General features: G+C 41.4%; 2 protein-coding genes across 4 annotated transcripts in view; one reads left to right on the plus strand and one right to left on the minus strand.

The window, feature by feature from the left end:
• Positions 1 to 36,380: 36,380 nt before the first annotated feature.
• LOC134619948 (guanine nucleotide-binding protein subunit alpha-11-like) lies at positions 36,381 to 49,391 on the minus strand. Its single transcript, XM_063465744.1, has 7 exons — positions 49,241 to 49,391; positions 44,876 to 45,060; positions 44,368 to 44,522; positions 42,126 to 42,254; positions 40,561 to 40,690; positions 39,063 to 39,216; positions 36,381 to 36,586 (listed from the first exon to the last, which is right to left on the minus strand). Exons 1-7 carry the CDS (start codon positions 49,389 to 49,391, stop codon positions 36,381 to 36,383), a joined length of 1,110 nt encoding a protein of 369 aa, XP_063321814.1.
• A 10,055-nt stretch (positions 49,392 to 59,446) lies between these two features.
• The window catches only part of LOC134620510 (guanine nucleotide-binding protein subunit alpha-11), a 38,886-nt gene continuing 26,243 nt past the window's right edge, over positions 59,447 to 72,089 (plus strand). For 2 of the 3 annotated variants that reach the window (XM_063466705.1, XM_063466704.1), the window contains exon 1: positions 59,447 to 60,687. In XM_063466705.1, the coding sequence (XP_063322775.1) occupies positions 60,552 to 60,687 (136 nt within the window). In that variant the 5' untranslated portion in view covers positions 59,447 to 60,551. The remainder of the gene's footprint in view (positions 60,688 to 72,089) is intronic. The other variant, XM_063466707.1, reaches the window with a different exon arrangement.

Consider the following 72,089-nt stretch of genomic DNA (forward strand, 5'->3'; position numbering starts at 1 on the left):
CAGAATATAATGCTACTGTAACATAATGATTCAGGTGCAAAATATTTGACAGGCCAAATGGATCTGTTTTTTATGTTTTTGCACCGGCAGCATCGGTGACAAGAGGCATTATTATGTTTTCAGGTTGCTCTTCCATTAATCCCACTGTGGTGAATGCAATATTCATGCATTGAGTGAATTTCTTTGAATTTGGCACAAATTTCCTGGATGAGCTGATTAGAATTGAGAACAAAGTCACTGTTTTTGGTCAAGAGTTTCTGCATTACCTGTTACTAATGTCCCACAAATATCCAACAGATCAAAATTAAGAAACACTCGATTGTTCAGAGTGACTGTGGGTGAGTGGGTCGTTTACTAATTTAAAGGTCAGTGGTTTAATCTGCATATCGCTGTATCCTTGGGCAAAATACTGACGGTTAAATGGTGGGTGTAATCTTTTTGATCTACCCTAAATTTAACCCCATCTGGTCATATAACTAAATGCTCATCAACATTTCAACAATCAGAGCAGACCACGGATCTGTTGGTTTTTTATATACTCAAGGAAAAGACACAGCAAGCTTTTCTTATTCATCAGAAGATAACTGTAAAACTTACAACTGAGAAATTCAAAAAAGAATTATATATCTTTCAAATACTCTGAATAATTAATAATAATAACACTTTTGTAGTAAGTTGGGGGAGTGTGTTAGTGTCTGTGAGTGCAGCGGCAGCCATTGCAGCTGAGCAATCTGGTCAGAGAGAAACCATACCGTTGTAACGGGCTCAGGCCAGCGACTACCAATCCCCGCACAGGTATGTACGGACAGAGTAGGGCTGTGGGGACCTGGCCTGAATGGTCTTATGTTTCTAACAACGAATAAAGGTCTGTTGTTCTATTTAACTGACTGGCTTTGAGTTATCCAGCTAACCTCCACACCACATGCCCGCTGGACCTGCTAGCCGCTCCTTCCTCTCCAGACTGCCGTTACAACCTACAGTATTTTCATGCAAAGTTTGATGGGCGTCTATTGTCTTGTGTAGTCTGGAAGATGAGTGGATGATGGGGTGGGTGCAGTTTTCTCTGTAGTGGGGTCGGGTGGGCTGTCCCGGGCTCTGTGGGGCCGGGCGGCGCTGCTGCACTGGGCCCTGGTCCGGATGGGCCTGGGCCCCCTTTCCCTGGCGGGTTGCAGAGCATGGGTGTGCCTACTGGGGTCGGCGGGGGAGCTGGCCCCAGGGAGGGGTCACTTGCCCCTCCCTTTCTTCCCTCCCCATCTCCAGCTGCCTCCCTCTTCCCGCTCCACCACAATCACCCACACATGCAGGGCCTTGGGGTAGGGGTGTGTCACCAGGGTGCAGAGGAGGCACCCCCCCCCCCCCCCCCCCCCCCCCCCCTCTGTCCCCTTCTGGCTGCCTCTGCCTCAATTTTATCTCACAACTTAGACATTCACATTACTCACACTCTCATTACACATACATATAGGATCTTGGGGGTGGGCTCACAACACGGACTCCAAATTACCATCAGGGTGTACACCTCACCCCTGGCGTCGTTGCCCACCTCTCAATTTTAAATACACGTAGACATTGAGGGCTAGCAGGAGGGGCTATGCACTTACCTGCTGCTCTCTGGCAGGTAGCTCCATGCCCTCCTGGGTTTTAATTGCACCTTAGAACACATATACATCAACACTACATATGAGCGGGTAGAGGGAGGTTTGGAGTCTTCTCACACCCCCGGTCTCTGCGGCCTGCTGGAGCGGGGGGGCTAGGAGGAGGAGTTGGCCGTCCGACTGGGGTCTGGGGTGTGGGGCCTCCCTGCTGCTGCGGAGTCGGGGCAGTCTGCTTCTCCCCACTGCAGGGAAAAGGGTAACACCACCTGGGTCTGGGTGCAGTTTCCCCCTCCAGGGGCAAGGGTACCTAGACCCGGTTCTTAGAGTACGCTTGGGGAGTGTGATTGTGTGTACAGCGTCTCTTTATGTCTGTCTCCACGTTGGTTGAGTGTGGAGTAATTGCCTATGAGAGCATGAGGGTGGGAATGGATGTTTGTATCTGTGTGTGCCTGTATGTCTGTGTCTATATGTCAGGTTGGGTATCAGACGCCACCTCTCTGGGGACATCTCAGGCCCTCCAAGGTTTGGAGGCCTATCTCCCCCCACCACTTCCCCTGCCGGTGGCAGACGCCCTTAGACATCGATGCGTTGGTGGTTCTTTGTGTCCGGGGGTGGGCGTCCGGGTACACACCGGCTTACTCCTTGGTGGCTGCTTATCGGGGCCTGGAACCTGGGGCTCGCTCGGGCCACTTCGGGGGTGGGGTGCCCTCGGCCTCTCAGCCTGGGGCTCGGTCACTCAGGCACAGCTGGCTGCCGGCGGAGCTCACGGGCACGTCACTGCAACCCCCCTGGCTTCTGCTCCGCGGCTGCTGAGTGATCCCTCATCTGGGACTCTCCTCAGCTCTTTCTGGGACAGTGGCGCGGCTGCCCCTCTGTTGGTCTTCCTTGGTCTCTTGTGTTCTGGGGGCCTCTGGATGTCTGGAGTTTTGATCTCCTCCATACCTGCTTCATGCCCTGGAGGATGGGACTGTGGCCCCCCACACCCTCTAGCAGATCATTACATTAAGGAACCTTTTAAATACAAGCGCGCTCATGCTCACAGGTGTACACACGGGTGATCACACACACAAACTACACCCTTTTTGGCTCCTACCTCATAGCACACTGTGCGCTGTCGATCTTACGTGCTGCACAATAATGTTTAATATTAAGTATGTAGTGTTCTATTCCCATATATCATTGTGATGTTGTTTATTCTGTTACTCTCGTTTTCTTCTGCTTGTTTTCTTTTTTCTTTCTCAACAGGTGATCCAGGTGATCGATATATGTATTTTTTGTCTGCTTATTTTGTTGGTTTTTGTTTTTTGCCCTTTATCCCCGTCCCTCTTCTCCGCTGTTTTTTTTGTTTGTTTTGTTTTTTCCCCCCTCTTTCTTTCTCCCTAAAAAAAAAAAAAAAAAAAAAAAAAAAGTTTGATTAATACAAAACTTCATTGTGTTTTGCAAGATGTTTCACAAAAACGTAAGGTGATACATCATGTATAGAGCCAATATCTGATTTAAAATCTTTCAAACAGAGCAGGAAAATGCACTAAGCACTAAGTAGAAGCTAAAGTACAACAACCACAACTTTACATGCAAATGTTGTGAATGCATCACAGGGATGAAGAAAAAAGGGATATTTTGAAGGTGGAAGTGGCTTTGCGATGTCACTGGAGCAAATAGCTCCATAGCATCACTGGAGGGACTGTATGTTTACATTAGCTTAAAAAGTTCTGCATTTTCTAAGAAATTGCACCCAAAAAACATCCTGCATGCAACTCTTGGGCATATAGTGGTTTATAAGAGCACTTGTCATAAAACCAAGAAAACAAATGTTTTAAACAAGTTTTAAACAAAAACTTGTTTATTTTTTTTATTTTTTTATTTTTTATTTTTTTGCCTGTCCCGTTTGGCTCTTTTGCCATCAGAATTATTGTCTAAAGGCAAAGAAAGATGCCCAACGGATTTACTTTACCAAATGGACCATCCCAGCCTTGCCGTAATGGTCTATTTGATTCACCTTTTATTGTTTATTTTATTTTCACTTGCTGAATACGGGACAGACTTGACTGACGGAAAGAAAGGGGAGAAAGAAAGAGGGAAAGAAAAACAGCTGAGAAGAGGGACAGGGAAAAAGGGCAAAAAAACAAAAACCAACAGAATAAGTAGACAAAAAATACATATATCAATCACCTGGATCACCTGCTGAGAAAGAAAAAAAGAAAACAAGCAGAAGAAAACGAGAGTAATAGAATAAACAACATCACAATGATATATGGGAATATGACAGTAAATACTAAATATTAAACATTATTGTGCAGCACGTAAGATCGACAGCGCACAGTGTGCTATGAGGTAGGAGCCAAAAAGGGTGTAGTTTGTGTGTGTGATCACCCGTGTGTACACCTGTGAGCATGAGCGCGCTTGTATTTAAAAGGTTCCTTCATGTAATGATCTGCTAGAGGGTGTGGGGGGCCACAGTCCCATCCTCCAGGGCATGAAGCAGGTATGGAGGAGATCAAAACTCCAGACATCCAGAGGCCCCCAGAACACAAGAGACCAAGGAAGACCAACAGAGGGGCAGCCGCGCCACTGTCCCAGAAAGAGCTGAGGAGAGCCCCAGATGAGGGGTCACTCAGCAGCTGCAGAGCAGAAGCCAGGGGGAGGCTGCAGTGTTGTGCCCGTGAGCTCCGCCGGCAGCCAGCTGTGCCTGAGTGACCGAGCCCCAGGCCGAGAGGCCGAGGGCACCCCATCCCCGAAGTGGCCCGAGCGACCCCAGGCTCCGGGCCCCGATAAGCAGCCACCAAGGAGTGAGCCGGTGTGTACCTGGACGCCCACCCCCGGACACAAAGAACCACCAACGCACCGATGTCTGAGGGCGTCTGCCACCGGCAGGGGAAGTGGTGGGGGGAGATAGGCCTCCAAACCTTGGAGGGCCTGAGATGTCCCCAGAGAGGTGGCGTCTGATACCCAACCTGACATATAGACACAGACATACAGGCACACACAAATACAAACATCCATTCCCACCCTCATGCTCTCATAAGCAATTACTCCACACTCAACCAACGTGCAGACAGACATAAAGAGACGCTGTACACACAATCACACTCCCCAAGCGTACTCTAAGAACCGGGTCTAGGTACCCTTGCCCCTGGAGGGGGAAACTGCACCCAGACCCAGGTGGTGTTACCCTTTTCCCTGCAGTGGGGAGAAGCAGACCGCCCCGACTCCGCAGCAGCAAGGAGGCCCCACATTCCAGGCCCAGTCAGACGGCCAACTCCTCCTCCTAGCCCCCCCGCTCCAGCAGGCCGCAGAGAACGGGGGTGTGAGAAGACTCCAAACCTCCCTCCACCCGCTCATATGTAGTGTTGATGTATGTGTGTTCTAAGGTGCATTTAAAACCCAGGAGGGCATGGAGCTACCTGCCAGAGAGCAGCAGGTAAGTGCATAGCCCCTCCTGATAGCCCTCAATGTCTACGTGTATTTAAAATTGAGAGGTGGGCAACGACGCCAGGGGTGCGGTGTACACCCTGATGGTAATTTGGAGTCCGTGTTGCGTGCCCACCCCCAGGATCCTATATGTATGTGTAATGAGAGTGTGAGTAATGTGAATGGGCCCCAGGCCCATCCGGACCGGGGCCCAGTGCAGCAGCGCCGCCCGGCCCCACAGAGCCCGGGACAGCCGACCTGACCCCACCACAGAGAAAACTGCACCCACCCCATCATCCACTCATCTTCCAGACTATACAAGACAATAGACGCCCAGGCTGAGATCTTCCTCCACCTCTCCTATATCTCCCCCTCCTGCAGAGAGAATTCCTGAAGAGAGGAAAGCTCCTGCAAGATGTGACAACCTCCCCCACCAGTTGAAGAGCCCCCCAGGTGGCTCGATGCACCGGCGGCACCCTGCGCCAGGGATGGGCCCCCATACACCCACCCGCCCACAACCCCAGCTATACACCAACCAGGACCTGAGCCGGGGGAGCCTAGTTTTAAACTTGTTTAAAACTACAAATTTAATGTTATTTATTAAGCAAATTACAAACTGAAATTATGCTGTTTTTAGCCAAACTGGACTTCTCTGAGAAGTCGTGAGTTAATTAGGCAAAACATTCAACCACTAAAACTTCAGGAATGCCAAGAAAATTTGGCATCCGAATAAAAAATGTGAAAATTTAAGAATAACAATGATTCTATTTCAGCATTAAAAATATCATTTAAATTAAAAATCTTGTTCATACCAATGGATTAATCATTACAGAAACAAAAAAATGATTTTGGTAATAACCTGTTAATTATCTGTTTATTTATAGCAGCTGTACCACCCCATTCACATGAGTTATTTTTCTCATAAACAGAACTAACAAAAATCTCCCAGTTGCTTCTCTGTCACCAGCAAACTCTTAGCTTCAGTGATGCTCATGTGTATGAATGATGAGTCACAAGCATGCAAGCTGAGGCAAACGCTGCAGAGATAAATGATGAAATTGAAATTGTGGTGGGGAATTTCCTCAACTGAGTTCACTGATCCAAAACTTTGCAGCTGCAGCGACTGCATTCATCAAATCTAGAAGTCAGCTCTCGTGCTAAAACTGCACATTCTCCATTATCATCAGCAACAAAACGCTCCTTAAACATCACGTGACAGTTTTAAAAAAAATGAGCATTTTTGGATCTCTGTAGTTTGAAGCAAACAAAGCACTTCTAAATTTATAAGAAAAACAATTTATAATTAGAAAGGGGATTTACATACATGCAGCTCTCGATGTAGTTAAGACATATGGTAGAGTATAGTAGCGATTCAATCTGAAAAATGTACACATGAATACGTTTGATGTGTCTGCTCTTGTCACATTAAGGCTCAGTGATCCGATCACAGCCACGATATCTGCTTTAATTGGCCCGCAGAGGTTTGTTATAGTGCTGATATGGAGCATGACAGAAAACAGAGGAGCCTATCTGATGCTCCGCTGCCAGGTAAACTCGGTAAGCCCTCTGCCTCTGGCAAAGTCAGAGCCAGAATGGTATCTGGACTGTGCAATGCATCTAGGTACCTCTGTGGCTCCTTGTCGATTTCACCGTTAAGTCCCAGCACTTAAGCTTTCAGTCTCGTTTTTTTGTCTTAAACGTCTACTTTTCACACACACTTCCCTGGGTTCATTTGCACAGTGCTTCAGGCTGGGATTTTTCTTTTTGCTGCGGAGAGATTTAGCATCACAGACAAGCTGACAGCTGAACCCCCAAAACACTAGCTATTCAGTGGCAGCAGAAACATGACCTGGAGCTCATTATCCAGCATTTGTAGAATAAAAAGGATCCACGGTGTCATAATTTATCAACCAAGGGCCAGGGTTACGCTCAGTTAATTAAAATGCGCCGTTGTTATTTTGCCTGGCAGGACAGAGAAGGCATGAGAGGATGCATATCGAGACAGCAGAGACGAGACAGTTATAATAACAGAGGCATTTTATGAACATAATAATGAGACTGACATTGAAATATGTAATTTTCCATTAAGCATGGGGTTGAAATCATTTCATTCCGTATTTAGATTTTACACGGTGTCCCTTATTTGGAAACAGGGCAGCAGTTTGTCTTGTTATATTATGGTAAATTTAAGTTCACATGAAATACACACAACCACACAACAGGGCAATGGCCACATCCCTGCAGGTCACCCAGAGCTGCCTGGAAAATGTTATTACAGTGTTGTTTGGCACGGGTAAGTGCTCCATAATGTCTTGTTGTGAAAGGTCGGGAGTGCATTTAAATACCCAACCCCCTCGACTCACTGTTGGTCCCAACATTTCTCTCTCCTTCTTTACCCTCCATCTGTTTTGATCTGCATGGCTCTTCATGCTTCTCTTCTGCTGATTCAAACTGGAATTAGTATTATTTGCATGAATTTGATCAGTTATTTAAACAGATATCCAGTTATAAATTTTTTTGAGCATCATTAGCTGGCGAGTGATGGGAGAAGGGAGCCGGAGATCGACAGACGGATTGGTGCTGCGGCTGCAGTGATGTGGACGCTGCACCGGTCCTTCGTGGTGAAGAGGGAGCTGAGTGTAAAAGCGAAGCTCTCAATTTACCAGTCGATCTACGTCCCTACCCTCACCTATGGCCACGAGCTGTGGGTAGTGACCGAAAGAACGAGATCGCGGATACAAGCGGCGGAAATGAGCTTCCACCGAAGGGTGGCTGGCCTCTCCCTTAGGGATAGGGTGAGAAGTTCAGCCATCCAGGAGGGGCTCAGAGTAGAGCCGCTGCTCCTCCACATCGAAAGGAGCCAGCTGAAGTGGTTCGGGCATCTGACAAGGATGCCTCCTGGGCGCCTCCTGGGTGAGGTGTTCCGGGCATGTCCCACCGGGAGGAGGCCCCAGGGCAGACCCAGGACACGCTGGAGAGATTATATCTCTCGGCTGGCCTGGGAACGCCTTGGTGTTCCCCCGGATAAGCTGGAGGAGGTGGCTGGGGAGAGGGAGGTCTGGGCTTCTCTGCTTAGGCTGCTGCCCCCGTGGCCCGGCCCCGGATAAAGCGGATGAAGATGGATGGATGGGTGGATGGATCATTAGCTGGCAATGTGCACTCATTAGCCACTTTATTTGATGCATCTCCTTGTTACACAAATATCTCATCAGCAATGACATGACAGCAATTCAGTGCATTCAGGTATGTAAGCATGGTCAAAATGACGCGCTGACGCTCAAACTGAACATCAAAATAAGCAAGGAAGGGGATTTCGGTGTCTTTGAGCATGGCATGGTTGTTGGTGCCAGTTGTCCTGGCCCTACTATTTCAGAAACTCCTCGTCTGGGAGTTTCCCCACACAAAATCCCAGCATGGATTACACAGAATGGTCTGAAAAAGATTAAATATCCAGTGAATGGTAATTCTCTGGGTGAAAAGGCCTCGTTGATGCCAGACGTGAGAGGAGAATTGCCAGGCTGCCTCAAGCTGATAGGAATAACACTTGTAACAACTACGCTAAGCAGAAGAGCACCTTTGAATACACAACACGTCTAACCTTGAATCAGATGGCAGCAGCAGCAGATCACATCCAGTGTCACTCCTGTCAGCTAATAATACACAGGCTTACCAAAATTAGACAGAAGAAGATTAGAAAAACATCTAGTCTGATGAGACTCTGATGAAACTTTCAGATGGTAAAATGAAAGCATGGATCCATTCTGTCTGTCCGTTTGTGGTGTACGGGATATTTTTGTGGCACACTTTGGGCCCCTTAGTACCAACTGAGCACACAACCTTTTATGACCACAGTGTAGATATCTTCTGATGCGTGCTTCCAGCAGGATAATGCACCATGTCACAAAACTCAAATCATCTCAAATGAATTCTTGAACATGACAATGAGTGTACTCAAAATGCCTCCACAGTCAAAAGATCTCCATCCAACAGAGCACTTTTGGGATGTGGTGGAGCAGGAGAGTCTCATCATGGATGTTCAGCCAACAAATTTGCAGCAGCTGAGTGAGGCCATCATGTAAATATGGACCAAAGAGGAATGTTTCCAGCAACTTGTTGAATTTATGAATTAAAGCAGTTCTGAAGCTACAAAGGGGCCAACGCGCTACTATCAAGTTGTGACTAACTGAAGTGGTCAGTGAAAACTATTGCTAGTTTATCAACTAGCAATAAATCTATCACCATTTTTTCTGGCTCTGTGTGTGTGTGTGTGTGTGTGTGTGTGTGTGTGTGTGTGTGTGTGTGTGTGTGTGTGTGTGTGTGTGAGAGAGAGAGAGAGAGAGAGAGAGAGAGAGACAGAGGAAAATAAACCTAATTTCTCACTGATATTTTCCTGGAGACATTTTCCCTCTCACTCACAAATTGAAGGAATTACTATTCAGATATGAAGAGTTAATTTATGAGCAATAAAAACTGAACATAATCAAGGGAAATACTAGCCTGGCTTTTCTTTGCAAAATAGCACCTCTAAAGCTCACTAATTAGCATATTTTATTTTGTTTATTGTTCCCCGACAGAAATGTAAGACTCATTTTGTGACTCTAAGTCGCTGCATCCTGTGACACAGTCGCAGCAGATAAGTCCCCATAAAAACAGCAACTCTTTGTTTACATCTTTGTGCTTATGTGAGCAAATGAGATACAGCATGTCAATTAGTGAGGTAAAGGGAATATTCAGACAGAATGTGAAGCAAATATTTAATGTAGCATAAGTGCATACAAAATTAATCTAATGTCACAAATAGATGACAATTTGCTCTACATGGTGAAGACCGAGGCACAAACATGTACATGCGGGCTGAAAGGGTTTCAGCTTGGGTGAAAAATTAATAATTATCCGGAAACTTTTTTGAATCAATTTCACAAACAAACAGAGGGCAAAAAAGAAGGAGAAAGTGATGGTAGTGGTAAAATCCAAGTTCAGCTGGAGTCTGGGATGGAGACTCACTCACACACAGTTTGTGTTATATTCCTAATTACTCCCTGAGGAAAGTAACTTGCTACACTGTAAGTTACATCACTTATGCTTATAATTACCAGTTAATGACATGAACCTCAGGCTACAGCCCTGTGCTTATGAGGAGCAAAAGTGCTTTCTTTCAGTGTATGAACACCAGTCCAACAACAATGTTAAAAAGACAGCTTAAAGTGCACTTCACAGCAATTCTACTGTAGAAAAACAGTTACTGGTAGAAATGAAGGCTACACTGCTCTTTTGTAACCCGTTATCTGAAAAGCAGCATTTGCCTGTGACTCGGCCTGGTTACATTTAGCTTGAAGATTATCCTGGGGTGTTGTTAGCTTTCTGTTAGCATCTGGCTTTTGCAGATGCTTGCAAAGACTCAGTGTTGTGGTTGTAGAAGTCTTTTCTGTCCCAAGCTGTTTGCGCTTTAACATATCTCCACTCCTCAAAAGGTATAGACTGCTCCACCACTTTCCTTCTCCTCCCCACATAATCTGAGGTCAGCTGAACCACCCATCATGCATATAGCTAAAGAACCTTTGCAATACAACAACAGCATTTAAGTGTATTTCATTAAATTATTCCATTAAGAAAATTGTAATCTGGTTAATAAAAATAATTTGTACCACTCCACGATACATTTAATCACTAGTCGTTTAATTATGTCCACCTTGCTGGTCCTGGATCAGATTTCAGAACTGCCTTCATTCTTCGTGACATCAGTTGAACAAGGTGCTGAGACATCCCTCAGATCAGCAGTGTCAGCAGTTAACTTTTCCACATTGTGATGCTCAGTTTGAGCTTAAATAGGTTGTCTTGTCTGTGCCTACATGCCTAAATGCTTGCTTGCTTGACTTGCTTTGTGTGATTGTCTTATTAGATTTGTGCATTAAAGCAGCAGCTGAACAGGTGTACCTAATGAGTGGTGAGCGTTAGCTGATTTGTTGGTTCAGCAGTCAAACTTGCAGGAAAAGCATGAGGCAAAAATTATTTGTTTTTTGTTTTTCGAGCTTACTTTATTGGTGTATTCACACCAAACACAAAGCAGAATTGTTAAAATAACTTATTACATGCAGAAGGTTTGCAAAGACACATTCTGGGATGGAGGTGAATCTGTGTGAGTTAGAAATATTTCACCTTGCACTTCATGCTGGGCTCCTGAAAGCATATCAGCAGAGATTCTCCAAAGATTGTGGATTTTCCTGACCCCACTGACAATCAGAAATGTTGGATGATCTAACTATAGCTCCTTAAGGATGGACAGAACCATAAGGGTTAGCTTCAGTTTTATATAGAAACAAGAAGAGAGGGCTTGAAGAAAGGTGAGTGAAATCAGTGGACGTCTTGGAAAGTTCTTAAAACATACTCCTAGAGTTTTAGCCCAGCTATAGCTGGCTGTACTCCATCTCCACTGCTGGATATTGGATATTTTGGGTTTCAACCCCCGTCCTCACTATAGCAACAGCAGTTGCATGAATAACTTTGCTTACAAAATACATGTATTTTGTTTTGGGTTTTTTTGTTTTTTTTAACTGAGACAAACTGACTGCTTTCGCCTCTTTTTAGTCTCTGCTACACTAACAGTCCATCTCCATCTTCGTGCTTAAGCTCAGCCATCAAAGCTGCATTTTGGTAAAATTGTTTGAATTGTTTTGTGAGTTTGAGTGTGTGATGTAAATGTATTTAGATATCTTAGCGAATCCATGGGTCGTAGCCTTTTCTCAGTGTGATAGCAGCCTCATTACAGCTCTCATACAAAAAGAAAAGGTCAGACTCATCAACCTCATCTAATTAAACATCCATTAGTGAGCAATATGTAAATCAGCCATCCAACTCTGCATGCACGCTGATGCATTCTGGTTACAACCCATTTGTCACAACCCTTTAATTCAGCCGCGTCCGCACGCTCTTTCGTAGGGCTCAGTTGCAGTGAACTTTCTTCAGTGGTAATATCACCTTTATCTTCATCTGTCTCTGTAATTATAGCCTTTGCAACCACACTGCATCATATCTCAAAGCTGAGAACCACTGAATTAGTGAATGAAATGTTTAAATTTCTCCTGTACAGCAGGGATCATGGAATTCTTTTTTTTTACTTCAGGTGGTGCAAGAAAAATGATCACTGATTCTCTATAAATTACATAAATATGTATTAATGCAAAACCTTTACTCTAATCATCTGTTGATACATTCATAGCTGTAAAAGAGAGAACTCACTGAAGGGCGTCAGATTATAAGAAAATAATTTGAAATGGTGTGACACAGCGGTTAGCAATATCACCTCACAGGAAGAGTGTCGTGGGTTCACATGGCAGCAAATCACAACACAGTTGCCTCAAGGCGCTTTGTACCGTAAGCTAAAGACTCTACAATAATTGAGAGAAAAGCCAAATCAGATGGACCCCATGAGCAACCACTTGGTGACAGTGAGAAGGCCTCTACTTTGTCACTCAGAGCCCCATCCGAGCCTCCATTTTCATCTCCACCACCACCAGCATGTGGACTCTGAGGAGTTTGGACCTACTCCCTTCACTCCAGTGCTATCACTGTTTGGTGTGGTCAGAGCTGTAAGAAAGCACCTCAGTTGACCTGAGCGCTTCAAATCAAGAGGAAATGATGTGATGGCAGAACAATGTGAGTCATTTCTCTGCAGGTGTCATCACTCGGTTTGAAATTAAGCCAATTAAGGTCTTTGTAATTGCCTTTAAACTTTTTAGCTTTAAACATAAATACTAAAAGCCACAATCCCAGAGAGAACCAAGAAAAAGCAGGTGGGCACTTTTAGAAAATTGCACCATCAGAAAATCCAGTTCACTGCTCCGAGGGAAGCACATTTAGGAGCAAAGCCACCATGCATGTCGAAATTACAGTGAACATCTGTGAGCTGTTTACAAGATGGCAACAGCCACTGAACTAAAGGCCTCTGCAGATGAAGATTAGTCTATCGAGGAGAGATATTTTTCTAAAGTATGATGGTTCAAAAGCACCATTTAGTTTTTGACTTAACGAGAATGACACAAAAAGACTTTCCACCATCCACAAGGGATAGTTCACTGGTCCCCTTTGAGGATAGAGAGAAAGTGGCATAGGCTATGCCGGTAAGATAGAGTATTTTAACTTTACCTTCTCTACTTACTCTTTTCAGCTGTTTATAAAAAGATATGTATCTATGAATAAAAAAAGTTAATGGTAACAGTGAGATACCTGGCCCTGCTCAATTACTGTATCCGATATTTAAGAGTGTTTTCACACCTGCACTGTTTCGTTTGTTAAACTCTGGTTCATTTTCCCCCTTGGTGTGGGTTCATTTGTCCAGATGTGAAGGTGGATAACCACACTCGCGTGTGCTGACCAAAACAACCTTTGGAAGAGGTGGTCTCGATCCACTTCCAAACAAACTCCAGAGCGGTTTGTTTAAGGTGAGAATGTGATTTGAGCCAACTATCAGCTTTACGCTAGTTGCAGTAGAGCTTTACCAGAAAATAAAGTTAAATATGAACATTAGAAGTGAATTTGCCCTGTTATCCATTAGTCCAGAACACAGGACCTTGTTGTCGCTCCCACCCCAGAACAAAACAGACACACTGGCCAATAAGCAGTCTGAACGTTTTCACTGTTGATGTGAATTGATGCGAATTTAGCACTTCTTATTCCATTATTGATGTGACTAATCAATTTTATTCCTTATCAATTCTTACTGGCTTCGCTTTGAGAATCACCTCCATCGCTTAGCAGCATATCAAAGATATTGCATTCACACAAATTAACTGAATGCTGTGTGGTCAAATGTTTGTGCATGCCGGAGGTATTTCTTTGCTGTGATCAGTGTTGCAGTCGTTACACAGCACACTTTTCTTAAACTTAATGCACTACTTTACTTAATTACTCCCAGGAGGTAGTAATTTGTTATGCTGCTCATTACATTACATCTGCATTTCTCTGTAAAATAACCTGAAACACACCGTCTCATAAGCACCATTTAACTGTCAATGATCTGGGGTGTCAGTGTTGTTCTGATGCATGCTTTCGTCCTTGGTGTGAAGCTCAGGTCCCGCCCCCGGGCAGAGTCCTGGGTCTCTCTCAGCAATCAACGTGGCCCTCTTAAGGACCAGTTCAGACTCCACTCTTCGCTAGATCGTCAGCTAAACAGCAGCAGTAAATTGGCCTCTGTGTTTTGTTCAATCCAAGTGTTTCCTTGTTTAATCTCATGCGCTTTGTCTCCAGTTTCCTGCACCTTTGGATCATTATCCACTTCCCTCTGCACTTACCTGGGTTTCATCTGACACTGGTCCAACTCACTGCCTGCCTGAATCTTACCTGCCAGCTGGTTCACTCAACTTCCTGTAGAGAATCTGGAAACTCACCTGCCTACTACTCACTTGTAACCATCCACCACCCGGAAAATAAGGTCGGACATCTTTCTTCACTCGCTGCTCACAGTGCCACTGCGCCCGGAGAGTCACCCTCCATCAATAGCCTTAGTTCACCAGTTTGCTAAGTAAGCAACCTTCTTAATTCACCTTACTATAAAACTTACCTGATATCTCCTGCACTGGAAATAATACCGCTCCTGTTTGTTACAGTGGATCCAGCCTCTGAAGTTTCCTCCCTTCTCCATTCTACTATTGACTATGTCTGTGTTTAATAAAAATCAGTTTGAGTTCAAAACAGCCGTGTATTGAGTCTGCTTTTGGGTTCACTTTTACACGCCGGCCACTCGGCCTTGACATTAACAAAATAAACACATAGGACACATATGATCTTAGCATTTAGATATGAATGCAAAGCCAACAGCACAAAGCCAAGGTCTTCACACTGATTCTACTTGAGAACTATGAAGAGGTTGAAAAGGCGGCTACAGCCTCACTGCTCATCCATCTGTTACCTGTTGAGGTTCAGGGTCTGGCTGCTGGGCTGGGGTCAGCATTCACTCAGCTTTAACATCACTCTGGGTTGTTTTTTTGTTTTGTTTGTTTTTTATTTTTCTCTGTGTTAAAGTAAACCAAAGGGGAAAAACTACAAATTTACAAACTCATCAACTGATTCACACTGCAGCAAACAAACTATAGGCCTTTAAAAATCTTTAAATTCCAAATACTATATAATTAAGAAAGCAACAATCTAACCCATTTTAGTCATTTTAGTCCCCCAAAGCTCGGCTTTGGGTATCAGCTAATATTGAGCACTGATCAGTGTTACATTCCCTGCTTTGAAGAAATGACTGAGATTCGTTTATGGGCTTCATTTAGTACACATGCTTGCTTTAAATCACCTCTGGGACCCATAAAAGTACAAAAAAAAGCCCAAACTAAACTTTCTCTTTATCATTTGCACCATGTGCTGCAGTGGCTTCTGTCCTTTAAACAAACTAAATATGTTGGTGTGGCATTGTTGCATGTGAAATATGGGCCAACTACCAAACTCGCTGTGCTCTTACTCCTACTTCAAGAAAAATCACCCAGTTATGATGTAATGACCCACTTAACTCAGTATAATAGATAACATTGTTACAGCATTACCTATTTTATGACCATATTGTATTTCCAATAAAAGCTTTTTTCTAAACATAATTTAAGCAACAATAGTGTTTATACTGTTTTGGTTATGTAAAACTAGTATCTCATAAGTGATTTCCGCTGCATGCCTATTTAATGTTTATAAACAATAATATTTAGAAAAACCGATAACAGAGATGCTCTCCACTGACACATGGAGGAGAAAAAGCTTGACTCTGTGCTCAGAGGCATTTGTTAAACCCAGCACTGCTTTCTAGCCTTTGACTCACCTCTGAGTGTGTATGCATCACACTGTGTAGGAGGCCTGGCCAGTATGAATTAAGTTTCTTAATTGCCATTGTGCACATATTTCAATCTCCGACAAACCCTTTCCTGGCAATCACAGGAGATGACCGATATAGATTCTGTGATTAGTATAGTTGGCCTCAGCCTCCTCCACTTATAAGCCAACATGGTTATTGTTCTCAATGAATCGAAAAGGAAAAAGAGGAGCATGGCTGAAAAGACAAAAAGCATGGCAAAAATGGAAGATGAGCAGAAGGAAGGGAGAACTGAGAGGGAGATAAACAGGTACTGAAAGGGGGAAGGGAGGGCAGGAAGGACAGAGAGTGCCAGTGAGAGAAATGATTGACATAAAACGGCGCTGCCATGCCGCCCGGGCCCAATTACAACGCCATTATGGAATCGCTATAATGACGCATCATTTAGTGTGCTGTACAGCTGCTCTGCCTGGTGATGTTGCACCAGTCCACAGCGCCATTATTCCCACTTCCTCCTGCGGCTCTGGACCCAGACAAAGGACAAGAACAAAGGCTGTGTGTGGGTTTTCTTTTTTCTTTTCTTTTTCAGTCTTACATTTCTGACCAGAACCTTATTTTTTCTGTAGTTTCTAAGCTATGTTAAGATGAAAATAAAACGGCAGAAGTCACAACTTTACAAACATCAAAACAAAACAGATAGCAAAACAGGCTGAGGTAACGCTAACGCAGAAAAGAGTCGAACTAAATGGTAGAGGGAAGCGTTGAACAGTCTGGACAGCTGGTTCTCATTAAAAATGAACGCTCTCAGTTCTTCGTATATTATGCATGTGGTGTACATTTAGGAGACTTGAATCATCTATTTTAATTTCCACTGCATGAGGAGCCACGCATTGTTCCCCAGGACAGTGCAATAATGTGATGCTTAGGCAGATTGTTACCCGGGGATCCAAAGTGTGTGGCACTCAGACTCTCTCTGGCTCCCAGGTGTTAGAATAGGCTGGTAGAAACATCGGCCACTGCATACACACCATCTGTCCCTGAATTCTCATTACTCCCCTCAGAAAGGAACCGAAGAACTCCTGCAAACTCTGGCAGCTTCTAGGCTAAATAGGCAGTCACACACTGTGGCTGGCTCACAGAAATAATACAGAGAATGAGAAACTGACTTACTGACTAATTCGCTGGGTTCTTACTTTGCCTTTTCATTATTTTGCCATTTTGGCTTTTTGGCCTGCTGATTATTTTGCCTAATATCCGATTCACATCATAAGTCACTACCTCACAGAGGTGCAGATGAGCATTAATGTTGCATGTAGTTGATACGTTTTTAAGCTGACAGAACTATAGTCCAAAGTTGTGTAATGTCTGATTTGCACTGATGTCAGTCCAGTGAATTCACAGCTAGCGAGTGGAGCTAAAAGTTACGTGAGGTGACAAATTAAGTCTATAGAGAATCAGTGCAACCCAATGCTTTTTTAATAGTTTAGTTCAATCAGTTTAATCAGTTAGGACCTTTTTCCCGTCCCGGAGCACAACCCATTGATAACTGACTGCCGTCACCACCTGTCCTCAGTTTCCCGTACCACACATTCCCATCCCAGTCCTCTTGCTTTGTCTGCCAGGTGTTTCCCAGTGGTCTCCACTTTCTTTAGGTTTCAGTTTTGGGATTGTCTTATAATATTAGTTACCAACTTTGTCAGGGTGTGTCCATGCCATCTCCATCTCCTTCCCAAGATTTCGTCTACTATGGGCCATTGGTCTGTCTGCTACATCAACACAAACTGATGATGGTATGTCTTTTCATCCTATTAGAGTGAGAGGATCTGTCATGGGCACTGGTACACATTAGTCTTAACTTTGCTCGGTGCAGATGTTTGAGTTGGTGTGTTGGCAGATCTACCTGGAACTCTAGACTTTCCTCACCTGGACAAATGCTGCTGCCTGGCTGATTCTGGTCTTCACATCACCATAGATTCTTTTGAGCAAGCCAAAAGTTAAATGCCACTCACTCATCTAACCAAGTGGCAATTAGTTTAGTTTAACAAAACCTGCCTACTAGCACAAATTTATGAAAAATCTAAAGTGAGAAAAAATGAGCATTGCGCTAACTCAGCAAACCCAAAGCAGCTTATGGCTCAGCTGATGTCCTTCTACACATGCACTTGTTTATCACAAACCTGCTGCACTATTTAGCTTTAGCTTCGTAAGATAACTGATGCGGTCTGCAAGCTGCTTTGCAACCCACTTCCACCCCAGCTCTGTTGTCATTGATGCCTGCTCTTTTCCATGCATCATGTTTTTGATGTTGCTTACTTTCTATGGCTTTTTACATATGTGAATGGAAGAGCAGGGGGATCCCAGTCAATCCAGTCTTCTTTTCATTATACTGATCCTGACTGATGATGTAATCTGGAAGATGGAATTAATGGAATTTCTGCTTATTGCCTGGAACTCTTAAAGCAATGACAAGACTAGAAGTCACCGCACAAAGCAAAACAGACAGAAACAGAAATAAGGCACTAACGCTTTCCACAGCCAAACAAATGTAGTTTGGTGCCCTTGGGTCAAATAAGGGACACTAAAAGGGAACACACTAAGCTTTAAAAGTCAAATCTTCCAGCACAGAAACAGCCTTTCCTTGTTTCTGTGCTCTTCCTCACAGAGATAGTAGAGGGTATAAAACAAAACCTCCAAACCCAGGACATGAACTAAAAAAAGTCTGGTGAGACTAACTGCCTCCTCGACACACACGCTGAACTGTCTCACAACAACACTGCTATGCAATGAAATAACGTGGAACACTAAGAGGAAGAAAGCAAAAGTCAAAGTAGATTAAAAAGTTATCTGGCCATAAAGGGATATTTTGAACTGACAGAAAGCCTCTCTTACTGTCAGAGATAATAAGCAGAGACAGATCATAACCAAGCACAGGCCCAGTAACCACAAATTGGCCTTAAAAGACACAAAGGTCATGGCAAGAAAAGGATAGCAGAATATATAAAAAACTTCTTAAGACTTCTTTCTCCTCTCCGATGTTCTACCTTCAGCAAAATAAGGCACATTTATCAGGTCAAATGCAGAAAATATAAATATTTAAGACAGTTTAATGATATCTCTAAAGTGTAAGAAACCCCCCTGAGAAGGAGCTACTGTTAATGATTCATCATAACACTGCAGCTGTGTACTCTCCAGTTTTCAAACACTAATTGCTCCCCAAATTAATCAAGTAGCTTCTTATTTAGCTGTCAGTAAGAAAATAAATAACTGTATTTCCCAGAAACTTTTATTTTGGACTTTGGGAAGGTCCAAAAGAAATGTTTCCCTTTGGGAAACTGAAAACTCTTGTACTTTAAATTCCAAAAGGATCTCTGAAAGTATGAGCATAATGTGATTTTTGAGGGGACATGAGAAGTGGAGATTAGCAGTACACACAAGTTGTGCATTTGTGATAAACTTCCCCCCATAAAAATACTTATTATTAGTTCTGAGGAGTACGCATGAGAAAGAAAACTATTTATTAAGACAAAAAGAGCAGCTTGGCTCTTCTCATCAAGCGTGTGACCAGTGGCTCAAACTCCCAAAGGATAAAAAACATAAAATTATTGTACTGGGTGCCTTTTAGGCTGGTAATAGAAGAACTTAAGCCTAATCAACTGTTGTTACACAACATCAGCTAAAAGCCCCATGGCAATGGCTTAATTGTGCTAATTACTACAAATGAGTACGATGCCATGTATCTACAAAGAGGATGCAAACTGTGTGGGTGCAAAATTATGAGTAATTACAGACACGTAAAGGTTTTAAAAGTAATTAGGTTATGAAAACACTGAAAGAAAAAGATTACAGTGAAAGTAAAATGTGTAAATGTCAAGGTGTTGCCGGCTTTACTTGTGTATGTATCCTTTTTAAAATGCATAAACTTTTTATGTTAATAAGTTATGAATACAGAGGGGCACAAAGGATCGGTGAAGAGCAAGCCTTAGTTTTTCCATTACAGTCTTCAACCCCTCAAGAAGCGTCTTGTTCTCCTTAGCTATTAATTGTCCAGGACAGAAAGGGAAAGCAGCGCCATGCAGTCCTCCCTGAGAGGTGTTATCTGCATTTTCTACAAGCACCGCTGAATGCAGTAATTACCTCTATCGCATTTCAGGAGCCTGCACGGTACTCACACAACGAGAGGTTTCACGTACCCTCAACAGTTTTGACATTCAATCACACACGTGTGCATCAGACGTGGAAAACACATGAATGTATTTGCATAAATGCAAACATGCAGTAAAAGAACTCTGCTGCCATTCTAGTCCATGATTGCCATCAGCAGCCAGTGGTGTCACCCACACTCAGGGGCTGAAAAATGCCAAAAACTTCAGTTCCTTATGTGACCACTAGAGACTAAGTCATGTTAATCCCAACTCCCCATTTAAACTCTCATGTCTACTTGATAAAATTCTGACATTTTATTACTGTGTTAACCATCCTGTGTTAACAGTAGGGATGGGAGTCAAGAACCAGTTCTCTACAAGAACCAGTTCCCAGTTCAAATCCTTGGAATCGTTAGTCTGCCTACCTATTGATCCCGCTTATCACAGTTCCATTTACAATTGTCAGTAAGCCAATTTTAGTTCGTGTGCCGACAGAGGAAATAGTGGCACAGTCAACAGCGTGGATATAGATTTTTTTTTTTCATTACACAAAAGGACAAGAGTGTGATGGTAAAGTGAAACTGCATTCAAGATAGAAACAACTGCATTATACCACTAACTCAACTTCGGCTCCTTACAAGCATCTACACAGTCAGCAATACCTCCAATATGCACAAATGTTTGACCACACAGCATGCAATTAGTTGGCACAAATGTAATCTCATTAACATGTTGCTTAGAGATGGCGGTGACTCTCAAGGCAGAGCCAATGAGAACTCAGTGAGAATCAATAAGTGATATCTATGATGGAATCGAAATCCCATCCCTACTTGTCGCTCCACCCTTGCACCCCAAAACTAAGTTCCTGGTTTTGATCCTTGGGTTTTATGTTTTCCTGTTCTGTTCTGTCCTGTTCTTCGATGGTTTGTTGGCTTTTGTGTCTTACTGCTGTGGTTGCTTTGATTACTTTCATCTGTGTCTGGTTTCCATCCTGTTTCCAACCCCAGTTAGTTGTTAATGTGTATACAGTCCTGTCGTTCCTCATAGTCTTTGTCTTTCTCTCCGTACTATGACACAAGTTCAGCATACCCAGAATATCTTTATGTTATCAGGCTTCGCTTACCCTGGCACTGACAATCAGGCTAAGTCGTCACGCAAAAGTGGTTATCAGCTCAATAAGTCAATCCGAGGCTTATCAATCTAGTTAGAAACACAATGCGCAGCAGAACGAATGATTTCAGAAAAGAGGATACATTTATAAAATTAGAAAAATATAGAGGTTAAATACAGCTGGTGTAGACAAATCAGTGGTATGAGTGTTAAATAAAAATGACTGTACATTAGTGTATTATTAAAACAGCTGTGTGAATGTGTGTGCACCCTGCTATATTCATAAAATTCAGCCTATCTGAATCCAGGCGGAAAGCCAGAACATTCCAGCCATGTAGGTTTACAAGCTTATCAGTATTGTAACTGTATCGGTAAGAATGTGATAATTTAATATTAATATTCATTATGTGCACTTTAACACTGATTTAAAGATTAACATTATAAACACAGAACTTTGCTAACATTATGATACATGAAGAGGTGGAAAAGAAATAGCACGTTCACTACAAGCAGTGTTGCCAACTCCTCAGTAGGGAAAATCGCTACTGGCTGTCCTAAAAGTCGCTAGAAGTCGCTAAATGACGTCATTGCCTAATTTGCATAATTGGTCATGCTAATGTAATTGTAACCTACATTGTTGGAGAGAGAAATAACATCGTGGAAGAGACATAATGTGAGTTTAAAACATCCTAAATGCATTTAGAGTTTATTTAGAACTACAAATTAAATTTCTCTTAGCAATTATTGTTTTTTAATGTCACAATTCCAACCCTGCTCCTTTATCCGGGCTTGGACCGGCAAAAGTGACCCGAAATAGGCGCTCTGGTGGAGTTACTTTGTGTGTGTGTGTGTGTGTTTATAAGTAGTTTTAAACCTTGTGATCCACAAAACAGCATAAGAGTAAAAGAAGAACTGACTGTGTTACAGTCAGTGCGGGAGCAGCGGCTTCGCTCATGCGCGATTCATTTGCAGTTTGGACGCATAGGTGTGAACATCTCCTGCCCTGATAGCAGCTGGGGGAGGACTATCCTCCGCCCGTGAGCGCTTTGGCACAGGTGAGGTGCCTACGGCAGCACCGCTGCTTGTTGAGAGTAAGAGCAATACGCCTTTTCACGTGAAAAAGTTGTCATAAATAAGTCTCCAATAACACCAGAAAAAGTCACCAGATTTGTCGCTAGTCGCTTTTTAGAAAATAAAGTCGCTAAGGGGATCTGAAAACTCGCTAAATATAGCGACAAAGTCGCTAAGTTGGCAACACTGACTACAAGCAGGGCAGACATTAGCTAACCAGAGGTTAAAAAAATATTGACAAATGTAAAACCTGCTAAATAGATTCAATCTTTATAAATTTCAGTAAGTAATGTAAGGTGGGTGAAATAACCTTTATAACTATTTTCTATTAAAACTTACCCCCCACCCCCAATGCTACTGTATTTTAACTGATTTTAAAACTAGCTTGACTTATTAGCTAACCATGTTAGACTAACGGCTACTACCATTCAAAAACAAGTTAGCAGGATAACACAACACTGAAAGATAACTAAAGTAAAACACAACTTTTTTCATCACATTATCTTCACTGTACCTCTGTCACGTTTGGGTAGTTTTAACATGTTGATAATGCTTTCTGGCGTCACGTCTGAAAACTAGTCCATCCCCCCAGACAGAAGGTATAATCTGATCAGCAAGAGGAGGTGTTGGTGGTGGTAGGGAGACTTAGGAAAGTATTAATATTTTTTCGTAGGCTTGGGTATACAGTTAAATCACTTTTCATGTTAAGAAATAATAGCTAAGTATTAAAGATACTGGGTTTTTTTCCTTCCCCCACTTGTGGCGCCCCTAGATGGACGTTAGCATTTGCTAACGATAAAAGGGAGAATCACAAAGCAGTGGCTGATGTAACAGTTACTGCAGCCATCTTTGATTCACAGTTTTATGGATGTACTTCATGGCAGTATAACAAGAAAAATAACTGTCAGAGACTGCTTGGAATATCAACGTCTGTCACTGGAGAGGAGCTCAAATAACATTTACTCGCCATAACCACCTTCATCTCAGCAGCAGTCAGGTTTAGTCAACTGGCTGTTTCCATCTTGTAATGAAAATATGCTTTTGTGTGCCTTTGCATGAAAATAAAGTCCCAGTATAAGAAAAATAATGTTGACGGTAAATCTGACACCAGCAATGCAAACCACGTACTTGCGTAGCAACAGGAAAGTAAGGAACAGTGAGCAGTCAGTTGTCTGGTGTTTTTGGCAGCAAGCATGATGTCCTTTGATTCGAGGTAAGAAGCTTTTGTTTTTGTGCAATCTTGCAATTATAATGAATTTGCAGATTAAATGGTCTGAGAACAAAATTACCTCCGCTAATGATAAACACACATTTTCAAACCTACTTTGCACATCTCCCCAGCATTTCAGAGAAAACCGGGTTACGCTTTCAGATTACTACAACCAGGAGCTTTTAAAGCATTTTAGAGACTGAACTGCAGCTCCAAACCGGGGCAGACCAGACAATGCATTCCCTCAGGGACAGGAGTGGGCCACAGAGACAAAAACCTCTCCATTTAGAAGCGCCAAGCTGCTGACCTGATGTGGATCTCATATCTTGCCAGCGTCTCCCCCGGCTACAAATATATGTGTATAGACTTTTCCATTTGATTTGGTGTCAGCGGTCAGGGACGATAATGGGGTAAACAGTGTATTGCTCGCCGAGTGTCTGGCCAGCTGGAAGAGAAGACATTTTTGAAACTTTGCTGTTAGATACCTTCAAGGGAGTGAAAGGAGGAGGCAAGGTAGACTTTAGATATATTTCTATGTATACATAATTGATAATTCTGTGTGAGTGTGTGTGCGATGCTGTAAGATTAAGCCCCAGGGGAGATAAGAGCATGCTCTGCAATCTCTCTCGCTTTCTCTCTGCTTCCCTCCATCCCTTTTGACTTGTGCTCCATTAGATGAAGTGATCAGAGTGGCACCCTGCAGAGTGACAGACAAAGAAAGTAAAAAACACACAACGCTCTTATGATTCACAAAGATATCACAGCAGCAGAGCAGAACTTTGTTGTCTATTACATGAAAATAAAGTGGAAACGTCTGAGCTGTCAGGAGCAACTGGTGGCCGACTGACAACGCTCTAATCACTTAAATATCAGATTATCATATCAAAGTCTTTGGTATAAAATAGTGGTGAAAATGATTTTTCCGACATTTATTCTTGAGTGTTACTTCTCTGTTTTGCCTCTTCTGGCTTCTGAAAATGGTTTAAATAAATGTGTAGCAAAAATGCTCTGACGTTACCGCTACTAATTTTCATTTATGTCTTCAGTTTCATGAGTCAAAAAGGAATTGCGTTTATGATGTTTTAGTCTGGAAAACATTAGGTTTAGGCTTCTTTTCTTAAACGATTGTCAAGGTTCAAAGCACTTTATGTCTGCTTCCAGTATACATTTAGACAAGTAGGCTTAGAAAGGATAAAAGATCGGCCCGTGTTCCCGATTCACCTCGCTACCACGCATGCTTTCATTTAAATATCTAGCCTTCTTGCGTCTCTGTATTAGGCTGTGTTTCAGTGGCCTGCATCTTGTTGATTTAATTTGTTAATTTGTGTTTTCTTGTTGGAGTGAAGTGCTTTTTGTTTGTGTTGTCCAAATTATTTGTGATTTTGAAAAATACTATTCAGATCCTTTTTAGAAGATGCAAAAATATATGTCTTTGATGCTTTCATGGAGAATAAAGTTAGTTTTATTAAAGCACACTCGTCTTTCTGTTGTAAAGCACTTTGTGATGTCTGATATAGGTGCTATATAAATTCTTCCCTTACCTGCAAATGCCTTTGCTCTTTTAGAATAAAAACACTGTTTTTCATTCTGTTTCATCTCACACCTCAGATAACATCTTCTAAAGAATTTGAAACCCATTCTGTTTCTCTACGTTTCTATTATATTTATTAAAAATGGCCAAAGTTTCAGTGTGCACGACCATGCAAAAGTTTGAGCCATCGCTCATTTCTTTATATTTTGCAAGGAAAATGTGGATTAGTTGCAGTGATTTATTGAAACATGTGCAAATATACATGGAAATACAGCAAAAACAGAGTTTGCACAGTAGTAAATATGTGGTAATACCAGAGCTGGACCCAGGTTTCCTGAGGTCTTAAACATAATGTGTGTTCGTGTGTTTGGTTTCTGTGCAACACCAGGCCTGGAGAAATTTCCCGCTCTGAAGCAAGCCACACCTGTCAAGTTATCATACTCACCTGATACTGATCATCCTCGTCACGGGCTCACTACTTAGCTGAGCTTCAATCAACGCTGGAGGAACACAGTAACTCCAGCTCGCCAGGTGATCAGTCTTTGTCAATCGTTGTGGAAAAAGTGTTCTTACCTTTGCGTCTCATTTTACCAGGAAACCTAAGGGAGCGTGTGGTGGGAGCTGAGCACTTTTGTTGTGTTTCTCGCCACGGACCACGGGACGGATACACTGCACGGGAGCTGGGAAATGGTCACAGAAGAAATGACACACTGTGGACTGTTTTACACTGCTTGTTCATTTATTCACTTTAAATAAACAAACTGTTGCCAACTCAGAAGGTCCTACTTTCTAAAACCTGAAAGTTTCTTTGACGTCTATATCACCACACAAAACAAACCTAAAGAAATTGCACAATTAATTAAAAACATATGCAAATAAATGTTTTAATTGGCATTTTTATTTGTAAGAAGGTTCAATAAACCAATTCATGGTTCACTTTAAAGGGTTAAATGTGTTATGAGAGTTACTTATAAGTTTTAAGAGCATGGCAGAAATAAAGCTCTTCTTCTTTGGACTTTGTAATGCCAAATGACCTGTACTCAGCAGGAGAAAAACACAAAAGCACCCTCCATGCTACAGCCCATGAAGCAGTCCATTGGCCATACAGGATCCAGTTCCAGTGCTGCAGCAGTGAGGCCTTCAGCTGTGGCAGCAGAGCAGAACTTTCCATCCTTTCCCCGGCAACAAATGCCACAAAGATCTGAATAAATATGTATTTATAAGTTGCTATGGGCTGTGGGGAGGCCAATCCATGACTGATATATTTCCATTGTGTGTGTTTTTCCTATCCAGGTATGATTTCGCTGCATTGGCGGTGGTTTTGAGATCACTCATGCTGAAAAATAAAGTTGTCAGCAGTCTGACAGTTACTCAAAATGGTATTGCATGGTGGATCAAAAGCAGTTGTTTTTCTACATTTTGACAAGATCCCGGCACCACTGCCTGAAATGTAGCCCTAAACCATGAAAGAAGCACTCCATTTGTCCAGTTTAGTCAATTTTTTAAGGCAGTATGCCAGGTTTTTAGCTTATAGGTCTTTGTGAATCACCTTTTTATGCTGTTTTATGCCTGTCAAATTTGTGTTAGCTTTGACCTTTTTTGTTGATCCAACTAAAAAATTGCGAACAAATTATCTGCTGGTAACAAATTGCCTGAAGATATTTAAAAATAATTTCTTTCCTAAGTTGTCTTTTATGTGTAGGCACAACACTGGTTCACCCCTTGAGTTATGTGCCTTTTTATGCTTGAATGATTCATGGGTCAGTGTTAAGTGGCTTTTTAAAAAATCCTCTGAAAATGGTCAGATACGCAGACAAACTAATGTCCAAAGAAAACTCTTTGAGAACTATTAATCCCAAATTATTTAAAAATATCAAACCAGGTTGAGCCTTTCTGGAAAGTTCAGTGCCGAAACAGACAGGTGATATATGAAAGGACACACTTAGGGTACTATAGGGCATTACCCTTGATCTGAGCTTTAAGAATTTGATCTTTTTGTGTGTGTGATTGTTTGTTTGAATGGGAAAAAGCTACTTTTTTGCTTAAACTCATCACTGTGAAGTAATGTTAACTCCAGATTGTGGTGCCTGTATAGTTGAGAAACCATTGGCACTTGGTGTGTCACCACATTCCCAGTGCAGTTCAGTCTGTCATCAGATAGGACATTTTAAAATGAAGGTTGGGTGGCGTAACCAAAACATGGGGAGGACAGTGGTTTTGTTTTTCCCCAGTACCTATTGGTAGCTCTCCCCGGGTATTTGAAATGCAGGGTAACCGTGGAAACACTATCCGCCAAAAGAAAAAGTTCTGTTACCGGAAGAAGGCGACAAAGGAAGCAGGAGCTTTTTAGAAACCTACAGTTAAAGGTTATGACTAGAATTCACTTAATGAGGAGAAATATAACGCTTAAGAGTCCAAACGTAACATTAAGTTGGTGCAAAAATCTCATTATCTTAACACAAGAGGGTGTTTGTAAATGGTCTTGCTACAATGCTACAACAGCAAAATTGCTGTACAGAGTCTTTACTCCTCTTTACTCCTTCACTCATGTGAGACTCCAAACAGAAAAATGACACTTCCTGAGAACTACAACACAGAATATCAGTAGGACACTCCATAAATTGAATTAGGCTTATTAAGTAAGTCAGCAGCGTCAAACCCTGATTACTTCAGAGTCCATATTTCCTTCCTGTCCGCCCAGAGCGTGGTACAGTAAAGCTCTCTGAGAGGGATGTGATGCGCTCAGGCTTCACCACCGTGGGACCAGAGCAGCCTTTAGTGCCTAATGACCTGTCTGTATGGCAGAGATAGAAAAGTAGAGCCACAACAGGCACCCGCTGCTGCAATTCATCTTCATTTTAATTGGGAACATTTTGTGTTGCTCTCTTCTCTACATTAATAAACCAGGACCCCGCAGCAGTTTCTTTAAAACTCATTAATGCGCAAGAAGCAGTCCAATCCGCAGGTGCTCCTGAACAGAGGGCACATCAGAAAAGCCATTTTCCTTCTTCTCTGTTTTATTTGCTGTCAGATTTTCGTTTCACAATCAGAAATGCCGTAATTTTTCCCTCGTCGTTTCCATTTCTGCGGCTGCACCGTTAACTGCGCTGAAACGTGAAGAGACAAATTACTTTGGATGTTATTACCGAGTAAAAAAAGTCTTGTTAATGACTTCTGAGAAACAATCAAATACTCCTTTTCAGATCAGGTTAAGCTCTTGCAGGATTTATTGACATACAGTATTCACACAATAGATTTCTCCCCCAGGGCTGACCAATGGGTGTGTGAAGCGGCACACAGCGAGGGAGAAGCAGGCGACAAAGGGCCAGCTGCTGCTGCAAACGCTGGAGCTGCTTTGGGAAAGCGAGTAGTGATTCATGCTGGCAAATTGATTCATTTCTTGTGCTGATAAGCACCTTTTTTTTATTTGTACCCTCATGCTGCAACGACTTTGAAAAGAGCCGCTGAGAAACACGTCTCCATTGCCACAGCGTAAAGGAACAGGGTGGGCACACAATGACAGCAACATCTTACAACGTGCAGCGGTGCAGTCCAGGTCAACATCACAAACTACAGCTTCGACAGTCGGCGTTTGGTACGAACTGCACCTTTCTGAATGCTGGAAACTTTGCTGCAGAGCTTTTTGTGTTGGGCTTTCACTGTGTTCTACATCTATTTACATTGTAGTTGCTATTTTATGCCGTAATTTCAGCAGTTTATTGCTGTGATTGCAGCTGCATGACAATCTGCATGTGCACCTGTGTGTGTGCAGCATGTGTTTGATAAGTACGCAGCAGGTATGTCTCTGCTTTGAGGAAATGGAAGCTTTGACCAGCCCTTATCAGTACTAAGCAGTCCATAGCAACAAACCAGGCAGCAAAATCCATCCTACGAGAGCCCACTGGACAGCCAGCACTACACATCTTAGCTCTGCTTCTCCGCAGGAGATCACCTGTGCTGGAAGCAGCTGGACTTCTCACCCAGCGCTCAGCATCAGAGGTAGGCGAGCACATGTCAGCCGACACAGGGAGTTAGATCAGCGCAGCAGTGGTATGTCTGTGGGAGCAACTGAAGGCAGATATAGACAGGTAATATATCAAAGGGCAAATCTGCACCCTTGATCTCTACAGTGAGAGGAGCCCTGTTATGCAATGGAGTGGGAAGGGTGCCTTGCAAATCAATACAAAGTTATTTTGTTTAGACTTTTTCCTATAACAAAGCGTCCTAATAGGAGTGGTCTCTTTCAGGACATCCATACAGCATGAGGGGTCAATAAATGATTTGATGTATGAAAATGAAATCAAGTCATATATTGAATATATACAGTTTGTTTTTTACCCGTTTACTGAAATATATTCCTGTTATAGTTATAAAATAAGCTTGGACATAATGTGTAGACTCTCAGCTGTCATTTGAGGGTATCCACATTCAAATTGAAAGAAGGGTTTAGGAGTTTCAGCTCCTTAGCACGTGCCACCCTCTTTTTAAAGGGACCAAAAGTAATTGGAAAATTGACTCAAAGGCTATTTCATGGGCAGGTGTAGGTAATTCATTTGTTACAATATTATCAATTAAGCAGATAAAAGGCCTGGAGTTGATTTAAGGTGTGGTGCTAGCATATGGAAGATTTTGCTGTGAATAGGCAACATGCAGTCAAAGGAGCTCTCCATGCAGATGAAACGAGCCATCCTTAATCTGTGAAAACAGAAAAAAAAAACCATCTGAGAAAATACTACAATATTAGGGGTGGCAAAATTTACAGTTTGTTACATCCCGAGAAAGAAAGAAAGCACTGGTGGACTCCACTGAAGACAACAGTGGTGGATTATGGCAGAATCATTTCCATAGTGATGAGAAACCCCTTCACAACAGCCAACCAAGTGAACAACACTCTCCAGGATGTAGACGTATCCATATCCAAGTCTACCATAAGGAGATGACTGCATGAAAGTAAATACAAAGAGTTGACTGCAGGATGCAAGCAATGCATAAGCCTCAAGAATAGAAAGGCTAGATTGGACTAAAAAAAAAAATCTTTAAAAAAAAAAAGCCAGCACAGTTCTGGAAAAAACATTTTGGACAGATGAAACCAAGATCAACCTCTACCAGAATGATGGCAAGAAAAAAGTATGGAGAAGTCATGGAACAGCTCATGATCCAAAGCATGCCACATCATCTGTAAAACACGGTGGAGGCAGTGCGATGGCTTGGGCACGCATGCCTGCAGGTGGCACTGGGACACTAGTGTTTACTGATGAAGTGAGACAGGACAGAAGCAGCCGAATGAACTCTGAGGTGTTCAGAGACATACTGTCTGCTCAAATCCAGCTAAATGCAGTCAAACTGATTGGGCGGCGTTTCATAATAAAGATGGACAACGACCCAAAACATGCAGCCAAAGAAACCCAGGAGTTTATTAAAGCAAAGAAGTTGAATATTATTGAACGGCCAAGTGAGTCACCTGATCTTAACCCAACTGAGCATGCATTTCACTTGTCGAAGACTAAACTTTGGACAGAAAGGCCCACAAACAAACAGCAACTGAAAGCTGCTGCAGTAGAGGCCTGTCAGAGTAATGAGGAGGAGGAAACTCAGCATCTGGTGATGTCCATGAGTTCAAGACTTCAGGCTGTCATTGCCAGCAAAGAGTTTTCAACCAAGTATTTGAAATGAACATTTTATTTTCACTTATTTAATTTGTCCAATTACCATTGAGCCCCTGAAATGAAGGGATTGTGTTTTTTTTAATGCTTTTTTCCCCTCACATTTTTATGCAATCTTTTTGTTCAACCCACTGAGTTAAAGCTGAAAGTCTGCACTTTAACTTCATTTGAGTTGTTTAATTTAAAATTCATTGTAGTAATGTATGGAAACAAATATTTATGGACCCAGCAGTATGAGGTATTTTTATGGGGGATCTATAACACTACCACACTATCATCAAAACTCTAAATAGGAAAAAGAATGGGGTTACGTACCACCAATACATTTCCATAAACTTGTAGAATCAATGCCAAGGTGCACTGAAGTAGTTCTGGTGGGACATAGTAGCCCAACACCTTACTAAGACATTTAGGTTGTGTTTTTTCTTTTTCCTTTGACTCCTGTCTGTTTGCCATCTGAGATTTACATACACAAATCCTTCATTATGAGTAAAGGGTGTAAGGTCCTGGCTTCCCCCCTGTTGTTATAGCCTTCATTTCTCAGCAAGGCCAATTTTTGGAAGCTTCGCCCACACACTCCCACAGGAATCAGTTTTAAATGTCAGCCATGTAAAATTGGTTCTGTCCCAAAAATTGGACCTCATTCTGTGAGCTCATGTGATGGATTCAAGTCAGTCATTGCAGCTTGCCGAGGTAGGAATAAAGTTAATTTTTTCCTTTTTTAAAAGACTTACTAAGATAAAAGGTAGAATAACTGCCTAAGGCCAACAGAAGTCTTTCTTCAAATCCTGCAGAGCTGCTGCAAAGTTCCCATCAATCCTGCACACTGACTGTAAAATGCATGTGGAGGATAAGAAAAGCACAGTGTTGTAATTAATGTGGTATAGTGTGTTTTCTGACTTCAACACTGGTCGTTTGGCAATTAAATATTTGTATAAATTATTACAGTAATTTAGAAAGTAGTTTTCTTGTACTAACACGTCTGAAAATGCTCATCTGGGAATCCCTTGGCCCTGTCCTGGAGTTTTCAAACTACGAGAGTCTATGTGCGACCTGAAAGGCTATACTCACATAACAGTTTCTCTCACAGTAGCCTTTCAGTTTTATGCAGGGCGCCTGTGGATTCAGTGCCTCACTTTTTTAGGGTTTAGAGGTCTGATGGAACTGAACATAACATTTTCATCCCTAACACAATGGCAACTACAGCAGTGCTTTTAACAGACAGGTTCACTATTTACCATCACAACTAAGTGTTTAAACTGCTTTAGTTTAATTATAACCCTAGCTCCAAAATGTCCTCAAACTGGTTCTCAGAAAGCCAGGTACAGAGGTTGTCTGCAGATATACTGACACACAGATGCACAAGCACATGCGCACCCAGACATATCCCCTACCCCGCCCCGTCTCACATACGCATGCTTGAAAATGTCAAGCCGTCTGGATGAAACAGTCACCTGAGCCACAGCACTGGTATCACCCTCCTTTGGACAGCCAATATCAGGCGCAGTGCGAGGTTGTGCATGCATCCCCATTTGTGTGTGTTAGAATTACATTTCTCTTAAATGTGCTCCAATGTATCCCTTTTTGTTAAATATGTATGCTGTGTGTACAGTTTAGTGGAAAAATGGTGACTGAATGTTTGTGGAAGCAGGCTGTCACGGACTAATAAGGAGCTGCTTTGGTTGTGGCAGTCAGATGGACAGATGAGGCGACTATGATCTAACCATGTGAAGCCTGATCTACTGTCAGCTGTCGAATCTGCATTTTCAGAAGGAAAACAGGTGAAAGTTTGGTCCTTTGTTGATGTGACACCAGTGTTCACAAAGGAATTTTTGCAGTCTGTTTCTTAGACACACACAAACTCAGACACACACGCTGCTCGGTGAAAATGAGTGGTGTATGTGCCAATCCAATGCAAATCCTGCAGTTTTTGTTCTGTTTGCAAACAGCAGGTAACAGCAGACGTGTGATTGACGCCTGTGAGACCTTATTTGTCTTGGTGACAGAGCCTCACAACGCTGCACGGAGAAAACACATCACGCAGACAGACACGGCGGCTCACTCTGGACATATCTGTGAAGGTCCCTGTTATAGTTGCTGGTTCTGTTGTGCTTCTCTGTGTTTCTAGTTCCTTCATTTCCTCCTGCCCAGCTCTGCTGTCATGCTATTGTTACTCTTCATGTTTCAGTATTAGTTACATGTCTTTTGGTTGCTTTCTGTCTTATTTTGAAGGTTTATTTTCTTACACCTGTTGTAGTTTATTTCTAGATGTCGGCGTTTGGTCTATCCTTTTGTAAGTGAGCTTTGTGTCTGCATTTGGGTCCTTACTCATGTCCAAAGAGTGTCATGATCCTGAGTCTTCGAACCCATATTTTGAGTTTTGTGTTCTTTATCCTAAGTTAAGAGTTATGTTTTGTTATGTTATTATGTTTTGGATTTTGTGTGGGGTTACAGTTTCTGGATAGGTTATGTCGGTCCATGAGCTGGTTTCCCCTGTGTCTAGTTGTTAAGTCTCCATTAGTGTTCGTCAGTTTCATGTTTTATTTTTTCCCTGTTTTATTTCACCAGTCTTTCGTTTTGTGTGCTTTTGATCACTTTTGTGTCCACTTCTCGTTAGTATTCTGTTCAGCTGTGTCTCATTTTCCCCCAGCTGTGTCCGCTTTCCCTAATGTGTGTATTTAAACCCTGTTTCCTAGGGTTGATACTTTGTTTCTATTGCGCTAGTATCAATCTGAAACCAATATCATCATTGGTATCCATTCTATCGATATTTAGATCCACCGATCTCTATTACTGGGTGCAAAACCTGCCTGCTGCACAGTGAATAGTGACACAAAGAAAGAAGGAAGAACAGGAATGTGTGTTTAGAGGTTTTTTAATATTAACTATAAAAAAAAGTCCACTTCCTCCACCAGATTCTACATAAAATAATTCACTGTCACCAAATTAGAGGTTTCCCAATTCTGAAAAATAGTTACCTACCACACACAGTAGCTCAAACACACAGTTTACATCCTGTTGGTCAACAATGTTTAAAAAAATACAGCAGTTACAATTAAATCAAACACGGAAGTTATCATGTACAGTAGAATTACACTTTTCTGTTAGAGGGCATCATCAAAGGTGTAAAAATATAGCTGCCACATCTGAAAAATGTAGCAGAGTCAAGATCAAAACACTTTATATACAGTCAACAAAAAAGCAGCTGGAACCACCACTGTGAGCTGATATTAGCTTCAAAGTCAGTTAAAGTCATTAAAGTCACTGGCATTTTCCACTCGGCATAAAATGAGGCACACAGAGAAGAACTCAAACACACGATTAATATCATAAAAGGTTGGTTTAATATTCTTTTCCACGCGGCTTTGTTTGGTGTCAGTAATTCTCACAGACTGTAGATAAAAGAAGGACGTGGTGAAGTCATCCATTGGTTTCTGGACTTCAAATAGATCCTATATTGGTCGGGTTTATTACCTAGAGCCTCAAGTGGCTGTTAGAGAAACTGCAGTTTAAAGCACTTACATGTTGGATAAACTTCTTCGGATGGCTGTTTGGATTACAATGATGTTGTGGAAACACAATAATCGTGGAATGCACACATGGCATGCTATCACAATAACCATTAACATATTATAAGAATTAAGTATCTCCAATGACAAGAATTACCAGCTTGGATAAAATACTTCTTTTTTTAATTATGCAAATTATATAAATTGACTGTTAATGTAGTGAAATTACTGAATATTTTGTTAGTTTCTCCCAAATCCAAATTTTTCAAAGTATACAAGGCAAAAATATAAAAACAAAGTTGTTTTGCTAATACATAAAAGCCTACAAAGGACTTAATGTGCTTCCAGCTGACTTGCACTGACACAAAGTTTTGTCAAAATGAGGCATCACCTGCTGAGTTTTTTTTTTTTTTTTTTTTTTTTTTTTTTAATCTTTTACCATCGTTAACTTTATAAAATAAGTTCGCAAAACAATCAACTCTCTGAGTGGTGATGATTTTAACACAGAGTATGAATTGTGTTTGGAGTTGACAGAAATATTGAGCAGAGTTGGAAGAAACTGGTGTTTGACAACTTCAAGTACAGAAACCTGCTTTTCTCTAGCTTACCGTATGCGAACTGGACATTTAAAAGTCAAGCTAAGAGGGCTATCTCCTGCTGTATTTTTGAAAAAAAAACCCGAACGATACACATTCACATGGGACATGACATTTATTTTTCAGGTCTTTGTCTTTACTCCTCTCAGTGAGCCCACTCTGTTTTGCTGGCCAGCTTCCAGCAGCTGGCAGCTCTGGAGGCTAAAACAACAATAGCATTTCGCATCCCGTTCTTTGCGCAAAATGTTAACTCCTTAAATACATTCATCTGCCAAACACCCAGTGAACAAAAACCACAGAAATGATGGATGTCTGTGGCCTTGTCTGAACAATTTGACAGCAAGTAGAGGTAATTTGTTGCCAGTGGCACAACGAAGCTTGTGAGGGAGCATTTTTGAATCACAAAGTACAAGATGTCCTCTTTAAGTACCTAAACCAGCTATAGCAGATTTTTTGGACACTCTGGGCATAATATTAAGCAAACAGTTGGCTATTTTTGCATCATAAGAGCACAATAGGAGCCAGTCAGGATTTAGAGTCTCTGACAGATGGATTCCCAACGCGAAGCTGCTTTACAGAACACTTTAATTAGTGTTTGACTAAAAAACTGCAAGTTTGTTAGTTAAAAGAGAAGATGAGAAGTTAAAAAAACTGAAAAAAGTGAATCTAAACAAACCTCAATACTTTTAAACTTTCCTTCATCTGGCTTTTGGAGTTTATACAGTTCATACAAGTTTTACTTCAGTCCAGATTCACTCCAACATATAGTCTGTAGTTTCTTTCCACATTTATATCATTTAAGAGCAACTTACTCTCACGGCCACTAAAGTCAAAAGTTAATCTGTTGTCCTATAGTGCTGTCACGGCATTGTGCGCTGACTCAACAGGTGGCAGTTGCAGATTTCTGCTCATCAAATGACGGCGATTGTGCTGAACAGATGTGTTGAATACAGATAACATGAAAGAAATACTGGCAGTGAAAGATAACTATAATCAATAGGGATTTTGGCACGCTGGCGGGTGTTTTTCAGAAACAATGAAGGACAGTGCTGTGACAACAATCGCCCACATTCAGGGCATGTAATAAAGAAGAGTGCAGTAGTTTGTAACTCATATTGCCCATACAGCTCATAACAGTAACGCTTTGTGTTTACAGTTTGCGTTGGAGTGTGCATTGGCTTCTACGGTACCTGAATGGGACTGGAAGATACACATAAAGCACTTAAAATGTGTGACAGTGGTGTTGCATTCGCGTGTGGCCCCATCTCCACTTGTAAAAGTCATTACTCTGTTAATGGCGGCACAGCACTTCATAGCATCTCTGCTCCCGCTTCAATTATGGATCAATTCAGTCACGGCATGACCCGAACGCCTCTTCATCTTAAAAAAGAAACATCAAATTGGGCAAAAAAGCTGCAAGCTGAGAGAAACGAGAGAGTTTACTGGCTCCTCGTCATGTGTTTCAAATACTTCCTGAACAGAAGAAGAGGATGAGAGTAAAGTTGTGATAGTCGTGGTGATGAAAGGAAAGTGCTTTCAATCTCCACTTGCATCTTAATTAAAATGAAGAATGAGAGGAGGACTAGGGGCACAAAAATATTAAGCAAGCCTGATGTTCTGACTTCGGCACTTTAGAAGGAATTTTATGTGGAAAAGAGAAATCCCATTTTGGCTTTCTCTCATACAAGTAAAAGGTCCACAAAGAGACACGAACCATCTTTCCTCCTGGCTTTCATTGTCTGGTAAAAGTTCAGATGATCCCATAGTCCCTTAGAGACTTGAGCAGCACCGTGTCCTTCACGTCGCTGAAGACCCTGCGGATGTTGTTGGTGTCCGTGGCACAGGTGAAGTGGGGGTACAGAGTCTTCCACGTCTCCCGGTTGTTGTGGTTGACGGCCTGCTGCTCGTACAGCTTGCGGATGAACTTCATAGCATCTTCGGGGTCATGTTTCCTGCCTGTTAAAGAGTGGAGGTGAAAGATGGAAGTGGACAACAAAGAGATGAATTTGGGTGGAATAAACCGACTGATGGAGAAGAACAAAGACATCAGAGAATTTTAGATTTACTTGTCACTAAGCATGAGATGGAAATTAGATTAATCAACATGGCAAAGCATTTTCAATTTCGAATTTAGAGCCAACTTTCAGCATTTGCCTGAAAGTCCAAATCCTGAAAAAATGCTGTTAGCTTAAAAAAAGACCTTTGTAAATTCCCAGCTGGTGTTTTTTGAGCCAGCTGAACAACAGCTCACATATGCAAACCGAATAAAAAGGTGATCACAGCCAGGAGCCAGTTTTTTTCCTGTTTTCTATTTCGGTGCATACTAGAAATTATTTGAAACCCATCTCTGTCAAGTCACCAGGATGGTGTGTCCTAATAGAAAACTTGTACTATAGCAACAAACCACTGTCACAGTCCCAAACTAATAATTATGTACAATTATTTATTTTATTAATGTTGTCATCTTTGTACTGACTTCTGAATCCCATTTGGTGTCAAACAAGCCCTTAAAAAGATCCTGCGAGAGTGAAACCCCAATACAGAACAGAAGATTCAGTGTCAACAGAATTGACATAGATGGCTGGGTTGCAAAGCAGCTTGCAGAGGTGGCTAAAGTTGCATAGAAGGATATCAGCAGAGCGATCACAATGGCATGCAGAGCCTGACTCCAAGGTCTGCCTGAACTAACACTATGTTCGACTTTATTCCACCAGCAGATGAAAAAACCTCCCTGCAAATAATATATTTGATAAACCGTAAAGAATACTTTCTTGATGATAATAATACCATTTCTAAACAGTTCAAATCAGCTCCTCACTCTTTAAAAACAGTAGAAGACTGCAGTGGATTATTAACAGGTATAGCCTTCAGAAGTAGTCACCGTAGCAGTAATAAGGACCACACAGTCCCTGCACTGGAACACAGCCACATTAGCGGCAAATAGCAGCCAGCGCTAGGAGCTGTTCACAGTTGTCATTAAGGTTAAATTGACATCAAAGAGCTTGACCCTGTGTGAGTCATTATTTTACCCCGCTAATGCTAGTGGTAAAACACAGTGTGTGCACCGCACATACACATGTGCAAATTTTCACTTTCAGTCACTCATTTCAATCTTCCACACACACACACTTGTACACCTGGGGGTATTCAGGTGGGGGTGCAGGGCTTGCAGGAAGGACAGTATCTGTCTGTGGTTGCCATGGGTTACAGAGAGAGAGCGGAGGTGTGTGGGGGTGAGGGGGGCACCCTACAGCCTCTAACAGCAGCAGAGTTAAAGTCTGCAACCTCGTCATTAAGCACACAGAGTACCTGAAGTGACTCATCTACAAGAAAGAAATAAAGAAGGAAGGAAGGAAGTCAGAAGAGACAGAAGAAGTAGGAAGAATGGACGGAAAGATAGAAGGAAGGAAGCAAGGATGAGGGCAAAGATGGTGAGCAATAAGGAAGGAAGGTGGCAAAGACGGTGAAAAATAAGGAAGGGAGGCTAGAAGAGGGTAAAGATGGGAGAAAAAGAAGGAAGAGGCCAAGGAAGAAAGAAAGGAAGACAGGAAGAGGGTAAAGATATCCGAAAGGGGGAGGAAGAGGGGAAAGATGGTGAGAAAGGAGGGAGAAAGGAAGGAAGAACAGAAGGAACAGAATAAAGAAAGCAACAAGGAAATGCGGAAGACTGCAAAGATGCTAAGAAGGAAGGAACGAATGAAGTAAAGAAAGAAGACGATAAGAAAGCAGAAAGTAGAAGGGAGCAGTGAAAGAAAAGAAAAAAGCAAGAAGAGAAGAGCAAAAAATGTCTGGTGGCCGTGGTGACGGCGACAGAGGGAGAGACTTTCAAGCTTAGAATTAGAAAATGAAATCACTTTGCACACACGTTTTTGGAAATGACACATTTTGTACCAGGTGTAGAAGGGAGTGATGAAATTGTTGCATGCTCAAAGCAAATTGGCTGAAGCCAAATAACATCACAGCTCTCGTGTCTCGGACATGATTGTGTCCACGCTGCGATGAAAATAAACGCTTGCAAACAATGAGCTGCAATTGTAATTGTTGATGGCAGTGAAATCTGGCTGCTGACTGGGCTCAGCATTCAATGCTGCTGTGATTTCTTATTTGAATGTCTGAAACCTCCACGTTGAGGCTGAGTGTCGGACTGATTCACAAATATCAAACCCTTAGTGCTCTCAGTGCTCCCCGCCATTATTAAATCCACCACAACTCACGAACACACACATGTGCCCCAACTTCAGCACATGCACTCACAGACATCTTACAGTCTGACCAAATCTTTACAAAGAGCCTTCAAATAAACTAAAATACTTGGAATATGGTTTTCTTTTCTTTCTTTTTTTACAAATTGTTTGATCAGTTGTCCGATAGTTGCTAGCAAAACTACAACACACCTTCACCCTAAATGCAAACAAACAGAAGACCAGCTGACCTGTGAAACTGGGGAAGTATTTCTGCAGGTCTGATGTTTTGATTTTATCAGTCAGGATGTCAGTCTTGTTGAGGAAGAGGATGATGGAGGTGTTGAGGAACCACTGGGAGTGAATGGTGGTGTAGAACAGAGCCAGACTCTCTTGCATGCGGTTCTGGGGAGGACACAGAGCATTATCACAGAGGCAGGGAGAAAGCAGACCTTCAAAGAGAGGAAATAGGTTGTTTATGGGCAGCATATGGACCACAGTGGAGGTTAATAAATGCGATGGCAGACCAGAAAGTGTCTGGGAGAGATAAACGGATCAGTGACAGGATGGGAGGGAAGAAGAAGGCGATAGGGGGCTGCAGAGGCTGAGAGGAGATAAGAGAGAGGCTTTGTTGTGCAAGAGCGAGACCTGCTGGTGAAACGATGGAATGACTGTAGTGAGAGACACATTTATGACTCCGGTACACACATATATACTGTGTTATTTATTAACAAATTACAAAAACCCCCAAACATAAGCTAAACAATCCAGTGTATGCTGTGTGTAATTGTAAATGTGCTGTGTATTTTGCACGATCTATGTCCAGTGTGAACGGCCATCTTTAAACTGAGGTGGTGGCTTACGACACCAGCTGTCTGCCACCTACAGTGCAGGCTTGAGATCCCTTCCCAGACGCTTCAACCCCCGATCACACCTTGCCTCAGGTGACCACAATAGGTCACATGGTGGGTTGGGGCAAGGTCTCTCTGTGCTTTCACCCTTAAGCTGCTTTTTTGTTTTGTTTTTTTTGGCTGAGCAGAAGTCTGCCTGCAGTGAGCTCTGTTGTCGGATGGAGGCAGTGTACAAAGCATGTGGTACAACCGGTCTGTGGGCCACTGTTGCTTGTGTTTTTGTTGGGTCGCCAGCCAGCCGAGGAGAAGAGCGACGTTACAACATATAAGGAGCTGAAGTGAAAACAGAGTGTTGCAAACTCCTAAGTTCTGACTCAGGTAACCGAAACACGGCATTGCGACACCATCCGTCAGCCACCTACAACGCAGCCCTGATAACCCTTTCCAGGACCTTCAACCCCCAATCACACCTCGACTCAGGTGACCTCGATAGGTCACATGGTACGCTGGAGCAAAGTCTACGAGTGTTTTCAACCTTCAACATTCTCATTGAAGGTAATAACCCACGCCTTTTTTTTTTTTCACGTGATGTTGCAGATGATCAATAGTGGGTCAACAACCCTCAGAAGACAACCCCTCATAAGGCTAAATACTCTCGTCCTCTCTTAAATACCTGGGATGTGAGGTGAAGCATCTTTGCAAACCTAAAGAAGTCCAGTTACCTTCTTCTTCAATCTTTCAAGACTACAATGACCTGGATGGCTGAGCACCTACATATAAATATTCCAAGCACCTTAGAATAGCTGGTAAACTATCCGGTAGATAAATCTGCACAGATCCTATGATTGTGTTCATTTTCTGGAGCTGTAAACTGAATGAGAGTCACAGGCGCTCTTACAGTCGTGTCTTTCTCCTCCAGGACTTGGTCATACTCGCTGAGAGACGCAAGGAAGATGAGGGAGGTGACATTTTCAAAGCAGTGGATCCACTTCCGCCGCTCCGACTTCTGACCGCCGACGTCCACAATCCTATCAGGGATCAGAGGAAGGAAACGTGTAAAAGAACAAACAAACTACAAATTGCCAAATGACCGTGAGCTGCTGAAGCGCCAAACGCGAGATCGAGCAGGGATCTCACTGGAGATGTGCTTACTTCTCCTGCCCAACAAAGTAACACTGTAATGCCAACAATGATAGTGATCGAGACAGTGAGGCATCTGGCACACCTAGAAAAAATGCAAAAACTATGACAGAACCCTGCACGAGCAAATCACACAAGAGGCATTCATTAACGTGCAGGTTTTCCTCTGTGTCCCTGCGTACCTGATGTGAGCTAATTCCTTTGTTAATATTAAATCAATTAAGTACTAAAATTAGCAAATGAAGCAAATGAATATAACAAGTATCCACATTGGAACAGGTGCCTGCGAGAGATGAAGTATGGCATCCAATTTATTCAACAAAGATGTTCACTGCATAAAATAGTATTCATTATTACAGCATGTCTTAATGGATACTAATTTATTTAATCAGGCCTTTTTATAACTGGCCGTTTTGTGTTCACCTTTTGAAAAACTACGTCACACCTAGCAACGGGGTCAGCCACACCTCGTCACTGAGCTCAAGGTTCCCTTCCATTGCTCCAAGCATTTCCCAAACCACTTACAGCTGTACCCAAGATGCACTACTAATTAAGAAAAAAAATAAGCTGCGATGTGAAGTGGAGATGTCCTTCTTAGAACATGACGCACTTTATTAAACGACAAAAATGCCTCTTTGCCTTTCATTCACTTTTTTATTTTGCCATTAATTTATCCAGATATGTTTTCTCTTTAGTTTAAAGTGCATCATTATTTTCATTTCCAGCTCCATATTTGTATTCTTAGAGTCTAGCAGAAGAGCTCTGCATGATTCACAGTTTTAAATAAAGCTTATTTTGGTCACCTGCTTGTTGGGATTGCTGTCCTGAAAGCCAAGGATGCCCTCCCTCTGTGACATCATAAAGATTCAAGAGTAAAAATAACTGCCTGACACAAAGTGTGTGATCTTTTGGCTCACAGGGATTACTTGTACACGCACAGTGAAACTTTGGCCATGTTTAATATCAGCACTGCCCCTCTGTAACAGTATACATGTGAAAGAAAGTAAAGAAAGGCTTTTACTAGGTCAACTTTAAATGCTTTTAAGAGTTATTATTTTAAGATAATATGTTGGAACACAATGTCCTTTAGAAATAAGCTTTGGATCTGTTGTCAAAGCTTAGTCTGACTGCCTACACATTTTCAAAATAAAACCCACATGAAGTCTGCACAGAGGCAATCAGAAATGCGATCCTATTGCGTCCAAGCAGGCGTGAGCAGACAAAGCCTCTGCAAGAGTCAATAGTATTTTTTTCACAGTGCAGTGAATAGTGAAGGTATTGGATTTGTCCCTGTGAGAGGTTAGAAATCCGAGGATTGGTCACCTTAGTGTGATGGTATTGACGGTAAAGGAGTAGTCGTGGATGCCCGTGGTGGGGAATCGAACTCTCAGCACGTCCTGTTCCGTGGGGATGTAGTCCTGGGAGGTGATGCGGTCCAGATTATTCATGTAGCTGAAAGAGAGACGCGATGGGGCCGAGGAGAGAAAAAATATTACAACGGCAAAAAAAAATCTGTTTCTCACACTAGAGGATATTTCTACTAAAACATATTGCTTCTGTTTACTTTGCATCCGGCAATGACAGAGTAAAACAAACTGAAGCGACACGAGACTTATGATGAACCGGTGATGACAGAAAAGAAAAAACTGATTAAAAATGCAAGAAGGGAATGGAGCAAGTCCACATCAGCCTGTGTACAGACCACAGCTTTATGGCTCATGTTGATACAAGCTGTCATTAGCTAATGTTGACTGCCTGTCCCTTATCAAGCACGCACCGCGATGACTGAACTGCCGGGTAAACACAGACCAGAACAGCAGTATAAAAGAGAGAAAACAGAGGCAGGCTGAGCCCACACTTTGTTCTGTGACACTTGAGATACTTTTAGCGTAAGGCTCACACCTACTGTGTCTTTTCCCGTTCTCGTAGCTCTACACTGTGGCTTAAAATGTTTTTTGTGATGTAGCTATAAAACCCGAAGACTCCGTGAGCGCGACGTACAATTTCAGTGACAAGCAGAGGTGGAAAATGGAAAAAATGACACAGTTAGGGCATAAATCTGAAGGGATCCTAGATCTTATCAAACTGGAAAAAGTTGTCATCAGAATAGTTTGGTCGATAAAATATCCAAAAATGCTCGACTCATTGTCCGTGAAGGTTCTCAGTCATGCAGGTCATCATAGTCTAATGAACTTGGAAAGAAAAGTGTCTGGACTTCTTTAAGTTGCTTGAAGACGTTTCACCTCTCATCCGAGAACTGAAGAAGCTTCTCAACTGCTCAAGAACTGCTCAACTCATTGTTTTAGCCAACATAAAAACCTTCAAATAACATCTTTGTTATTTAAATGAATACCAAAGATGTTATTATATCGTGACAACGTTAAAAAAAACAGCAAAAATGGAAACCCCAAACAGCGTAGAAGGAGCACAAACCTAAAACAACTTTAATCTCTTCCTGTCTAAATATAGCACGTTCACTGAAGAGGACAGCTGTTATTAGTATGACTACAACGGATGACGGGTTTGTTGTGCTTATCTTTTGTTGCATCATTTGTGTAACAGCTAATCAACATCACCGACTCTTTGTTTTATGGCTGTGATGTTACACCTTTATGTATTACTTATTTATTGAGACTTTTTCAGACTGATAATAAGCAACAGCACACTGACTGAATGCCATGCCGTGTCTCTTGTCGAAAGAAATGAAGGGTATTCATTTTGAACTGAAGGTTTTGTAGCCATTTCTGTTTTAAGTTGGATTTTTTCCCCCAAACAACAGCCTAAAATAAGGAGTTAGAATTATTTACTTTGTGATTTGAGTGTTTTTCTTGGCTCTGGGATGTTAAAAAATGAGCAGCTCAATCAATAATGATGATAACAAAATCTAAATAGTTACATCATATGGAGAAAATTACCAGGCTACCTACACATTACACCAACACGAGCTGCTCAGCCATTGAAACCATGCCATGAAGCTCCAGCCACACAGTTTTTGTCCAGATGTTAAAAAGTTCAGGAGGTTTAGGACTGCGCTTCAGCACTCAGAGACCGCGCTCTGCAGCATTACATGGTTTGAGACTTTATGGCTGAGTTGCTCTGGTTCCTAAATGCTTCCACACTGCCACTTACAGTGGATCGTGGAATATGCACAAGGGAAAAAACTTCACAGACTGATTTGTTGCAGTGGCGGTATCCTATTAAAACGCCACGCTTGGATTCGGTAAGCTCTTAAGAACAACCAATTCCTTCACAAATGTTTATAAAGGCTGACTTCAAGCCGAGGTGCCTGATTTTATGCCCTTGTGGCAATGAGGCTAAAAGCACCTGAATTCAAAGATTAAGAGGAGGTGGCGGCCACTAAGTTTTGTCTATATATGGTTATCCTTTTTTCTCCACAGATATCGACGTGCACTTTCTTCCAAACTTGCCGTCTATCATCCTTTCCCATATCCTGATATTGTTGTTGGTGTTTTGTTGTGACAGCATTTCATCATGTGATACTGTGTCCCAGCCCTCACAGAGGGTGTGGTGCAGCTTTGACTTCTAGCAAAGCACATCTACTCACTACTCTGTAGAGTCCAGGAGTTGGTACTCGCAGCGGCGGCTGTAACAGGCACGTATTCCCGAGTCTGCCCAGAGGCGGCGGATTGCGTCAACATGGCCCCGTTCCAGTTGGGTGACCTGTACTAGGCTTACGTCCTCCAGCCTCTTGGCATAAATCTGGAGGACAGCACAAGATTCTCAGTGTGAGGAGATTTCATGATGAATGCTTAAAAAACATTGAATACAAGGCTTTTTAACATCCTGTATAATTAATCCTTCAACAGATGCTTTGCACCAAGGATTTGTGCATGTTTATAGTAAAACCACCAGCTATTTATAGGCTACAGAACGCTTTGCACGTATATTGGTGCCAGCGTGTTTCATGCTTCTTCTTCAATGTGGGCGTAATCCCACAAATCCTGGGAGTGCACTTCTGGTCAGACGCCCGCACACCTGTGCTGGCGCCCGTGTTTATGAATAAGCGTTGATGTGTAACTGGGTGTGTCCGTGTGTGTTTATGCTGCATCTACCTCGTTCTGTGGGTTGGAGTAGGGGATTCTGAGCGTGGCCATTGCTCCTGTCATTGCAGTCATGGCAGTTAAGATATTCTGGTAGATGCATTTGGCGAAAGCCTTCCTCTCCTCCTCTGAGAAGCCTCGTCCGTGAATGATCCTCATCTGTCGGATGAAGGTGGTTTTTCCACTCTCCCCAGTCCCTGAGGCAGCAAACAGAAGAGCTAATAATTTACATTTAAAGCAGAAATCCTTCATTCAGGTTTCCTCAGATCAAAGATGAGATCGAGTTACGAGTTACATTATTTTTTTTAACTGAAAATAATGGTGCTTTAAAAATGGCCAGATATGCACTGCATTCCCAGGGAAAAAAATGGAGACGCTGTAATTGTGAGAGAAGGTTAAAGCACTTATCTGTCAGCAGTATATTTAAGAGGATGGGACGATGGTGCTACCTGATTTAATGTAATTCATACATTCATACATTAACACAACTCCCGTCCATTTCCAAGAATACTTCAGCACCTTTCAGACCAAAAAGGCTGCAGAGCTCTTCTCCCTCAGACTGATATAAAACCACATAATAACTCCTCGTTCTGCGACAGGTGAACACACCTGTCAGGCATAAGATTCTACAAATACTTCTGTATTGCACCTCCACGCAAATGTTGTTCTTAGATTTAGAGTGTACATGCTATTTATTAATGGAGCATGCACTACTCTTACACAACCTCAGTCTTACTTTTACAGTTTACAAAGTTACAAAGTTTTTTCTTTGTTTTTTATCACTGTTGCATGTGTACATTTTGCAGGCTCTCATAGTGTTTTTGCAATATCCATGCTTACTAAACATTTAACACAACATCTTTAAAAGGTGGTAATATGCTGGTGTTTGCATCACATTCTGCTATCCTTAAGCCCTTCCCACACACACACAGGTATTTTGGAAAACAGTTTTTTATATCGTTTTTTGGCCTTTTGTCCACAACCATGTTTTAGGTCACTGAAAAGAAGTCTTGATGCATATGCTCAATCATCCAGGTAAAGAAATCTCAAGAAGCTACATCCACATGAACAGAATCAACTTTTTAGGGTAACTGAAAAGCGTGAAGATTTTCAGAAGCTCTGTTTCATGTGGATGGGATGGTCTCTTAAAACAAAAGCAGAAGCTCCTAGTTTAAAAAAAATATTCTCATAGATGTGGGTGTAGCCTTAGTGGTCAGAAAAGCAGCTTTAAAACAACATAATCATTCTCTTTTGCATCCAAGGCTATGGTAAGTTCCTCCTGTAGCCTTAGGGAGATCAAAGTGTTAACTTTGAGCTTTTTTGTGAATACAAACTATAAAGTAGCGTGATAAGGAGACTTTATTCCACGAAGCTGAAAAACGAGCACTCAATTCAAAACACAAAAGGCCTGATATACAGGTTGCAGGTACCCTCTCTGCAGACTAGAATCAAAGATACTCTGTTAAAGATACACCGAACGAGAGGGGGGGAAAAGTTGATTTATGTTCTGTTACACCTCAGTTTATTGTTAACATTTTATGCCCCTCTTGTTTTATTGTTTTGTATCCATATCATTCTGTGTGGTGACTGTATTTCATAACGAGCGCCCTGGATTTACGCTGCTTCTCACACGGTTTCAGTCCCAGGGTTTTAAGTCGTGTTTATTATTTTAGGGTTCTCTGTTTGCTTTCACTGATGTTTTAGTGCTCTGTGTGTTTTGTATTACTGTCGGTTGAGTTCTTCATTCCTATTTTTGATTTCTTTATTATTTCACTCTCAGTTCTTATTACATTCTAGTGATGAATGTGTTGATTTTTAATAGTTTTAGTTCTGTTCCTCCCCTCATATCTTGTTGTTCTCACCTGTGCTAAGCGGGCTGACCTGTGCCTTGTTTCCCACCTGTTTTCCTGTGTAATCAACCTTCTGTGTATAAATAGTCCTGTCTTTTCATCTGTCTAATTTTCAGGTATCTGTTATGGTTCCTGTGTTGCCTCTGTGATTGCATTTATACTTTTTTATGGCCTCTTTTAAGTCTGCATCCTGCACTCAGACAAGGAGTACAGAGGACTGAACAGACTTCAGTGAACACTCCTGAAATCCTAACTTAACCACTCAGATGAAAGAGTGAGTGGTCTTTGGATGTATTTCTTTTATTCAGTTGTCAGCTAGAGGAAACTAAACTCTTGAAACTTTTTATTCTGGGAATCAACACAACTTTTGAAGGAAAATCATAAAGCAGCGTTTGTGTGAGACGTGCTGAAGATGTTTTCCTGACAGTCCAGTTTTTGCAAATGACAGAAATTTTTGTAAAAGACATAAGAAAGGCTTGCCCCCGTGTATCACGTCTCATTATCTTTTTGGTCTGCTGAAAACATCCCAAAAAACGACACGCTCATTTACTGTGTACTATTTACTAGGTATCTGCTGCTCTTTCACAGTGACACAAAGCAGCAGCATAGCTATCATAACAAGATACTGTGGTTCACGCATAGCTGCAGAGACAGATAGTTGATTAACTAATACAGTATTAGACATTTTTAGAAAAATTGGATTTGGTTTTGTATTATTCTTTTGGTTTTGGCGCAAAAAAGCATGAAAAAATTACAACAATCAAAATATTTACCAAAAATGTATATAATCATTACTTAGAAGCATACTTTCCTGTTAATATACATAAAGTATGGGACTTTTCTTTGTTTCATCACATTTAGATGGATGGATGAATAATACTGATTCTATTTTTTTTAACCACTAATCCAATGGTCATGAGGGAGTTGGAGGCAGGTGCACGTCCCCAACCTGTTGCAGGACTAACACAGAGAGACAGAAAGCCATTCAAGCACACACTCAGACCTACAGCCAGTTAACCAAACACATCTCTGAACTCCACGAGGGACCCAGAGTACCAAGAGAGAACCCACAAAGATACAAGGAGAACATGCAAACTTGACACAGAAAGGCCCCAGCATGGGGCGACAGCGCTAACTCCTGCGACACTGCACTGCCCACTTATTCAATATATGTCAATAAAGTGGAGCTATGATGTTCTACCTCATGTTTCAATCGTATACGTATATTACGAGAATGTCCAAGCATTCTCCAGCGAGGGATCTCTTGTTTATGATCTTTTGATTCATCATAAACTTGATTTTCTGTCTAACAGAGACCTGGCAGCGGCCCAGAGACTTCTTCGAATTCAATCTGACCACTCCACCTGGGTTTGTTTACACCTGTCAAGCCCGTGTATCTGGACGTGAGGGTGGCGCTGTCTGTTCCTGCCCATTCAAAATTTGATATCACAATGATACAAATCAATGGACCAATTCCCACAATCTCAGCTGCTTTTTGCTCTCTATCTAAGCCCAACACTGACCTTTTAAATGATTTTTCTGATTAGAAAATCGTGGGCATTTATATTAAATATGACCAAAGATTCAAATAATGAGGACATTGTATGTAAAGTAATTCCTGTGAGCTCTGGCTTCAATCTGCTCTACACACTTGGTTTCAGACACTTTTGTCAAATTTTGCACCTTTATGACATCATTTAAAAAAAAAAAAAAAAGATAATCACACCCATACAGCTCTGAATATCAGAACGTTGCCCATGAGCTGTTCTTGAGGGACAGCCAGAGTAAATAAGGTTAATTATTATAAGACTCTATTAAAGTACAAGCATGAGAGTATGGATCTGAAAAGAGGATCATGCATTGATAATTACAAGGGTGTAACTTGTGTCCATGTTGCCCTAAAATACAGGAAACCTTTCTGGTCTTTGTGTTATAGTGGTTGCTGTTTGACACAAGCACTAAAAAGAAAAGCGTATATATTCAAATGACTTGGTTTTGTCTAACAAACAGCAGAGAAGCTGCAGAAACAAGACAAAATAAAGTCAGTACGTAGAGATATTCAAATTCAAACGATTGAAAAAGGAGTTGTCAGTTGAGTTTCTGTCAGCTAGACCATTTATCATGTAAATATTTCACCTATGACACCAGCTCAGGGTATCTCTGCCAGGAAGGTGAAATTATCTTAAAATCAATCTGAAACTTGTCAGACTAACTGTAAAAAAAACCAAACAAAGCTGGGCTTGTATGTTTCTGGGCTGTGTGCCACAGGTGGTTTTCAGGTGGCATAACCAATCCCAACTTTCATCGTTCATTCTTCACATACTCACATGGTGACACATGCCTTACCCTAGCTTATACACTCATGTGCAGAGGCCACCAAACAGGCCAAACAGTCTTGATTTGTCTGCAGGGTGTACCCTGTCTGGTCAAATTTTAAATGCAGTTTAATGTCTGTTTAGCCTGTTTTTTGTGGGTTGTTTTTTTTGTTGTTGCATGAACCAACAGGTGTGTGTGGTGCTCTACTGACCCAGCAAAAGGATTTTAATCTCCCTCCTCTCCTTCTTCTTCTGTTGCTTCAGGATCCTCTTGATCTCTTTGTCCACAGCAATGGTGCTCTTCTCCTCCTCGGACAGACAGCACATGCAGGTGCGGTAGCACCACCGCCCGCAGCCGGCCATGGCCAAAAACACTGAAATCAAACTGTTGATGGATTATTAAGTAGCCAAGCACCCGCAATAATAAACTCACTGTTAGGCAGCTTGATGTCTGTTTGCTCTTCAGTGGTTTTTACTTGCTCACTGACACGCAAGTGGTCTCTATTTGCAAATATGCCGACCGAAGGTTAACTTTAAAGGGCGTTTCATACTTTTATGAACGCTTCATTTAACCACCTTTATAAAACTCGCCAGTCACTTCGGTGAGTAATCCCTACAGCACCTTTGTCAATAAGAACTTTTCCTTTTCGTCTTTTACAAGAGAAACAAAATGAATCTCTCACCTCCAATCAGTCTGTCACACTCCCTGAAGACGAGCAGGTACAGGTTCAGATTTCTTTTCCCGGGCCATTTTCCCCCTCCCTCAGCTCTGCACCTGCTGACAGTGGCTAACAGCTGCCGTGGCCCACCAGCAGCTTCATTAGCTCCCACTGACTTTAAACGCCTTTTTTCCAGCCCACACGGAACAACGTCCAGTTCGGGAAAGTCCACCGCGCCTACGCAGGAATGCGCCGCCTCTCCGAGCCGCTCCAAACACCGTGACTGGAATGCTGTCCGAACGACGCCGCCGCAAGACAGCGGCAAACGACGGCAGAAGCGCCGGACGTTAGACGTTTGGACGTACAAAATAAAAGCATGTCGTCACAAGTTGCATTCAAACGTGAGAGAAACCCGATTTTTTTTTTATATTTTCCTGCTTCATGCATGTGATTTCTTCTTCACTCACCTTTTTTTCCCACTCGTTTTACCAGTACACCACTCTGCATTTAATAATTGGTTATTGTTAACGTCTGACTCTTTTCCACATTGTCCTGTCTGCCAAAGGTCTCTTCCTGTTAAAAGTAAGTTTTTCCTTCCCACTGTCGTGGAGTGCTTTCTCATAGGGGGTCATTTGATTGTTGGAGGTTCTTTACCTTATAATGTAAAGTGCCCCAAGTAGACTGTTGTTGTGATTTGGCGCTATATACATAAAATTAAATTGATTTCAGTTATTAATTTGTTTTGTAGCTGTTACTATTGCCCATGCTTAATAACCTATAGTAGACAAATATCGCCCTAAAGGAAAATTATGTGTGAATTATGTGTGATTAATACTGAAGAAAGATCTGTAAAAACTACATATGTGAAATGTTTGGAAGTTTGTAACACCTTTACCACCATGGTCTCCTGAGATGCATCACATTTTGATGTTTCGCATACAACATATGCATCGTCACTGGGTACAGTGTTAAAAAGATGCTTGCACATGAATGCATTAATACTAATAATAACACTAACATTATACATAGTAATACAGCTCTGAACATTTTCTACATTTAATGCATTTAATGATATGTAATGACTCCAGTAAATAATTGATTGGTGTCTATTGTTAAAAAATAAAAACAAAAAAGTATTCTTGTATTCTTAGCTCCTCGCTGGATTTCCAAACTTCTCACCTGATTAGTAAATCCATCCACCCTGCAAAGGAAACTTCTGGTCATTAGACAAATTTCATAACCACAGGTAAAGGCAGGAATGTAGGCTGACTGGTATATCAAGAGTTTTACCTTGGCCTGGCTCTCTTATAACGTCCAAGGTATCGTAGAGGGACTTTGCAGTGGAGTCCATGGTCGCTTTGTTACTCAAAGTACCATGAAGTACTTGAACTCCTTCACCTCTCCTTCATGGAGCAAGCCATTGTTTTCCAGAGGAGCAGAGTGACCTAAGATTTAGGAATGCTGCACAGCATTCCAGCTGCATTCCCAAAAATCATGTTCATGGGAACTATCCTCTCCTTTGATAGAACAACAGTACTTTTGATGGTTTCAAAACCAATCATGGACCACAAGAAGTAATAAACTGATTGTGTGGAAAAGTACCCAGCAAGAATACCTTCTAGCTGCTGATTATATAATTCACGTTCAGTCCCAAGATCAGGACCCATGTTAAACATCTGTCCACAACACCTGTGGTTGTGGTGACAACACTGCTGACCCTGAAAATGTGAGCTTGGGATGCTGACTCCACACATGGCAAAACAGCCAAACTTATTCTGTGCGCTGCTTCACCTGATTCATTGCTGATACTGACCACTCCTTGGGTATATTGTTCTAGAGTAAACAACCTCGTCACGAGCCTCACAGTTTGGATCATGCATGACATTTACACCTGTGACAGAGTACACAGTACGACAAATGCTGCCAAAAACCACTGCATGTGATAACAAAGAAGTGCAATGTAAAAGTGTTTGCCTATCGTTTAATTACACTAGCTGAGGTTGATTTAATGTTCTTTTAATGCAGGCATAAAAATGCTTTGCGTGAAAAAAACCCAACACACTGATATTTTTCTTACGCTATTTCTTTTATGTGTATTTATTATAATTTTATATTTACAGTGTGTATGGTTTCATGTAATTGAAAGTTGTAAATCTTCTCTATGCAATGTGGATTTAAAAGCCCAGGAAGGGACAAGGGTTTGAAATGAGCAATAGCTATAAACTCTGACAGCACATCCTTATCATGCTCCATATAGGAACTATGCTAAACTGCAATGCCCCCTTTTAAATAGAACTGTAGAAAAGCAGGATAAGGAATAGACTAACAGTTATAAACAATAAAATTGCTTTTTTTTTAAATTCGACATTTTTATTTAAAACTGCAGGAGAACCTTTGAGCTTGTTGTGCAGACGCTATTATTTTGAAAATACATAACCGGAAGTTGGCTCTTCTTTTTCATGTCTGTTTTGACTGTTTTCAAAGAGTCCGCGGATGAAGTTTCAGCTACCGCGGAGGCTCCACGGCTTCATGTTTCACATGAGCTGAGGCCAATCACTGACTCACAGACTTTTACTTTTTACTCATTTATTTTTAATAACCAGATGTTATATTTAAAAAAATAATAATAATTTCACACTTCTACATTTCAAAACGATTTAGTGAACTTTTCATTAAAACTATTTAAAGTCATTCATTAAAACAACCAATTCCAAGCATTTTCTTTTTATCAGATTATGAAAAAAATGAGAATATTATTGTGAAAATTTAACATCTAAATTATGACATGTAATTAAATGGTTACAGGTCTAGTACAATACAAAAGCACACACCCAAAGTACTCCAACCGTCAGGAATCCGTGTAAGGCTCAGTGATTCAGTGATTTTTCACCGTGCAAAGGTTTTTCAGAGTAAAGATGAAGAGGGCAGCGGGTATTTTGTCACTCCTCTTCTTGGCTGCTGTTTGGATGTCAAACTTTTGTCTCACCTGGCAGAACCGGTTTGTCCAGCTTTCACGGTTTCACATATTGAGATCACCTGAGCCCCACGTTGCCATGGCAATGAGGTGAGGCGAATATGGGGTCTTTAGTGTATATGTGTGTGCGTGTGTTTTCAATTACAGCAAGTAATTAAAGCTTTAATATATGGAATGCATTTTATTTGCTTCTAATAGGCTGAACTTTTACAGAGGTGTTACTCTGTAAACAAAGCCTTGCCATACTTGTCATCTTTTGTGTGTATTGTGCGGCTGTGTTGCAGCTCTTCTTCTTGACATATGTGTGTTTATTAAGATGATAATGTTGCAAATATTGTGTTTTGAAGAACGCCTTTCGTAGGCTCCCCCCTTTTCATTCCCCTTCCTTTATATAATTCTCTAAAATCTTTGCCAACAAAGATGTGTTTAGTGAGAATTTAGGGAGAGAAAAAAAGGAAAGGAAGACAGAATAGAGGAGCAAGGAACAAGAGAGAGAGAACACAAGAGAAATGAGGAAAGAAAGCAGAAAAGGTAAAGCGGTGGGAATAATGCGCAAAAAGTGGGCGTTGAATGACAGTAACAGGAAAACAAAACAAAAAAACCCTTCCTCGTGCTTCCCGTTACAGGGATTTAGACATCTGTAGTGTTTACCTGGCAGAGATGGATCCAGATCTCTTAGTACAATGGAACACTTTGTGTAGAACCTGTATTATTTATGTGCTTGCTTGTTTGTTGTACATGCAGCGGCAGTAACACAGACTCTATCCCCATGTCACCGGCTGCTGAAGGAAACACGAGATGATCAATGATTAATCTGACAGCATCTATCAGACACTGTGACACACCAGAAACAATAGCACCGCAGGCAGCTTCTCATCAGGTTAACATCACTCCAAACAGGAGTCTCTGCACACAGCATGGAGTATTATTTAAAAAAAAAAGCTTCTCTTCATTGGTTCCCTATAAAATACAGTGTGAAATTTTAAATCCATCACTCCACATACAAACTTTTGAATAATTAGGCCCTGTCATATTTTAAAGACCTCATGGTTATCCTAACAGACCACTTTCCTCTCAGACTGCAGGCTTACTTGTGGTACTTGAGGCTTAAGCTGTCAGACTCCTCTTCTGTAAAACCAGCTCCCAGTTTGGATTTAAGAGACAGTCACCCTCTCTACTTTTAAGATTACGTTTAAAACTTTTTAGTAAAACATATGGTTTGGGCTGGATCAGGTGACCCTGAACCATGCCCCAGTTAGGCTGGGATAGGCACAGACTGCTAGGGGACTTCCCATTATGCACACTGATCTCTTCGTCTCCACTCCCTTCTATTCACTTTTATTTTATTTGCCACTGCACGTCATTAACTCTTGTCTTCTTCCTTCCATAGTTTGTGTTTTGTCCTTTGTCTTTCTGTATTCTCCTTTTTTCTCTTCTCTTTCCCTTCACCTCCAGTCAGCTGTGGCAGATGGCCATCTCTCCCTGAGCCTCGTTCTGCTGGAGGTCTTTTCTTGCTAAAAGGGAGTTTTTCCTTTAATATACTTTATAATTATGTCTTACACTCCTACTTGAACATCATGCAGATTTTTTTTAAGGATGGTGCAAATATATACTAATTTCTGGGACTTTTTAAAATTTAAAATCAGATAGTCCAGGTTAGTTTAGATGACGGTGAGCTGCATATGAGCAGCTGTGGCTCAGGTGGTAGTTGGGGTTGCTGTACCAATTGGAAGGCCTACATATTTACTCCTTCAGTCTGCATGCCAAAGTATCCTTTGGCAAGTTACTGAAGCCTGAGTTACTCCTGTGTGTGTGTGTGTGTGTGTGTGTGTGTGTGTGTGTGTGTGTGTGTGTGTGTGTGTGTGTGTGTGTGTGTGTGTGTGTGTGATTATGTAATAAGACAGTCAGCTGAATAGAAAGGCACTATAGTACCAGACCATTTACATTAGAAAAAAATATTCTTCACCGTCAATAGAGATGAAGCAGTGATTTTAAGTTAAATAACCTGAAAGTATACAATTAAATTTAACTTCACTAAATTCCATTAAATATAACAATTTACATTTTACTTATGTAACAAAGCTGCGTGGAAAATTTAAATGTTATTAGTAAAAGTCGGGAATTTGGGCATATTTTTTAAGGTACTATTCGCAAGAGCAATAAAGATAAAGTTTTTTTTCACACTGAGATGAAAAGTATGTGCTGTCTTTATATGCTCCTACCCCTCATACACAATAATAGCCAACCACAAACTGATAATGAAACAGCAAACAGTATTTCACAATAAAATTAATGTCAAATAAATTAAATAACTATGTATTTCCTAATTAAAAAAATATTCAGAGTTGACTTAAGTGCCACATAACAGAATGAAAAGTTGTGTAGTGGAATAATAATAATTGCTTTCTTTTCTAATTGAAATATTTGGTTGGTGATCATTTTATGTGTATCTCCTCATTCTTCTGCTCCGTCAGTCAAGTGTGGGACAATGAGAGAGCAATGCCGTGTATAAAGAGAATCCAGACTTATGTATCTTTGGCTTTGTGGAATAATGCGATCATCTTGGAAATTTTTTTAATGTGTTTTTTAAAGAACAAACAAACAAACAAAAAATACCCAGTGCATTACTAGTGAAAATGACCCTGAGTTGGTGAACAGCTGTAATTATCTGACTGAGTTCATAGTGAATGAACAGGGTTGGTAGTAATTTCAGTAGGTGGAGGATTTTGGCAGGAGTCACAGCTCATTAAAGATGTGGGCGGTCAGGTCGGGCTGTAATATCATGAGTCATGTCTGAAGATTGTCCTGATAATACTGGGCATACCGAGTGTGCTGATATCCCACACATTTCATTCTTTAGTCTTAGATCAGAAGATCAGATTTGCCATCTTTCTCGGCACGAAGCTTGCCGTACGCAACATGCAATTAGTCACCCAGGTTAAAGATAGTTATTGAATTTTTAAGGGATAACTTCTCATCTGTAGTCATACCCAATGTCTATGACTCAGATTTCAGTGTCATTGGCCTCTTAATTAATTCTCTCTGTCAAAGTTAGATTAAACCTAACAAGGTCTGAAGAGGTTAAACATGTCGAACCCACAGAGTGATTCTGACAGTTGGAAGAAATGAAAAATACTGCTGCGTTACGTGAAATGAGTTTGAAAGTTGTTGACTCTTGCAAGTACATCTAATGTCCACAAGATGTCACTTGGCTCTAGAAAATTGTCTGTCAGCTCATTGCTTGTTGCAGCTGAGCAGGTGACGACTCTAAGCAGTGAAGAAGGATTGTTCTTTGTTTCAGTGATCCTCATCACGGCACACCCAGTATTACCCGAAACAGAAATAACAAAAATGGCTAAAACAAAGGTGTTTCCCTTTGGCTTTGGGGATACATTTTTCAAAGTAAACTTGATTTTCACCTTCCTATTAAATTGACAACAAAACCTCTACATTGTAGACAAGCATGACTGTTTTTCCCCCATCTTCACATGAGTATTTCACAAAATTGTGGAGTTGCTTTCCTTTATTAGCCCAGACGTCTATTTTAAGATTGTTGGAATGAAGATCTTATACACCTGTGGTATATTTAAACGATTAAATAATTGAATATTATTATTTAAAGTTAGTTTAACTAGAGGTTCATGATTGCATGCATATATATATATATATATATATATATATATATATACACACGTTTTATTAACATCTGTTTGTTTCTTTTGTTACAAACTAGGAGAACCATAAGATCAGCTTTGATCGCTGTGTAGGAAGGCTAGAAATTTTGGAATAGAATCTTTGGAAGGCAGAATAAATTCCAATTATGGTTTCCATATAATAGTATGGATCAAATGCTACCAATATTATAATATATTCAGTATAATATTATATTCATTTAATACCAATTCAACTCAGTTTTATTTGTATAGCACCGTTTCATACCACTGGGAAGTCCCCCAGCAGCCTGAGCCTGTCCCAGCATAACTAAAGGATGATTTAGGGTCACCTGATCCAGCCCTAACTGTAAGCTTAGTCAAATACGTTTTAAGCTCAATCTTCAAAGCAGAGAGGGTGTCTATGTCTCGAATCCAAACAGGGAGCTGGTTTAATGATGTGATGTGAATACTTCTCCACCTTTACTGCAATGAAGTGACTCTTTTATTGAAGTTGTGGCATTCTTACTGTTACTTAAGTTTGCTCCATTCTTGGTCTGTATGGAACATATAGATGTGGACAAAATCATACCCACTAAACAGTCTGTCACACACTGTGCATGTTGTGTTGTGGAAATGCAAACCTGTGAAACTCACAACGAAGTAAATAATGAGGTTATTTCTGCTATATTGTCCCAGATTTAGTCCCTATTTCATGACTTTTAGAGGAAAATATTGCACATTTCACTCAAATATAATTCTTTTTCATATGTTTTGTAATTATTAGCAATAACTGAAACTTTTGGCAAGTTTATTTGTGATCAATTGTAACAGCACATATAAGACAACATTAGAATATAACCCTTTAAAATGAGAAAACAAACCTGTGTTTTGGCATTTGACTCTTTCATAACATTAGTTTTGTTTACTTGCTTTAATTTTGACACAATATTGTCACCATTTTTTGTAAGACCTTGAGTATTGTTTTTCATCTCTCACACTTATAAACTCAAGTACAAAACTTAACACGTTAATAACCATTCTACAAGGCAAGTATTCCGACAGTGAGACAGGAGTTTAAAAAGCAAAGTGAGTATGTGATTATGAATAGATTCCCACAGCTGGTATTCAATGACTCAGAGTCAATTTGTTCTGTTAATTTGTATGTGACGTGCAAGTTGCTGAACTTGGCCTCGTACATGTGTTACTTTCTTAAGTATATGTGAAACTTTGTTTTATAATTCCTGTATGACTTGTTTGTTTCCTTTGTTTGTTGACATGATAGTACATGCAGCTGATTTTGCAAACAGGATGGAAATGGCTGGTAAACATGCACTTTAAGAAGAGGGAGGAGCATAGGGTAATCTATGAGAGGGGAGGAAGGTGCAGTCTGACAGAGCAAGGAAACTGAAAGGTGGTGGCAGGAGAGAATGTAGCGCAGCAGCTTTAGATGGTAGTCTGCAGGATGACTCTGGATGTCAAGAAGAGGAAGCGTGTGCAGAGAGAGGGAAGGATTAAATGGTGGAAGTTGAACAATTAACAATATTCAGAGTTCAGTGAAGAGTTGAGTCAAGCTGTGAGTGGGATGGAAGAGTCACTAGATGTTTGGGAAAGTACAGCTGTGGTGCTGCAGGAAAGTGCCAATAAGGGGTTTGCTGTATCCTCTGGACAGAGGAAAGGGGTCAAGGAGACTTGGTGGTAGAATGAGGAAGTACAGGAAGGCATTCAAAGCAAGTTTAGTCCAGATACCTGTGCAGGCATGGAGATGTTTTATTTAACTTGGATTTCATTTACAGGTAGTCCCATTGAGTCCCATTGTCTCCTTTACAAGAGAGACCTGTTTCGTATAAGTGTAATAAAATCAAAACGATAGAATAGTGAATAAATTGCCAAGTCATTAAAAACAAGAAAAAGTTTCAAATGACGGTTTCACAAAATCGTTTATACATCCTTTTGAAGCCTATGAGCGAAACGAGTCACGTCAGAAGGAGCTGCACTGTGTCTTGTTTGCAATGTGATGGACAGGTTGAAAGATGAGGTCAGGCAGGAGTCTTTGTGGACTATGATGTTTGCAAATGGAATAATGATCTGTAATGACAGTAGACAGAAGGTGGAAGAGACACTGGAAAGGTGGAGGTATGCTCTGGAGAAAAGACGAATGAAAGTCAGGATAAGCAAGACAGAATACATGGGTGCGAATGAGAGGGAGTCAGGTGGAAAGGTGAGCGTGTAGAGAAGGTAAATGAGTTTTAATACCTGGTGTCAACCATCCAAAGCAACAAACAGTGCAGAAAGGACATGAAGAGAGTGCAGGAAGGTGGCAAAGGTGGAGATGAGTGTCAGGGGTAATTTGTGACAGGGATGGCAGGATGGCTGAAAGAGAAGACAAAGTTAGAGAGAAATGTGCAGAGGAAAGATGGTGGATATACTGGATAATAATACTGAGTATGGAGCTGTAATGCAGGAGGAAAAGATGAATACCACAGTGAAGACTCATGGATCTAATGAAGTAGGGCATGCAGAGGGTTGGTGTGACAGCGGAGGATGCTAGGGATAGGGTGGAGGAAGTGGCAAGTCTTGCATTCAATATCACACAAATGTTAAACTTCAAATATCAAATAAATGAGATATTATAAAGTTTCAAGATGGGAAAGGGGGTTGTTATACAGAATGTGAGTGGCATATATTATATATTATTGGGTAGGTAGTGGTACTAATGAAAAGTGCTTTAGAACGAAAGTACAAGGAGAAGTAGCTCATCTCAAAACTGCACAGCACTCAGTTACTGCACTTAAGTAAATAGAAGGCCGCTTAGTTTATTTCCACTGCCTGCAGCTCGCTGTTTGAGTAGTCTCGGAAATGACCTGGTGAAACTCTTGTAGTTGACTGCACAACACAGACAGGCTGTATGTGAGTGCGCTGCTCTTTGACAGGAGATGGGCGTTGCCCATCCAGTCAAATGTCAGTCGCTTCCTCCGACACGCCTCCAAAGAGGATGACTTTTTCCTCTCAAGCAAACTTGGGAAGTTAACCGTGCTTGAAAGACCCGCCTGAAACACCCACACGCCTCGTGTTGATTCGCTCTTCCTCTTATCAATCACTTATATCCCAAGTGACGAAATCGACAGCGCCACACCGGAGCTGAGGAGTGGGTGATGAGGAGCGATCAGCACCACCAGGAAAAGGAAAAAAAATACCAGGAGCGATAAAATGCACGGAGGACAAGGGTCAATTTGACTGCCAGTAAGACGTTTTGGCACTTTGGGGAGGGGGGTTTGGTGTTTGCGAGTTTATTTTGGGGAACGCTAGGTTAATGCAGTCAGGATTCTCTGTCAGTAGGAGTTGGCTGTTTTTTGGGCTGCAATTCCAGGGAAGGCTCTCTGAGCTAACCTAGCTAGCTAACAATTAGCCTTCCCATTTAGCCCCCTATCCTGGTTACTTGGTGCCTCCGCCTGCGAGACATACCTGCTCTGAGCGCGCACTTTCTCTGATCGGCACAGGTGCATGCGGTTCGTGGAGGACTCGAGGCAGTAAACCAACCTTTCTGGATGGACAGACTGGGGCTCGTTGTCACTGCGCGGGCGTAACTTGGAGCGCTGATTTCGGGGCGGCTAGGCTTGCACTCGGCCGGGCAGCCAGCAGAGGGGATTGGACAAATGTGGTGGCCGCGCCAGGCAGTTGTGTCCCGCTGTGTGTGGGACCGAAGTTAGTAGTTCAGTATAAGAAAAATATATATGTCTATATATTTTTAAATTGACTAGGCTAAGCAAGAAAACAAAGTGCGCTGAAGATAAATTCAACCTGTTAGCTTGGTTATAACGTTAGCAGCGTTTAGCTTTCAGGCTAGTTAACAAACTAATACCGGTCCACGAAATCAAAATGGTTATTCGCACCCTCGGTAGTTCCTCGGGATATTTGCAGACATGTTTCGTTTCTTTTTTTTTTTCCGATGAGCTCACAGTCACTGTAGCCTGAGGTTTTACTGGAGACTTTGACTAACGTTAAGCTGTCAAATATTTAACACTTGACAGCAGCTTTGCCATCAACAAGGGAGGCCAGAGTCTGCACCAAGCAACGAGACTATCGAGCTCCATTATCAGTGTCTGGATATAACCTGTTGGGATCGGACTGTTGTGCACACAGGAGGCCTTCTTCTTCTTTTTTTATCTGGTACTTTGTGTGAGGTGTAAGCCCGACACCTCTCCTCAAACGGGCTTTCTTCCCCCCCGCTCATGCGGTGATGACTTTAGACTCCATGATGGCTTGTTGCCTGAGTGAGGAGGCGAAGGAGTCCAAACGAATCAACGCTGAGATCGAGAAGCAACTCCGACGAGACAAGAGAGATGCGAGAAGGGAGCTGAAGCTGCTCCTGCTGGGTAAGTCTGCAGGTTCCTCACTGTCTCACACTGCTTTGCTTCGGGATGCACCCACACCACACACAAACCATCTGGCTCGAAAAACCACTGGTGTGATTGTGTTGTTTTACAGCTTTCGCATGCAAAACTACACCCACGATTGCTCGAGCTAAATTGCTCCGATCACCACAGGATTTGCGTGTGATGTGATTTGCAAAGCAAAATGCACTCGTGTGGTTCAGGTTGTGTTTTCAGTCTAACGGTGGAATAGCTGGAAGCAGCCACTCACCCAGGAATTCAAACCAGCGACTGAATTAAAATCCGCAGTCTGTAATCTTTACTGTGTTTCTTCAAAGCTTCTGTAGTCTTGCATCTTTGGCCACAAGGATTCATGAGAAATGTATGCCCTGCTGATTTTCTTTTTGTTAGAAGACCACCCATAAGACAGCAGAGGGAGGAGGCTGGCCAAGGTCGGTGGATGTAAGCAGTCCTGAGTTTTGGGTTGTAGATGATGGAGGAGGTTATTTGAGAATTAAATCTTGCCAGCGAGCTTCTCTCTTGCTCTCCACACAGACTCTTGAAAGTGAATGGTCAGTATTACTTGAACTACAGTCAGAAACCGGAAAGCTTCCACTACTAAATATTTTGTCCCCGAGTAGATTCTGCCTATTCCTGTGCACACACCTCGGAGTGAAATGTGGCTTCAGTGATGAGCAAGGGTTGCATTTTAATTAAGTCTAGAAAAGGCCTGCACTCAGGTGGCTTGCTGTGGGAAATGAGTCCTCTCCAGAGAGCTGGAAATGCTATTCAGGTGTGTGTCTGTGTGCGTTAAAGTTAGATTAGCAGAGCCATTATGCCTTTGAATGCCATTTGGTGTTTGTGTCTTGCGTTGTAACCTGAAATAGAGTTTAAGTAAGCTTCACAGTAAGTGGCACAAATTCATTGACATGCCAGAGGATATTTGAGAGACTGTGTGTAGTTTGTCACAGGTGACTGAATCCTGACTTCCTGATGCTAAAGGTGTTCTCACAAACTGCTGCGTCAGCATCTAACACTAAAAATGAGCGGATTAAAAAGTAACCGTTTTCTTGTGGTATCAAAAATGACTAGATTGTGTGTAATTTATACAGTTTAAAATAATATTTTGTTAATCAAATGTCCATGTAGAGAACTATTCTGAGTGATGTTTTTTTCTAACACTCTCAAAATGTCAAGTTCCTAACCTTGGATGAGATTTCCAAGTTCTAAAAAGGACATGGCAAAATGCCTATCTATAATAATCAAATACTAAGATGCAGCCTTACTAGAACCAACGATTGTTTTTTCTTTTCTGCTCCTCCCTTTATATTCGGATGCTAAAAACTGATACCTGTGTCACTCTGATCTACTGGAGTCGATGCTTCATGGTAACCAGAAGTAAATGGGGGTTGGGAGGAAGGAAAACAGAAAATGGTGAAAAAGAGCTAATTAAAGGATTATTATTGTGTATTGCACAGACATCATGAAATTTCATAGATGCTTGTCTTCCAGTATAAAGAATGCATAAATCCCTCACCTCCCAGTGTAATAAGCTCAACTGAAACAAAATGGCAATGTTGTAATTGGGTATCTACTCAAAAATAGATATTTTTTGTAAAGATGGTCAGAAATAATTGTATGAAATAAGTGTGGTGATTTCTGTTAATTAACACGGACTCATTGCCTTCTACTGTATGCAGCCTGATCGTGCTCGCTGTTATAAAGGCCCTCTCAGAACAAGAAATGGCCTGTTTACTTAAGCCTATGTGAAAAAGACCCAAGCACTATCTAGCTACAGCGTCAGTTTTAGCTCCGTCTGGTTGTCTCTCTTCATGTGGAGCCTATTATGGACCTCTTTCATCCCTTTTATAGATCGTCATGCTTAGTGTAGCTTTTATTATGTTTTTGACTGCATGTATAATAGCCCTTAGATCTTTTATCTCCACTGGTTTGTAACCTCTTAGATTTGCTGTTAGATTTAGGATTTTTGTGACTGATAAGAAGGAAGAAAGTGACACTTGGAATTTGCTTACTTGTGTTGCTGCTAGACTCTGGTTTTGCTCTAACGTTGGGTTTGATATAGGGGTAAAATGGCTGTTGCCTATTAGTGTTGCTGTTTTATTGAAAGGCAATTATTCCAGCTGTTTATCAGCAACAGGCCTGATTTCTTCTGTAAGTACACGGTGTAAAAGTCAGGGTCAGAGGAGTGCTCGCTGCCTGCTCTGTAGCTAATGAAAGTCACAAGTAATTAAATGTGTACAGTTTGTTTGCTATCCTTACTGAATACAGAGTTTTAGTACAAATGCTTGTGATAATTATAAGTGATATACAGACTGTGATTAATTGGCTTCCCGAACAATGACGAAGCTTTGACAGATATTGGTAATAGGGTGGGTCATTTTCCTTTCATTTTAAATTTGAAAGTAAATGTGAAGTTGCATTCAGAAATATAACATGAATAAATCATGAGCAGAGAGTTGCGTTGTGATGGGTTAAGTAACAGTGTCCTTTAGCAGTGAACATAAGAAAAGGCAGTTTATGATATGCATTACTGCAGTGTGCAAACAATAACTGGAGACATTCAGGCATTTATGTTGATCGACTGTTGACTCAAGGTTAAATGAGTCATGTGACTGAAAAACTTACCTGTAAACCTACCTGTTCTCTCATGCAATACTGCTCATATTGTGCAAACGTCTTTAAAACGGTCAAAACTGCTTGCATCCGTTTTTGTTCGTGTTTAAGAAATAGGAAACCAAACTATATTGTTCAAAACTGGGGACGTGTACATACTGCTGAAGTGTTTTTGTAATGGTCTTACACACCTGGTAGCCCGCTGAATATAAGCCCAGGGGTTTATTTTATTTTTTTGTATGACAAAAGCAGCAACCATCAGTTTCGTTAATGTATGTCAGCAGCCGACTCTGCTGTCCTTGAAAGAGTTAGAAATATACGGAAGCCACAGAGATAAAATTCTGCATGTGGGAAATAAACGCGTGTTTTTTGTTTGCCGCTCCCATAACTTCTCATTCATCTATGTAGAACTGCTGTTTTGTCTTACTGCACAGTTATAATGTATAAATAGTGCTACAGGAATAAAGTACAACAATAAGTTGTACTAAACTAAACTTCTTTTATTGCTCCTAATTATCCTTTAACACCCCAGGAGTCAAAAGTTTGCTTATCTCTAAAATAAATCCTACGTGTTTAACTTTAAACAAACCGCTTTGAAATATTTTGATAAGTTGGTTTCTGACTTCCTGGGGTTAAAATGTCTTTTACTGATGGATTTTGTGGTGATGGGTTTTTATAGTGACTGTTGGTTGAGGCAGCAATAATTATTACAATTGTTTTGATCAATATTGTGATAAACATTATGGGGCTGAGTATTCATACACCTATAGATGAGGCAGTTTTTGAAGTTTTCATAGGGCATTCTCTATTACTTTAAATCTGATTCAGAGGGAAGGCAAATTAATAAAGTATTGGCCATTGTATGGGACACAGGGTCATTCTGTCGAGAGCTGATTCATAATTGGGACTTGCAAGTCCTGCAAAGAAATGCTGACCTGCTCTTAGCCTGCATCCTAAACTGTGGGAAGTCTGCACATGTGGATGTGGGCAAAAAAGAAGCCCAGGCAGCACTGAACTTGCATGCCCTGGCCATACTTTCAGAGTAGCCACAGGGCAAGCAGCACCACCATGAACCAACTGCTGCTCACTGCAGAAAGTGGACCGCGTGAGAAATGCCAAGCGATTGTCAGACCAAAGCAGCTGCAGACATATATTAGTTAGTGGTTATGCTTTCAGCTCACCTACTGAAAGCCTGTTTTCTTCCTTTAGATGGCTTGTGTTTACTAAGGGCTTCCTTTTAATCACGTTGGCTCAAGTTGCATAAACGGCAAGTGAGCTTGAACTTTTCGGGAAAGGTGAAAATGCGCTGCTGCAAAGAAAATGGGTGTGCTTCATTTAGAAAACAAGAAAGCAGTGCTTATTAGCAGAAGTGCAAAAAAGTATCCTTATCATTTTAATTTTCATTGCTATTAAATGCGATCAATCAAGCCCTGCCGTCGGCCATGTAAAGTTCTTATGACTGCTTTGGCAACGATGGCAAACGTATTTTGAACCATTCCTCTTGTTTTGTCACTATCCCAGCTATGTTTGCTCTGCAACTCTCCTGCAAACACGCAGTGCCCCACTGTAGCACATCAGCATAAATCATGGGAAACGCACTTATAAAAGCATTTTTTATAATAACCATAACATTCAGAGTAAGATGATGAGCTACCACATTTCTAGTATTGGTAGACCCTGCAGTAAAACGCTCAGCTCATCGGCTAGTCCTTAACGGATTGTGGCTGTTGTTTGGTGTTGAGATCGTATTCAGTGAAACCTGGATAATAAAGCACATTTTGTACGCTCAAACGCTAAGGCCCCGAAGCAATGCAGGATACTCACCTGAACACTTACCTGAAATGGGATTCAGGACACTTTATGTATGCATGTATGCACATACACTGAACACACACTTCATCTGTCAATGCACACACTGCACAAACAGGTTGGTAGTATCTGGGTTAATGAGTATTTGTTTTTTGGCAACACCCAAGGATGTTTCATGTATACAGCCTACCTACGCCTATTATGGTTTCTCTTAGTAAGGCTTACAGTAAGCCAAGCAGATAAGCCCTGTGTTAGCCATATTTATTTGTATCCCTGTTAGCTGCTGCCAAGGTAACGGCTGGCATGGCTGGGTTTGGTAGAAATAACAAAACTGCAGACAGTACAGATGAACAACCCACACACAGGATAAAATGACCCAAAAGAGAGATCTGTGTGTTTATACAGTAGCATTGTGGGCCATGGTAGGGGATGCCCTCTGGTTTATCAGCTATAGTCAAAGCCATAATAGCATTGCTGAAGGCAGTGTTTCCTTCCTGGATTCTCAAATACTGCAAATGTATGTCTAGCAATACTGAATGGTGGTTAAGTCATCCGTATCAGCTTAATTTCTGGAAATGTGGCATAACAGTATCAACTACCAGTCATTCTTTTGTGTGTTTTTAACATTCACCCACCTGGAATTTGGATCTACTTTCAGTTCACTTGCACTTGGCAGTCAGCTGTGATAAAACCAGTTTCCCTGACAGCATGTCACAGCTGTTAGTAGGATATAGACAGTTGTTACAGCGAGGACTTGTATGCGGAGCTGAGTATTCAGATACTCGTACTGGTTAATCAGTTTTGACTTTGTCTTCAAATTGTGGAAATGTAAACAGCAGTGGTCACACTGCAGTTCACCTCATTTTTATCAACTTTGAATTAAGATGAAAGTAAATGATTTTGATTAAAAAAAAAAAACTCTTAGGGTTGCAACTTACTCTTTTAATTGTTGATGAATTTGCAGTGCTTTTCTTAATTCATTGCTGAGACAATGAAATGTTAAGAAATGTTCTTTTGGCCTACTATAAGGGCATTAATTTGGGTTTGTTTTTTGTTTTTAATACAAACCAAAAGTTCTAAACCCCAACTATCTTTTCCAAGTTTTACATTTTTACTTGGTGCATGTGTGCATTAGCATTTTGATTAAAATGCTGAGCTTGGCCAAGTGTCTCTTTGCTCATCTCATTATCACATTGTCAGATTATTATCTTCTCTGTTGTCATAAAGGGAGAACGTATTGGGAAAGCAAAGCTCCTGATACTGGTTGATCTACATTCCCACCCTCAACTATGGTGATGAGTTGTAGGTAGCTCCATTATGTGGGAGTAACTTGAAGTATAGCCTCTACTGATCTGCACTGAAGGGATTCAGTGAAATCTCATATCCCGATTTTAGACATCTATCGTCCCGACAACGATATATATCGCAAAAATATTACAATCTCAGTAAATTCTGTGAATCTCGGGCAACTCGACTTGCGTGAAGTGTTTTCAGCTGGGCGTCGTGCACCTGGAGTCGAGTGTTTTGACCGTTGCGTGAAACTATACAGTTTTAGACATAAGTTGTAATGGCTGCCATTTTCTTTGTTTGTATTTATTACACGGTGTGCTGCGGGGAAAAGCCTGTTCTAACGTTTGAGTCTAAGGTTTATTTTTTTAGCACCTGACGGCTCTCTTTTGCTTCTCATCCGTAAACTCTCTCGATACTCTTTCACGTGATTCTTGCGTAGGTGGCAGAAGAGGTTTTCATGTTTGAGTCTGAGGTGGGGACCGGTTTCCTGCATAATTTGCATAGTACAGTTTTCTGGTCCGTGTCAGACTTTTCTTAACCAGCCATGTCCATGCTAGCCCCTCGTTTAGAAATAAGGTCCTCGATTTGCTTTGACTGGTCCTTCTGTTCGTCATCATTTCAGTTTATTTTGAAAAATCTCAACAGGATCTTCAGCTTTATTTTGAAAGGTTTATGTGGAAAATAAACAAGTGGACGGCAGAGCCACATGCTGGGTTTACCGTCGCTGTTTCTAACGGCAACACGTAAAAACAGTCGCTTGTCCATCTGATATCACTCCTTATTTGCTTGGACTAGTTCTTCACACTCTGGACTCTTGACTCAGTTCCGCCATGGTTCCCCCGCTGCTCTGTACAGCCAGCAACCCTCCCAGTTTTCCATTTGATCACAGTCTGCGCTGCCACAGTTCAATATTCCATCCATGACTATAGTCTGCCAACCGCTGCGTTAATGATAACTGGTGGCTAATGTAGCCAATGGGTCATTGGTAGGGATGGGTATTGATAAGATTTTCACGATTCCGATTCCATTTTTGATTCTGTTTAACGATTCGATTCTTTATCGATTCTCTTATCAATTCTTTTTAAAAAAGGAGAACACTAAGGTCGACTAGCTTAGAACTTTGTTTTATATCTTCTCTTTGAACAAGATAGAAATTTAGGAGTAACATGGCCTTACAAACCCAACAGTGAGATCTTAAGAGATCCACAGCCTACGGCTCTTCAATGGGGTGTCACAGGGTCCCCGGGGAAAAAATTGTAAATGTAAAATAATACAATAAATATTCTTCTGTAGCAATAACAAAGTATAACATAAATTATTCTGTAGCAATTAAACAAGAATATCCCTGCCTACAATTAAACACATTCACTTACCGAAAATCGGGGGCATCTGCTGTGGCAAATGGGTGCAAGCCTTTGACCACAAACTTAGTCACTGCTCGGTGACATTCATCTATCCTGGCCTGAAAGGAGACGCTACCGGTAGACTGCAGCGACAACTGCCAGCATCTGAGCCAGCCAGACTCGGTCTGTCTCTCTCATCATGGTCACCTAAATGCACAGTAATGGCAGGTTTTGTAATAAGGCAGATCGCGCTAACATAATATGCACTGTTAGTTGATTATTTACCTGCCGCATTAACGGGAGAGGACGCGCAAACGTTACAGCTGCTGCTGGGTTGAGATTCACGAGTCCGGAGCAGAATTAAAAACACGACATTTATTTAAGGTCATCGCGTGTTTTGTGAGCAAATGCTTTTGCATATTCGTAGTGTTTCCTCCCTTAAATGAAATATCTACTTTGCAAGTATTGCAAGTTGCCCTGTTGTCATCCGTTCTCGTAAAGTATGACCAAACTTCTTAGCGTTTGAGCCGCCATGTTTCCTGCCAGGTAAATGACGCTCCGCAACGCGGTGACGTCATTCGGGGCGACTGGAATCGATAAGGGAATCGTTTGCAAAAATGGCAAACAATTCCAAGGAATTGAAACAGTGGGAACCAGTTCTCAACAAGAACCGGTTTTCGATACCCATCCCTAGTCATTGGTAACTATTAGCAATTACCCTTTGCTAACTATGTGTGTTGGCCAGGTTAACATTTATAAACTGTTTATTACTTCAATTTTGTTGAAAAAAGGAACTTTAAGAGGAATTTTAAGAGATCAGTAAAGTGATCGTCATTGTGATGAACATTGAGTGTTTTGGTTGTTGGTGAGAGGAAGGGCTGTGTGTCTGTCTGCCGTGGTACCGTGTAAAAGTATGTGCCACCTGGCAAAGAGAGCACTGTTTGTATCACTATTGTTGAAAATTTTAGTATTAATATCTTAGGTTTTTTTTTTTTTCCTTCTGACAACTCTACCCAGGACACACTGGAGAGATTGTGTCTTTGTGAAAATTGGTTGCAGTCCAGTAGATGAGGTTAAATGTGAGGTTAAATCCATACTTGAGAGCTATTTAAACCATTGATCACATTATTCTTTAATCAAATTGTATTTCAAATTTTGCTTGAATCTGTCGTACTTTGCATTAGGGCATGGCCATATTATACAGTTCACGGTAATACCGGTATAATGTTAGGCAATGATAAGAAAATGAAATATTGCGATAGAATATGGGTAAAACGCGCATGCGCAGTGCCTTTGTTTTCATACGCACATGGCGGAAAAAGCATGGCGGTGACGGAGAATGAGAAGGGCGGAAACGGATCGTTGAATGAAGCGCAGGAGCCTCGCGGAGTGATACATACTGTGCTTCAACATAATATTACCGTATTGTGTGTGTGTGTGTATAACCTCTTAAGTTTTGTGGATATTATACATGGTTATGCTGAGGATATGTCGGCCAATTTCCACTGGAAATGCTTTTTGGTTAAACTGTCAGCAAAGAATTTGCATTTGCACTGTTAAATTTTTATATAACTTTAATGCACATAAAAAAAACAGCTGCTTGTTTAAGTGAAAATACATTGATGGGTTTCTTGTTTTTTTGCACTAATAAAGTTGTGGAGTTGTAAAGTATTTTGTCTAGTGTCAATTATATTATATCGTCAGTTATATCGTTATCGCAAATTTTCAAATATATATTGTGATAAATATTTTTGGCCATATTGCCCTGCCCTACTTTGCATACATAATGTCAGATTTGTTTGCTGAGTGTTGTCAACATTATCAGTGCTAGTGCCAGCAGGTTAACGTCCACACACCTGTGCAGAAAGTGGTTGCACATTGCTCCGGTCAAATGGTTATGCTCCAGTTCTCCAAAATACAGGAGAGAACTGCAGATTTCCATCGCTGTCACTGGACGATCTTATTTACATCTTGCCATCATAGACGTAAGGAGGAGAGCTCCCATCTGCTGGGAGGAGAGCTCCCATCTGCTGGGAGCACACTGCTAAGATTTGGCTGTGTAATATCATAGACCCAACAGTTACCTGGCCCTCTGCTTAGTAAAATTTGAATAATTACTTTAACTAGCATTTCTAGGCTGGACCTTTTGGTAAGCAGTGTCTGTAGTCTGTCACAGACGACCATAATAGACCCAATGATCCATGTGTTCTGTTGTAAAAGGATTTATTATTCCACTTTATGTCATGAGTGCTGCTATGCCTGTACTTCATCAGCCATCCTGCTTAGCTTTTTTCCAGATGTGTACATATGCAGTCCTAAGCTCTTGTACCTGGTAGAAGGAAGATTGGTTTCACAGGGGAGTTCGAAGGCACAACAGGTAGGTGTTTGTAGTTCTGCACTGTTTGTCTGGCAGCTTTGTTAGTTTAGCAAACTGATGTTGGCACACCCAGAGTTTCGGCAGTTATGTGGCATTCAGGTCTGTGAAAGACCGCCCAGTCCTTCTGGCACCGCCTACCTGCCTAATAGAGCCATTAAATTATGTCAGATGCATAGGAATCAAAATATTGATCATTTTCAATAGATCGCATCATTGTTGGGCACAGTTATGAATGGTTTGTATTTCATGAGCAGCTGTGGCACTTACACAAAGTACTAGTTTCAGTTTGCTGACGTTCTTGAGAAATCACTAGAATTAAGTAAATATCTGTGGGTAGCACTTCTACATAACTACCTCCTTGTTCCTTTTGGTATTTATGCACACATGTAATGCTTGTGCAGCTACTTAAAAAGACAAGCTTTTTTTTTTTTTTTTTTTGCATGTTTACACAGCAACAAATTGGCTGTAGACAAGTTCCTGACAAAGTCTTGGCCTAGGAAGAAGGAAGTGAAGGTGAAGACGAATCACAATTACTTGAGTGATTGTGAACTACAAAACCTTTGTCCAGTGAGAAATGCTGCTCTTCCAGTACAACAAGTGTTTTGATTAAATGGGAACCAAAATAGGCAGAATGATTAAATTGACATGCAAGTCCTTTAGAAGGAAAAGTATGCCAGGAATTTTCTCAAAACTGGAATAGAGATCCTGTGCTTGCTGCCCCTCTCCTTTTCTGTCTCTTTCTCATTCTTTCTCTCAGCGAAGATCTTGATGTGCTTTTACAGTCCACTTGTTTTATGCAGACACATTTCAAACCTTCAAATGGAGGACGGGAGACTCGGGTTCCCTTTCCTCTTACCCATTCCTTCCAGTCAGCCTCTTATTTGGAAGGCATGTGAAAAATGACGGTCACTGGAACAGTCTTTGAAGTACACATGTAGCTGTAAATGTATTAGCAGTTGGTTAGAGGAATGGCCTGGCAGGTGTCTGGTATGTGGTGCCCACAAGTCTGTCTGCATTTTTAACTAGGACATGGTGGATTTATTTATATTTCCTTTTTTTTTTTAAGTTTAAGGTAAATTAAGGTTGTTTCTTCTTCTTCTTTCCTGTGGTTAATGAGATGTGACACACCAGAGGCAGAACATATGCATGCTTACATTGCTTTTTGTTTTTATTGTTAGTGGAAGCTAACAACTGGTTTCTGAGTTCTAGATGTGCACTGCTGTCACTCACTGTGCAATGCTGCAATCTAAAACTACAGAGCTACAAACTGCTGGTATTGAAATGTCAGTATCGGTTTGATTTGGACTGGAGCTAAAATCTGCTCTGGACTGGACACGAGCAGCATCGTCATGAACTTCAGATAATTCCTTATTTATCTTGTACTGATCCTTGGTGCAGCGCCTCAGTTTATCCATTGTTTGAAATGAACCATTTTAGCTATGGCAACTCGGATACTGTAGTAACACCTTAAGTCAGCCGGCTAAAGTTGGATAAATGGTATTTTAGTGTGTAAATTCTGAATCAGCCCATGTTTCAGTTAAACTTATACTTGCAGCAATGTATTCTCAAGATGTAAAAACGATTTGGTACATTTTATTTATTTCTGCCACAACTCAAGAATCATTATAATTAAGCAAGTTAATTAAGAAAGGATTAGCAGCCTTGTCTTCGGTGCATTTTATGTGCACCTGCAAAGGCAATGCACCTGTTCACTTTAGGATCTACTGTACTCTCCCTTTAACGGTCTACCTAACTGCATTCAATCAGAACAAGTTACAGGGAAACATCTGGATATTTCAGTTGGGAAGTTATATTGGTCAATGTTAGCCATTTGTCACTATATTAGTATTGACATTTATAATGACTGTAGGGCTGTAAGTAAAGATTATTTCGATCGTTTCCTGTGGGCAAACCTCCTGTTTTAGGCTCAATTCTGCCCACCTGTGAATATC

The sequence above is a fragment of the Pelmatolapia mariae genome, linkage group LG23 (assembly GCF_036321145.2).
Source record: "Pelmatolapia mariae isolate MD_Pm_ZW linkage group LG23, Pm_UMD_F_2, whole genome shotgun sequence".
NCBI classification, from domain to species: domain Eukaryota; kingdom Metazoa; phylum Chordata; class Actinopteri; order Cichliformes; family Cichlidae; genus Pelmatolapia; species Pelmatolapia mariae.

Coding starts and splice junctions, on each gene's coding strand:
- LOC134619948 (XM_063465744.1), bottom strand. CDS start 49,391: ATGGCCGGCTGCGGGCGGTGGTGCTACCGCACCTGCATGTGCTGTCTG. Junction 45,061..49,240: donor GATTAAAATCCTTTTGCTGG/GTCAGTAGAGCA, acceptor TTGCTGCCTCAG/GGACTGGGGAGAGTGGAAAA. Junction 42,255..44,367: donor CTCCTGGACTCTACAGAGTA/GTGAGTAGATGT, acceptor TCTCTCTTTCAG/CTACATGAATAATCTGGACC.